The sequence below is a fragment of the Macaca thibetana genome, chromosome 5 (genome assembly GCF_024542745.1).
Source record: "Macaca thibetana thibetana isolate TM-01 chromosome 5, ASM2454274v1, whole genome shotgun sequence".
Taxonomy (NCBI): domain Eukaryota; kingdom Metazoa; phylum Chordata; class Mammalia; order Primates; family Cercopithecidae; genus Macaca; species Macaca thibetana.
The window spans coordinates 33,844,665-33,916,753 of NC_065582.1; the positions used below are offsets into that span (position 1 = coordinate 33,844,665).

The 72,089-nt window shown below is 37.7% G+C and overlaps 2 protein-coding genes across 2 annotated transcripts in view; one reads left to right on the forward strand and one right to left on the reverse strand.

Annotated features, from left to right (window-relative positions):
• The first annotated feature begins 22,565 nt into the window (after nt 1–22,565).
• On the forward strand, nt 22,566–52,393 carry CTSO (cathepsin O). Its single transcript, XM_050791286.1, has 8 exons — nt 22,566–22,770; nt 33,138–33,246; nt 33,955–34,094; nt 36,799–36,966; nt 38,843–38,964; nt 46,492–46,655; nt 47,769–47,861; nt 50,444–52,393. Exons 1-8 carry the CDS (start codon nt 22,636–22,638, stop codon nt 50,476–50,478), a joined length of 966 nt encoding a protein of 321 aa, XP_050647243.1. The 5' UTR covers nt 22,566–22,635; the 3' UTR covers nt 50,479–52,393.
• A 3,674-nt stretch (nt 52,394–56,067) lies between these two features.
• TDO2 (tryptophan 2,3-dioxygenase) overlaps nt 56,068–72,089 on the reverse strand; it is a 17,733-nt gene continuing 1,711 nt past the window's right edge. The window contains exons 4-12 of the mRNA XM_050791283.1: nt 69,345–69,415; nt 68,118–68,245; nt 66,963–67,149; nt 65,575–65,682; nt 62,762–62,873; nt 61,244–61,301; nt 59,971–60,050; nt 59,210–59,300; nt 56,068–56,632 (exon numbers count right to left, since the gene is read on the reverse strand). Of these exons, the coding sequence (XP_050647240.1) occupies nt 56,479–56,632; nt 59,210–59,300; nt 59,971–60,050; nt 61,244–61,301; nt 62,762–62,873; nt 65,575–65,682; nt 66,963–67,149; nt 68,118–68,245; nt 69,345–69,415 (989 nt within the window). The 3' untranslated portion in view covers nt 56,068–56,478. The remainder of the gene's footprint in view (nt 56,633–59,209; nt 59,301–59,970; nt 60,051–61,243; nt 61,302–62,761; nt 62,874–65,574; nt 65,683–66,962; nt 67,150–68,117; nt 68,246–69,344; nt 69,416–72,089) is intronic.

A 72,089-nucleotide genomic window follows, 5' to 3' on the forward strand; every position in this document is an offset into this window, starting at 1 on the left:
GCTTTAGAGGAACAGAAGCCACTGGACTGGAGGGAGAGGGGTCGGCAGATGGCAGGAGCTTAAATGAACACAGAAGAATGTGATAGGAAATAAGGCCTGAAAGGGAGGCCAGGGCCAGATCACTCTGATCAGTAAGTGTCAGCTCTGGTTCTATGTGAAGGGTTACCTTGGTTTGAAATAAATCAGAATCTCTGGGCATGAAGTTTAGGCGTCAGATTCTGGAGTTCATGAGTTGGATTCTGACCTTCAGCCAAAGAGAAAAATCACTGATCTGGTCCTTGGATGCTAAAGAAAGGAGTTTGAATTTCATTCCAAGCCATTGGGATGTTTGTGGTGTGCCACCCACTTCCTTCCTCAACCTCATTTCTGTGTGTCAAATTCTTAACTATCCTTCAAATATGGTACACTCTCTTCAATTAGAGGAGTCCTGGGACAGTCTCTCCCTCCCTGCACCCTCCCCCATTCTCTTACCTCTTGACAACACAATGCTGCACAGACTTTGCTGGAGTGTATACATGCTTATTCCTCACTAGAAGACAAAATGCTCAAAAGCAGGAGCCATTTATCCCCAAACAGTGTCTTGTCCATTAAGATACAATAAAGTATTTTAAAGAATACATTTAAGGACTTTGCTTAGAAACAATTGCTTAGACTGAAAGCTCATGTTACAACAAAGCCCCCATGCTTTAGTCAATCAAAGCACTCAATAAACACCCAACGGTTAGGCCCTGAAAAATAAAGAGACAAAGATGGCCTCATCAGTTACAGCTATTCGTTCAAATTGGGAACACCTAGAATGTCATAATACAATTAGGAACAAGACAAAACAGGAATAGAAGATTCATGTTTCAAATGTAATTTCTTCCACCAAGTTATGAAGCCATGAAATTATTTCCTCTAGCAATCGATGAAGTAACACATACATAATCAAAATTCTAACTTTTATATTATCATGGTATAAATAGTATCTAATAGTAATGGATTCAAGTTTAGAACAATTTCAAAAGTATCAATAAAAATTATGCAAAAATGATATTCATTTAAATGAATATAAAGCAGAACTCTTTGAAGCCTCAGGTGTACATGTACTTCATGGACAAAACTGAACCTAGTTTTATGTGCATAATTTATATGTATTCATCAAGTATCTGATTCTCCTTGCTGTGATTGACATCTGGTTTGTCATAAACTTACAAATGGACAAGCAGTGAATGGAAAATAAGGCAAAATTACTTTCTTGGACTCCTAAAGTGTTTTGTAATGTAATAAAAAAAGAAAAAATTAGATTGCCTAAGAAATAAAAGTAAATTTCATGAAGAACAGAGGCAGTCGCTTTACATAGGAACTTACCTTGAACAGCAGTCTACAAACAAACTAGAAGTTAAAAATGGCCTTGTGAGTTCAGGGCTGGTAAGCACTGAAATATCTGGCCAACTCTAGTTCACATTGTGATATATAGTTCTATTGGGTACGGACTGTCAAACTGAGTTAGTGACAATGAAAGAAAATGGGAGATGGACTTTCAGATGTTCTCATTCAGCTGAAAAGAAAAAATACAGTTCAAAGAGCTTTTTCTCGCTGAGCTTTTCAAATAACCGCTCAGTAGGAAGGACATATTGCTTGGAAGGGAGGGCTCATAGGAATACTCAGAAAACCTGATAGCTACCATCTTTTTTAAAAGGTTGCTCCTGTCCTTTCATCTCAAAATGAGTAAACAAGTGCTAAAGATAATACTATCACCCCTTTCATATTGTCACTTGACTGGTGATGTGAATTTAAATATGTGGTTTTAAGCAGTTTCATCCAACCAACTCTGCATTAACCAATTCATGATCTCCAGCCTCTTTCAATACACAGCAGCCCACGATGGCCACAGCCTGCAGCCTTCTGCAGACATTAGGTCAGGAATAGCACCACAAGTTTCCCTTAAAGTTGAAAGCAGAGGCATTCAAGTTAATCTAGGTGGGATATTTGTAACTTCTTTTCTTCTACACATAGAACCAAATCTAGACTTACTGTGGTAAAATGCAAATGTAAAATTTAGACTAAAATTTTCTGAAGTTCAACTTTCATACAAACTATATTTGTATATATTATTTATTAACAACTCTAAGTCACCTCCCATCTGTCAAATTCAGACATTCATACAGTATGTGGCATTCAGTATTTTGAGCAACCTCATTTTGCTTGGTCTTCTGACCAATGACTTCATTTTGGAACATCACCTTCTTTGTCAATAAATCAGCATCTGCGTCATTATTTGGATGATTTTCTTGTTCATTGGGTTTTATAAAGCATTTGTTCCTATACCATCATAAAGATAGAATGGAAAATAAAAATAGAACTACTGATGCTTATAAGAAGAAGGACAGCCACAAAAACAACAAGGACGGATAAGATTAAGCTTATCTCAGCCGGGTTCGGTGGCTCACGCCTGTAATCCTGGCACTTCGAGAGGCATAGGCAGGTGGATCATTTGCGGTCAGGAGTTTGAGATTAGCCTGGCCAACATAGTGAAACCTCATCTCTACTAAAAATACAAACAAAAATTAACCGTGTGGTAGTGGCTCATGCCTGTAATTCCAGCCACTCGGGAGGATGAGGCAGAAGAATCGTTTGAGCTTGGGAGGTAGAGGTTGCAGTGAGCCGAGATCGTACCACTTGCAAACCCATCTGGGAGAGTGAAACCCTGTCTCATAAATATATATATAAAATATATACATTGTATTATATATTATTTATCATATTCAGTATATTTTATATATTACTATTATATTTATGTATATATTAAGCTGGTCTCCTGCCTCAATAAATCCACTCATCAGGCCTCCAGTTAGGGTCTAATTGTGAAAACAGAATCAAAATGTAAGACTTGTATGGAATACTAGAAGTATGCCTTCTAAAGTTTTATCTTAAATCTTCTGGGTATAATTACAGACTTTATTTACGTTTCTTTCCCCCCCTTTTATTGGTCTGAAGTACAGATGTGAGTTAATTCAACCTCTCGATTTCTAATACATTGTTAATAAAGTCTATATTGACCCCCTCTTTTGTTTTATTCATTTTTTTCCTCTTCAACTCAGAGAGGTCTTTCTGGGTGCTGATGAGAGACTACTGCTAGGAGGTCAGCTATTTACTGCTTGGAGTGAATCCCAGGTCAAGTAAAAAAATAAGGTCCAAATGAATATAAATGTTATGACTAAGAGCATATGAGTTCTTAAGATAGAAAATTACTGAATATCTGTAGTGTAAAAGAAAATGTCCTTGGTTGGTTCCAAAGTGAAGGGTAATAAAATACGGAATGTAGAAGAGGCATTTGAGACTTAGGTCCAACATGAATGCACTGGTAAGACTTAATCAGATATTGAACACAGAGTCAAATATTCACTCTCAAAATTGGGCAATTATCAAACTTGGTGAAGCTAAGCGAGTAGATAAATATCAGAAAAATTGATCTGTGTTTTTAGGATGATGGAATTCTTCAGATGGGAATATCTGAATAAACCACTCGCTCAATGCTTGCTGTCAGAATTGTTCTATTAAAATCTCCAGCATAAAAACATTTTTAAAAGGCTGTCTTCTCTGCCCAACCTACATTCTGCCTCCTCCTTCTCCCACCATTCACTTTTCAAAATGGACATTGAAATATGACCTCCGAAATCTGAACCAGAAGCAAACAAAAAGGAAACCAGTCATTCGGAGTGAAAAGGTGTCAGAAGAGAAGGTTTGAGTCAAATCCAGGTGGCGATGTGCCATGAAATACTAACAGAACTCTTCATTTTCAGGAGACAGCAAGAACAGGCAGTGTTTATAACGACGCATTAACATCTGTCTGCGAATATCATCTCCATGGCACCAAAGTACACCACCCAAACAAAGAAAATTCACAGTAAAGGCAAAACTGTACCATTTTGTTTTTAAATAGGGAATTAGTATTTGAACTGACAAAGAACCATCATATACCATTGACATCAACTAAAGTATACTATACCATAACGTGTCTTTTCATACTAGACACGACACAATTAAAGCAGACACAACAGAAGTTTTACTATGAAAAATGTCTCACAGTCCACCACAGTGGGTGGCAGTAGAGTACAACTGGAATAAGTACTGCCTTTGACACTATATTTACCTATATTTAATACCAGATTTATCATTCATTAGCTTTGTGTCCCTGAACAAGTTTTAATTTCTCTCAGCTTCAGTTAAATTGAGGAGAGTAATACACTGTTCACTGTAGGAATTAAATGAGGTAGTAGACATAGACCCCTTACAAACTACTTACCTATTAATGTCTGTGCAATAACTGTTAGTGTTCTTTCTGCTTTCCTTACAAAATCATCTCCATTACTTTGATCTAACTTCATTATTCCACATTCATTGTGAAAGCAGTTTTTTGGGGCTATGAAAATGAAATGGCTTTATATTTTTTCAGTCACTACTCTCAGCCCATGTCTCTTGAATTCCCTTTCCCATCCTTGAATGTCATCTTGGGCAGATTTTAGAACTTTCTGAATATCTTTCTGTTTAGAATTAACAAATTAGAATTCAGTCCTGTGCATATTAAAATTCCAGTCTCATGTCTGATTCAAAGCTTTCCCTTCTGCCATCTCCGGCTATGCATGTGAAGTGAGCGAAGAAAAGGGACATGTTTTGCTCTTTCCCTATCTCCTCCATGCCGTTGACAACTTTGAGTCCTGGATGATTGTGACCAGGAGGCTGGATTGTGGGGAGCAGGGAGACATCATTGTTTGACAGGACTCAGCTGCGGGGCTCCCGGTCTGGGTCGTTGTGGCCCCTCCAGCTCTCACTGACTGGCTGTCCAGCCTTCTGCAAGGCAGACCCCCGTGCTGACCCTGTCCTTGAGCACGTGTGTGTGATCCGTGGAAGGCCTTCCATGGGCTCCTGGAGCACAGTTCTCCGAGATGAGAAACCTGAGTCTAGTCCAGTCTCCAGTCCCAGACCCTCATAGTCCACCCTGAGCCCACTACTAGGCTCCCCTCATGCAGTGGAAACTCCCTCTGGAGGGTTCCACTTGACTCATGAGAAACACACTTTCTTGCCATGCCAGAGTTGTGGGTGCCCCCTGCCTTATTCCTCTTCCCTCTCTCCATCCCGCCTTTTCCCCTGTTCAGGAAGGCATAAGGAGAAAAGCAGGAGTGTGGGCTAACCAGGCATCCGAATGCAAATCAGAATACAAGGCTTCACTTCTTTCCATTTTTTGCAGACAATCCCTCCATTTTTCGCTCCCTCCTCATGAATCTTCACTGCTGCCAGTAAACCTGAGCATTGGGAAGGGAGCGCCTCTTCCTTAGATGAGGATGAGGGACTCAATACTCTGCACTAACACTGTAATTCCTAGAAGACTGGCGACTTTTTCCTCCCCTCCTGGGGCACCTCCTCGTATAGTCTTGGAGGGGTTCCCCTTTTCATGGGGCTGACTCTGCAGGTGTCTGGTTGCAATGGTTCACGGTTGTCTTTACAATGTAGGGTAGGTGACCTTGCTAGTTTTCAGGCTTGAATTCAGGCTAACAACTTTAGAGTAAAGGGAGAAATTTTCATCAGTGCTGAGTTGCAAATGGGAAATAAAAGCCTGAGAAACAATCGAATTGAATAAATGGCAAGAAGCACAAACATTAGGCGTACACAGATTCTGCTTTTTCCTCTGTGATGTGGTCACAAACTTACTCCAGCTACAACTTTGTAACTATCCTAGTCTTCACAGCTCCCACACAAGGCAGTAGAAAGACTTCGGTCTATTATTTCTGCTCTCCGGCTCTCCATCATGTTCATTCTAGACAGTATTTGATGTGTGAGTGCAAGGACATGTATGGAATTGTGAGGAGGCACAGGGAATAGACCCTCGGGTCTGTCCTGTGTCCTTGAGGTCCATGCCAGTCCTGGCTCTACCTCTGATATTTCTTGGGGAGTACATACCCTGGTTTCTTCTCTGGATGTTCTGATTAGCATCTGTGGCTGAATCAGCAGTTGACTAACGTGCAGTGCTCCACTCATTTAGGGCCAGCCACCTCTCCCTGCAGATCCACACTTTGCTTGGCTTGTGCAAGGCTGGATACACATTCTCTGTCAGGTATCTCACCCCGATAGCCTGTGAGGCATGTAATTCTACCCTCTTAATGATGCAGGCTTCCCTGTCCTCTATGGAATTGTTTTAATAATAAAGTGTATTTTTTCTATCAATTCCCTACACTGATAATTTTCCTTTGGACATTTCCAATAACTATTGGGCTAAGAGAGTGATCTATTAAAGATTTAATTCCCTGAGATGGTTCAGGACAATCAGAAAGAAGCCATTATTGTGTACTTTGTCATTTTGAATAGGCATTTTATTACATTATTTGTTGCTTCAACATTTTAAAATTTTATTTTAATTTCAATGGTGTTTGCAGTACAGGTTACATGGATAAGTTCCGAGATTTTGGTGCACCTGTCACCTAAGCAATGTAAACTGTACCCAATGTGTAGTCTTTTATCCCTCACCCCCCTCCCAGCCTTCCTGCCGAGTCCCCAAAGTCCACTGTAACATTCTTCTGTTTTGCATCCACATAGCTTAGCTCCCACTTATAAGTGAGAACATACAATATTTGGTTTTCCAATCCCGAGTTACTTCTCTTAGAATAATGGCCTCCAGTCCATCCAAGTTGCTACAAAAGACATTATTTCATTCCTTTTTATGGCTGATTAGCATTCCACAGTGTATATATACAACATTTTCTTTATCCACTCATTGGTTGATGGACATTTAGGTTGGTTCCATATCTTTGCAATTGCAAATTGTGCTGCTATAACCATGTGTGTGCATGTGTGTTTTTCATATAATGACTTATTTTCCTTTGGGTAGGTACTTAGTAGTGAGATTGCTGGATCGAATGGTAGTTTACTTTTAGTTTTTTAAGAAATCTCCAGTGGATCACGAGGTCAAGAGATTGAGACCATCCTGGCCAACATGATGAAACTCCGTCTCTACTAAAAATACAAAAATTAGCTTGGCATGGTGCTGTGTGCCTGTAGTCCCAGCTACTTGGGAGGCTGAGGCAGGAGAATCACTTGAACCCAGGAGGTGGAGGTTGCAGTGAGCCGAGATCACGCCACTGCACTCCAGCCTGGTGACAGGGCGAGACACTGTCTCAAAGAAAAGAAAAAAAAAGAAAAGGAATCTCCACACTGTTTTTCTTAGTGGTTGTACTAGTTTACTTTCCCATCAGCACTGTAAAATATTCACTTCTCATCACATCCATACCACCATCAACTGTTCTTTGACTTTCTAACAATGGTCATTCTTGCAGGAGCAAGGTGGTGTCGCGTTGGTTTTAATTTGCATTTCCCCGATAATTAGTGAGGTTGAGCATTTTTTTATATGTTTGTTGGCTGTTTATGCATCTTCTTCTGAGAACTGTTTATTCATGTCCTTTGACCACTTTTTGATGGAATTATTTTTTTTTTCTTGCTGATTTGTTTGAGTTTCCTGTAGATTCTGGATATTAGTTCTGTGTCAGATGCATAGTTTACAAATATTTTCTCTCACTTTATTGGTTGGTTGTTTACTCTTCCGATTATTTATTTTGCTGTGCAGATGTTGCTTCAATTTAATATGAACAAAAATCTTACTAGAATATGACAGTATTGTCCTCATTAAAATAGAGAAATGGTTTTTTAAAGTTTTCAATTTTTTTAAAGCTGGCAATTGTGTTGGCATTGTCTTGAGAGGTGTCTCTAATAGATATATATTATGAAAATCTACTATACAGAGAATAAAAGTGACACTTAAAAATAATCCCAATCACTACAGAAACTAAAAATCCCACCATAATACACAAAAGTTTATTCCTTTTTAGATTTTACAAATACATCGTCTGTACTTTGATAGTTGAAAAAAAATTTACATTTAACATCTAGGAACTTATGCAGTTGAGTTGAAGTTTTTTTTTTTTAAGAAATTACATTAATATCATAAAAATCAGCTCATAATAAAACTAGTGCCATTATTCTCCTAGCCCCTTTAATTCATATTACAGTATAAACTATATAGTGTATAACTTTAAAAAACCTCAGAATCAATACTTCAGAGTTACAGGTGGGGTAGATTTTAAAAGTATTTGTGTCCCAAACTATCTTTCAAAATGTGACTATGTTTATTTAACTGGTTTATTTTTAGTGTTACTAAAATGTTCCAGGTTCAGGATAATTACGCTACTTTAAAAAAATGAAAGCATCAGTTACTGATGTGTGCAATGATCTTATAGGTCAAACAATCACATAAAAATGTTTCAGAAACTCCGGATTGTCTGAATTTTCAGAGGAGTAAAATAATTTGGCCTTTAGTTTAGATTTTTTTTAATGCATGTACTAACTACAGCTTTTCTTCAATGTGTGATACATACTTATTGCTTGTTTTAGAGACCAAAATTCACCTCTTCCAAAAGGGTGATTATTAGCCTAGCTGGAAAGAAAGACAGGATTCATTTAAACAGAGAGTCTTTGGCCAGGTCTGTAATAGCAAAGTGAAGTGTAGAAGAGAGGCAATCAGCAACACTGACTTAATACTCACTTTCCACAAACCTTTCTAGCGTGTCCCATGGATAACTTTAAAGAGAGCAACAGTCTCTGCCTTCACGGTATTGAAAATTAAATAGGAAACCTAAATAAAAGCATCAATACATATGAAGAAAATGCCAGCAATTTGGAAACATAGACAAAGGCAGCCAACATAGCCTTTATTTGTAGCACACATGAATTTTTTTTTTTTTTTTTTAGAGAGAGTCTTGCTATGTTGCCCAGGCTGGAATGTAGTGGCATGATCTCTACTCACTGCAACCTCTGCCTCCTGGGTTCTAGCGATTCTTCTGCCTCAGTCTCTTGAGTAGCTGGGATTACAGGCACCTGACACCATGCCCAGCTAATTTTTGTATTTTTAGCAGAGACAGGGTTATGCCATGTTGGTCAGGCTGGTCTCGAACTCCTGACCTCAGGTGATCAGCCCACTTCGACCTCTCAAGGTGCTGGGCTTCCAGGTGTGAGCCACTGCACTCAGCCAGCATGCATGCTTTCAAAGATAAGAATATTGCTCTAATTCTTTCTTTACCTGTTTGGAAGAGACAGAGTCTAATAAACAAGAATGTAGTACAGAAAAAAATCATAGGATTCATCTATTATAATACAAAGGAATAAGGAGAGGTTTTCCACATTAGAAGTATCAACAGTTTCATACATAACTTTGTACATGGGACATGTACTATTCTAAAGAGCTCACTGGGAAAATCCAATTCTGTAATCACAAATGTTCAGATACCAGTGTCCTGGTAAATTATACTTATCTATCCTTTCCTAAAATAGAATCTTGCCACAGAATTGCTTTATGGCATTAAAAAAAAAAATACAGTGGCTCAAAGACCAGAGTTGCCCCTATCCAACCTGGTTGTTTTTAGATATTGTCATCAGTAATTTCCTACAGTCATCCTATAGAGCTCTAGCAGGTTATTTAAATAAATGCATAGTCATTATATCATTTTTGTCAATAATATTCAATATTAATTCCTATAAACACTCTTTCTATTAATCATTTTATCTTTTCTTCAATAAATTCACTATGTTATTTATGGTACTTTATCAGTTGGTGAATTAATTAGGTTTCTTCTGAATTAATCAGGTTTCTTCTGTAACCCGATTTTTCCAGGGATTACATCAGGTAATGTCCAGGGGTTATAAAAATAATTCTTTCTCCACACTCCTATGTTAGTGGAGGATCTGCCACTGGGCTCATCTCAATTGGGCTTGCCAAGGCTTTCAGCCCTAGCATGGATCACAGGCCTCAAAAAGGGTTTACATTTCAGCACCCAGGCTGAGAAAACAATAATTCCCTGAGACGTGTTTCTCTTGTGGCAAAGGGCAGATATCCCAGGAGCATTGGGGGTAATTTTGTGTGTCTCTCAAGGCATCAGTTTGGTACAAGCACATAATCATTTCTGGTCACTATTTCGTTAGCCAAAAGAGTTATCACTTGACCAAGCCCAAAGTCAATGGGGTGAGGAAATAGACTCCACCCACAGGGAAGCTATGGAAGATAGGGGAGGGAAGGGAAAATTAGGGACTCATAATACAATCTACCCCAGGTATGTAAGTAAAGAGAGGGAGAATAAAACCTAGTAGCTCATAATAACTTATAAACACTCTGCTAGAAAATCATGAGGTCAGGATGTGGCAGTTTACACTGGTTAATAAGGATGACTCAGGCTCATCTGATGCAGGCCAGGGAAGCCCCTGACCAGTTACGTCTTTCAGGCACTGATAGGGACGCTTGCATGGCTCGGTTACATAGCACAGCCTCTTGGTCTTCATTTGGTTTAGTATTCTGGCAATGATTTACCAAACAGCAGCTTTTCTTCTGGGTTTAGCTCTGGGTTTAGTTCTCCCTCACATATTCACTCTTACCGAACCCTTTATTTTTACTCACTCAGCCTGGGTCAGGTGCTCCCAATAGCCAAGCCCTCACCATAAGCATCTGGCACCGAGAACCTGACAACCACGACTACAGAGTGTTTCCTGACTTTAAATGACCCAGCTTCTTATGGAGGATAGTATTTATTCTCAAAATAGGAAAGTCATAAGTCAGCAAAATGTTATGAATCTAGACTACTTAACCAATATACTAAAAAATACACGATCTGATTGTATATGCTACATTTTTATTTAAAACAAAGGTTGAGTATAAGCTGTTGGGCTTCCTAAATACCAGATAAGCCACGAAATGTAGTAGAAAAAGATAGTTTACGCTTTTATCATGGCCTCTGTCCTTAAGATTTACAGTTACTTTTCACATGACATACATCCCTATATTTGATACCTTGGTAACCTCACTCAAATGATGGCAAATATGAACTTTAAGGGTTTTTTATAGTCCTATTCAACTGATATTAAGTATTTGAGACATTACGAAATTATCTTTTTTTTTTTTTTCTGAAACAGAGTTGTGTTCTTGTCACACAGACTGGAGCACAATGGCACGATCTAGGCTCACTACAACTCCCGGGGTTCAAGTGATTCTCCAGCATCAGCCTCCAGAGTAGCTGGAATTATAGGCATTCACCACCAGGTTCAGCTAGTTTTCATATATTTAGTAGAGACAGGGTTTCGCCACGTTGGCCAGGCTGGTCTCGAACTTCTCGAAATTATCTTTTTAAATTAAGCACATACATATATCTTATTCATAAAGAATCCCAGTACCATATACATACAACTCTTCTAATTTGAAATTACAGAAATTCCATAAAATTTTGGCCAATAAATTTAAATAATGGCAGTATCTGATTTAAAGAACATTAGTTAAAGTTGTGCTTTTTAATTTAGTCTCGAATCATTTTCAGATTAGCATCTTAAAGAAGTCTTATTCTCATGGCTGCATTTTCCTATAAATTGTTCATTGAATCAAAGGCCAGTCATTTCAGAGAACACTTAGTGACCATCTACTATGTATTAGGAACCGAGTACTCAAAACGTAAAGGTCAGCAGTACCGACAGCTTCAGCCATCGTGGACAATGGAGTTTACAGATATTGTCTGCCAGTGATATCGACAGAAAGAGCAAACCAAATTAAAAAGAAAGGCTGGGTCCAGTGGCTCACACTTGTAATCCCAGCACTTTGGGAGGCTAAGATGGGTGGATTACTTGAGCCCAAGAGCTGGACACCAGCCTGGGCAACGTGGCAAAACCCAAGCTCTACAAGAAATACAAAAATTAGCTGAGGGTGGTGGCACATGCCTATAGTCCTAGCAACCCAGGAGGCTGAGGTGGGAGGATAACCTGCACCCAGGGAGGTGGAGGCTGCAGTGAGCCTTAATCACACCGCTGCTCTCCATCCTGGGTGACAGAGTTAGACCCTGTCTCAAAAAGGAAAAGAAAATATATTTCTGGATAAAGTTTTATGGAGAATATAAACCGGGAAACAGGATAGAAAATGACTCGCTGGATGTGCTCCACTTGAAATAGGGAGATCAAGGAGGACATCTGAGTGAAATCTAAAGGAAAAATAAGAGAAGCAGCCAGCAATGTGGGATAGTGCGAAAAGAGATTTCTAGGCTGTGCAGAAAAGAGGAAAGAGGCTGTCATGTGTGAATGAGCCTGTGGTGTTCGAGAGACATGGGGAAAAAAGGCTCTTGCCTGACACCCACTGAGCAAGGGTGAGCGTGGTACCTGGGGGTTCAGGGGAGCGGGAAGGGGCCGGGTCTCTGAGGGAGTTTTGACGTAGATGATGGTGACTTCCAGAGAAGCTGTGTGCCCATGAAGAAACAGCAAATACTGCATTTCTAAAAATCACTCCCCAACCGTTCAGTAACTATGCATACCAGAAGTAAACCACCCTTTGGTTCTTATTTTTATACTCCGTAAAAAATGGAAATCTTTAGTCATAGTACCAATATAGATTTTAATAGATTTATTTAATCAAAAATCTCAAGATCTAACATATTGACTGAAAACTAACATATATTAAGCCTCTTTATTTTATGTTAATCATACATGGAACTTGCTTTGTCCTTTGTCCTAAAACTATAATATGCATACCTTTGTGGCTGGACAAAGTGGTTTCCTAGCAACAAAATGATAAGCGCTTTCTTTGCAAGAAACTAATCACCTTAATATAGATGGAAGAAAAAACGCTGGCACTCCAGTAGAAACAAAAATTCTTTCACGAGATAACTGATGGAATTTATGTATTCACCCATTCAACACATATTTATTAAATGCCTACTAAACACCAAACACAATGATGACCATTGAGGCCATTGAGGACTAAAAGTTAGTGCCTAGCACGATGTAGGGGTTCCATGTTTACCAGATTATTTGTTGAATTAGTATATAATCCTAATTCATAAATTATTGTACAAATGGTTCTCTAGTTTCAAATGAAAATACATTGAAAACAGTATAACGGTCTGTATTAGGGTTCTCCAGAGAAACAGGACCCATAAGATATACACATGTATATATAGAGGGAGATTAAAAGGAATTTCCTCATGGAATGATGAAGATCTGGAGGGCAGGTCGGCAAGCTGGAGGCCCAGGTGAGCTGATGGTTTAGTTCCAATCTCAGACAGAAGGCCTGAGAACCAGGAGAGTCTATGGTAAAGCTCTAGTCCAAAGGCCATCTGACTAGAGACCCAGAAAGAACTGATCGGTTGGAGGGCGAAAGCAGGAAGAAAGCCTGTGTCCCAGTTAGAAGGCAGTCAGAGGGGAGGACTTCGCTCTCACTCAGGGAAGGTTAGCCTTTTGTCAGAGTCAATAGATGAAGCTGCCCATATCATCAGGGCTATCATCTTGAATTCAAATGTCCCATTCAAAACCACCCTCACAGAAACACCTAGAATAATGTGTAATCAACTCTCTAAGCATCCCATGACCCGGTCAAGTTGACACATAAACTACCCATCACAGTGTCCTATTTCTGAGGCTGATGAACTAATACAGATGAGTGATAATGATGACAGTAGAAAGGAAAGATCTGCAAAGAATGAAAAGATATTAAGGAGGTAGAGAGAAATGGAGAGGGTTGTATTATAGAGTAAGCATATTCTATTTATCCAGATAATCTGTTTATTTGAAGTTTGAGAAGGGATATGTATGAGAAAGACTGTAGTTGCAAAGTTAAATCATCCCTCCCTCCAAAGCACTCTCACTGTAGTGCTGATGGGGGAGAGTATGGATTTGTTTGCATGATTCTGGCTTTATATGTGAATGGATTTGTTTGACTATGGAATTGGGGTGGGAATGATGAGAAAAAGTAGGTTAAAGGAAGCTAGAAGATTTCTAGCCAAAACCAGTAAGAACCCTTCTCTTGTTTGCTGCGGCTTCTTGGAGACAGTGCTGCACTTTCAAGGCAGCTCACAAACACACGGTTGTGAGCAAAATATTAATAACAACCTTGAAAAATCATGCAGTTAACTCTTCTGCTTTCAAGAACATACTTAAGTCCTTTTAGAAATAAGATTCTTTTTTATTTTTCTCTTTCTTCAGAAAGGAACATTCCTCTTGCTAATTCATTATCAGAAATATTCGATTGCCTCTAAAGTATTGTCACACAAAACATTAGTGCTTAATAAAAAGTCTCTTAAAGTAACTAGGTGCTCCAATAATGCAATTATTATTGCTACTATTAATGCTGTTGAATGGTTCTTTGCTCTACCTTCAAAAGACATCAGTTGTGTGATTGGACTTGCTAATTGTCCTCCTCAGACCTCAGTTCTTTCAATTGTAAAATTAAAGTTTGGATAAGAAGATAATTATGGAGCCTTCTAGTTTTAATTTTGTACCCATGATTTTTACAGCTTTAATATTAGATTTTTTTTTTTCCTCCACTTAGGCGATGCTCTTCGTCTTAAAAGGTACCATGCTGCCCTCATGTGGTCAGACTTGAAATAACACACAAATGATGACTAAAACTGGTAAATGCATTTTTAAATTTTGTTTTAATGAATGATGAATGAAATCCTATATTTGAGCTTAAATTTCACAAACAGTCAATAGGCAAATCAATTTGAATCATCTATTTACAAAAGTGCCAAGCGTTAACTCACTCATAGTGATGTAAGATTTTGATGTAGAAATACTATTACAAATATGAATACCAATTGTAGTTAATTTTAATGCACACTAGCATGTGCTAGGAACCACAAGCATTTTATATATCTCATCTCGTTTGATTTTTCTAAGATACGTTTTTTTAATCTGTTATTTGTCAGATGAAGAAATTAAACTACTTTTGGGGAACGGGCCAAGACATCACAATAAATAAAATGGTAAGGCCATCATCAGACTCAAGTTGTGTGACTCCATAGCCCAAACTCTTTAATCACTAGCTTTCCACTCAATCATTTCATATTTATAAGAGCTCATTCTCTAACAGGAACACATTCCTGTTTCCAGGACATATTCACAAGGAAGTGCACATAGAAAGCTTGAAATGTGGTGAGGTAATATGTGAAAATTGCAATAACAGAACGTCTGATATAGAATTAGGAGCTCACACAATGTTCACTTATTTTTAATTATGTACAATACTCTTTCATTTAATGATTAATATTCACCATGTTGATCAGGCTGGTCTCAAACTCCTGACCTCGGGTAATCCACCCGCCGCAACCTCCCAAAGTGCTAGGATTACAGGCATGAGCCACTGCACCCAGCCCTATATTCACTCTTAATCATGGCATGAATAAAGAGATAAAGCATGTTGCCATAACAAATGAGTACCAGTTTTCTAAGCAGTTCTAACTTTATCACTTGTGAGTGTGAATAGATCTATTTGAAGTTTGTAATTCAGGAAAACGTTTACAGGTTTATAACTTTATGTATGACTTCCTGGGATAGATGAACAATGACTGTGTTTTAAATTCCATAAAGGAAAATAAATGGAGTAAGTCAAGTTTTAAAAGTGAGAGGGGCTTATCCACTCAACAAGGCACCCAAAAATATCAGAAGGCGGTGGACAGTAGGAGGCGGGATACTGTGCAAACCCCTGGTTCTCCAAGGGCCAGCTCTGTGATTTTAGGAGCATGTTCATCTTATTAGGAAACTTCTCATCTGCAAATTAAAGAGGCAGGCTATAGGATTTGGACATGCTCTGCTAGCCTCCACATTCCATTTATTTCGTAATCCTAAAAGTCTTAGGTTCTGAGCCACGTTCTTTCCTTGCGCCGCTTTGTTGAATTATACCAGTCACTCCCTGGCTGTGTGGATTAAGCTTCAGAAAGCCCCCATGGGAGGAGGACTTGCGCTTGGTTAGGCTTTGTTTAACTTGCTTTCCTATTTCTTAACCACCTCGGTAAGACTTGAAGTTAATGGTCTTATCTCTGCCCATTATAACCGAATGCCAGAGCACGTGCCATCAGAGCCTCTTCTTAAAGCACTGTGCAGATACAGGAAGCTAGCAATTCTACCCCAGTTACTATTCTCTCTCCCCAAATTCCACGGCAGAAATCATACATCCCTCTCTGCCACGCATATTACCTCTCTTTTCTATTCCAAACCCCCAAACCTTATTTCCCAAAACATCTCTAACCTTAGAAACATAACCTTAAACAAAAATTCTCTGAGTTTCCTGGATCAGCGAGAATATCTAAAAAGAAATTATGGCTAGGGATGAATTACTGTATTTATAAAACCTAAACAAGTCAAGTCATTAGAAAAGTACCATATTTCTCCAGTATTAATGATAGCTATCTCTAATTGATATAATTATTAATGCAATGTTAGCAAAGAAAATCTTTAAGAAGCAGAACAGACAGGGAAGGGCTATGATCCTCAAATATAAAATTATTTTTGTCCCAGGACCTATCAATGAAGAGAGTAAAGTCTAATAATGTTGATCCTAAATCTTACCACAAAAGGAAACTGTATCGCCAATTATAGTTGCCATTATGAATGAACGCCTATGATGCAAGCATTCTGTATTCATTGTCTCTGACCTTCAGAACACCAACAGAGCTAAAAATTATCATTTCCAATTTACAGGTAATGAAATAGAAGCTCAAGAAGGATAACTAACATTCTGAAGGTCACAAAAGCCAGTAAACAAACAAGCAGAAGAACCCATGTTAATTGGAATTCAATAATGTGTTGTATCTACTATATTATGTCATTTGACGTTACCTGGGGTCTTAGCCCGAAGATTACCTTAGAGACTATGAGGTGGCCCACTATGATATTTAAAATGATGATCAAATAAAAATCATTTAAACCAAATAGTTCTTCAAAGCAATGAAACATACTTTGTATTTTTTTTTTTTTTTTTTTTTTGACAAGGTCTCACTCTGTTGCCCAGGCTGGAGTGCAGGGGTGCAGTCTTGGCTTTCTGTAGCCTTGATCTCCTGGGCTCAAGAGTTCCTTCCACCTCAGCCACCCGAGTAGCTGGGACTAGAGGTTTGCACCACTACGCCCGAAATAAAATTTTTCTAGAGCTAACTGCTTCTGTGGCTCTTTCGCATATGCTGCCTGAGCTACAGGGTTTTCTGTAATTGTTAGTTGGAAGGCAGGATTTACAATTAAGATGGGTCACCTTCTTTTATGTGAATTCCATCTAAAGCCAGTTTTGTCTATGTGTATGCCTTCCCTGGGAGTCTTGCTTTCTCTTGCATCCCTCCTTTGGGATAATGTGATTTTTGCTCAGGCAACAGAAGTCAAAAGGTGTGTAATTCTTGCAGACTCCATCTAACTTGAGGGAAACGGAGGGCTGTTAAAGCAGAATGGAGCATTAGCATTAATGACATGCATTAGTGTTAATGACACCTTCAAGATATCGGAGTTGCTTTCTTAGATCATGAAAATGACAAATTTTGGCTCTTTAAAATTTTTACATGAGTAGGAAAGGGAGTTTTGGAGCCTACAAAATAGTAGTCATGTCAAAAGTGTTGTTTTTGCCTACTGATCCCAGATTTTTCAGAAGTACTTAAGACTGTGGAATAGTCTAAGTCTATGAGGGGAGAAGTGATGCGATTGTGCTCTGAGTAGTTAATAATGGTTCTAAGATAAACCCATTAGCGCTGTCTCCACAGTGTGTAATGGGACTGAGCTAAAGCATGTGTCGGCTCACATTTATTCAAATGTCAGCAGAATAGAAATGGATTGAGGTTTCCATAGAAACTGCTCTTGAGTTCAGGTGTTTCTTGGGGCTTTTTGTTCCATTAACTGTTTGGAGAAAGAGGTATATGTTATGGCTTTTCATTTATGCTATTTACTTTGTCGTTAGAAGTTGGCTGGTGGAGTTACCATGTCCTTTGTTTTATGGCATTTTTGCGAACCCCTCTTACAGCCTTTCCCCTCCAGCTGAGAAACGGGAAGGAGCAATTTCTACTACCCGACAAATCCTGCCCCTTAGCAGTGTCTGTTCAGACAGCATTTCTTCAATTTCAGCCAGAAAGGAAGTTTGAACATCTCTTACCTAGAAATTTATGTAATTCATTTTCTTATTCAAGATTTACATTATCCGTATGGAATGTCACCATTATAAGACGTTAAGAACAAAGCAATGACTATGAACTTAATTAACAACCACAATAAAAAAAGGATTTCTTGGCATTAGTAAAATATTCAGGTGTAAAATCTAAGATTAAAGATAATCAACCTTTTCAACTCACACACAATCCAAATAGCTTCCTGAAGAAATAATGTCCCTTCCCATGATATAGGAAAAAAATTAAAAAGGGGGAAAAGAAAACCCTGAACAATTCAACTCAGAGGGACTACAATGACTCATGTCTATTACTGAATGTCACGCTTGCCTGTAAATTAAACTAGAACATAAAAAGCGCACAGTGTACTACCAAAGGTATGTTAATAAAGAAAAGCCAATATAAAATAGAAATAGTAATGACAAATAGTAAGATAGGCCTTGGAGTTGCCTAGAGCAGGCTGGTGTAGCAGAAAACCCAAGCATGAGCTCTGAAGTCTGACAGCTCAATTTACATCTCACCATGGCCACTTACTACTTAGGATCTTGAATAAGACCCTAATCGCTACACATGTCAGTTCCCTCATGTGTAAAGTGAGAACAATAACGTCTACCTTGCTGGGTTGTTGTAAGGATTAGCGGTAATAGACATGGTTCCTTCTTATCAGTGTATTAAATATCTGAAATCCTGCAATCACGAGGTTGTGGGGATGCAAAATTCTTCAAATCGTGAAAAACTCACTAAATACCTAATCTCTTATACAACTGGTATTCATTCCAATATTTTCCCCAGATTAACCCTAGCATTTTTCTCAGTTTATGTTTCAAATTATTGAATAATCTCTAGCTGATTATATGAGGTTTCCAATATCTCACGCACTTAGTACTTAACTTTTCTCTGCCTCAGTTTTCTCGTCTATAAAACAGAAATGATGATAATACTACCTTCTGCAAGGAGGAATTAAGGTTAATATTTGCAAAATGCTTAGTACAGTGGTAAATCATAACAAACACATGAATGTGTTGTGTATCAAGTAAAAATAAAAACAAGGCTGGGTGCGGTGGCTCACATCTGTAATCCTAGCACTTTGGGAGGCTGAGATGGGCAGATCACCTGAGGTCAGTTGTTTGAGACCAGCCTTGCCAACATGGTGAAAACTCGTCTCTACTAAAAATACAAAAAATTAGCCAGGTGTGGTGGTACCTGCCTGTGATCCCAGCTACCCGGTAGGTTGAGGCTGCAATGAGCCGAGATGGCGCCACTGCACTCCAGCCTGAGCGAGAGATACTCTGTCTCATAAAAAAAGAAACAAAGAAAAAATTAACTCTATAGCAAAGTCACTGAAACATGAAGTAACATGATTAAAAGTAGAAGAAAACCCAGAAGGTGCATAACGGGATGAAAACAACAGTAAATATTGATATGTGTATCATAAAGGTTGAGAGGCATTTGTGAAAATGGTTAGTCCTGGAGTATTTTCACACATAAAGAAATGACTGCGTTTGTTACTGAGCTTGTAATGTCCAACATGAGGTTGTGGTAGTGGGCCTCCAAGATGGCACCTGACTACCCCACCCTATGTCAGCTCCACCTCTCATATCTTACCAAACTGGCTCTGTGTAACCAATGGCAGAAGAGATGATATGTTTCAAGATAAGGTTATAAAAAGACACTGCTACTCCCACCTCAGTCATTTCCTGGTCCACTGTCTCAATTTCTCCAGTCACTTGTTCTGCAGGAACAAAGAGCAGTCTGGAAAAGCCCAGCCTTCTGATAAGATCCTGAGAATTTTGTCCAAAGGCCTAAGAGGAACCGAGGACTCCCGCTAACAGTCACATGAGCTTGAAATTGAATCCTTTAACCCTGGGAAACCTTCAGAGAATTGCAGCCATATGCAACAGCTTGTCTGCGACCTCCTTTGAGCTAGAACCACCCAGATAAGCTGCTCCTGCCAGGTCCACAGAAACTGTATAAGAAAAATTCATATGTTTACGATGCTAAGTTTGAGGGTTATATTTTATGTGGTAACAGATATCTAATACAGAGTTGAAGGAAGTTCCATGTGCTATTCTGCAAATTTGATGAAAAAAGTACATCTCCACATATACATGTAATTTGTACTGTTTATTCTAAGAATTAGCACATACTTGCCACCTTCACTTTTCAAGACACTTTTCAAAAACTTTGTTTTACTATGTAATAGATGATTCTGATCTCCCTTTTAACTGACCCAAAATTCTTTACAATCTGCGTGCTTCTTATTTATCTCATATTCTACTCTCCTCCCATCCTCTTTTTTTTCCTTTACTCGATCCATGCTGACTTCTTTTACGTTTCTGGAACATGCCAAGCAAACTTCCATCCCAAGGCCTTAGTGTTGACAATTCTCTCTATCTTAGCTTCTCTTTCCCTGGATATCTGAATATCCATGTGGGTCACTTTCTTCTCCTTCAAAGCTTTGCTCAAAAGTCTCCTCATCAGTGAGGACAGTATTAAACAGCTTATTTAAAATAGCAATACCACCCCTCAAACTCATGACTCTCCTTATCTGGATTTATTGTCCTTTAACACATGTACAGTTTGAGCATCTCTAATCCAAACACCCAAAATGCTCCAAAATCTATAACTTATTGAGTATCGACATGACGCCACACCTAGAAAATTCCACACCTGACTTCTTGTGGTGGTTCATAGTCAAAACGCATTCAAAACTTTGTTTTATGCATAAAATTATCTAAAATAGTAAAATTACCTTCAGGATATGTGCATCAGTGTATATGAAACACAAATGAATTTCGTATTTAGACTTGGGTCTCATCGCCAAGAGATCTCATTATGTATATGCAAATATTCCAAAATCTGGAGGAAAAAAGTCTGAAATCTGAAACACTTCCAGTCCCAGGTATTGTGGATAAGGGATCCTCCACCTGTAGTAATTTTATTGTGGCTCTTCCCTCACTGAAATACCAGCTCCAGGAGGGTGGGGCTTTTCATCTCTTTAGTCACTTATGCACTTGTTGTGTCCAGATGACTTAGAACAATGCCTGACACTTAGGAAGTACTCAATAAATATTTGTTGATGTAAATCCATTGAAATACCAGCCCCATAAGGATGGGGATTTTCATCTCTTTAGTCACTTATGCACTTACTTGATAAATTCTCATTACCTAGAACAATGCCTGACACTTAGCAGGTACTCAACAAATACTTGATGAGAGCTCATGAAGTGAGTTTAGTTCAAGTGGTTTTTTACAATAGCAATTATCCTACAGGAAGGATGACTGCCTATATTTAAATTTCCTGACTCAGTAGGTTGTCAATAAACGGGGACTATGATCTGAAAGCAAACCTCAGTTGAAAAAGAAAAGCATGTGCTTGTATGAGTTACAAGAAAAGGCTAAGTGCAAAAGAACTGCTGAGGTTAACATGAACATTGTTCTGTAAACTTATGGTTTAAATAAAATCTTTATCACCACACTTTCCAAGAGCAATATATCTTATCATGGATGTACATAAAAAACTCTCGTGTCTTTCCTCTTAATACCCAGAACATTATTTTTATTTTATTTTTATTTTTATTACCGATTTTGCATCAGGGAATATTGTAACTCACTGCACCTAGGTAAAAACTAAAGACATAAATCTGATGTTAGTTCTAAAAATCCACAAGGGTAATGATATGAATTTCAGAGACATGGAAGCCTTGTTCAGAATAGATTATAACAGAAAGGCTCAGTAGAGTCAGGTTCATGAGTGTGTGACCTGTTCAGAAGTGGGTGCTTAGAAGGATCATGGCTTGGGTTAATGCTCTGCTGCTACCGTCTTGAAATCCTTAACAATTTAGAAACAAATGAACTTCATTTTCAGTTTACACGGGGCCCTGAAAATTATGTACCTGGCTCTATCTTCCTTTGTAAATGGAGAAACAGACTCCAAGAGTTTTGAAACTGCCATAATAATAGATCCAAAAATTGTGTAGGCTTTTCACAACTGTACAATTTTGTTACGTATTTATAAACATCTGCTGAATGGATGACTATGTATTGTACCTCCTCACTTCAGAACCAGGTCTTGAACTTAGGGATTGTGGCAAGAAGGAACAAGGCACGTCCCGGGGGCTCACAGGGCAGGCCAGGTGGCTCACACTTGTGATCCCAGCGCTTTGGGAGGCCAAGGCGGGCGGATCACTAGAGGCCAGGAGTTCGAGACCGGCCCGGGCAATACGGCAAGATCCTATCTCTACTAAAAATACAAAAACAGCCTGGCGTGGTGGCATGCGCCTGTAGTCCCAGCTACTCTGGAGGCTGAGGCAGGAGGATCACTTGAACCTGGGAGGTCGAGGCTGCAGTGAGCCCTGATCTCAACACGCACACACAAAGAATGACTCTCGGGCTTCTTTTTTTTTCTAATGGACGGAGGTAAAACCTTGAAAGCACATGGTCAAGTGCCTGATTCTTCCAAAAACAAAAACAAAAAACTAGCCTCAATGAGGAGGTCCATAGCCTCCAGCTAACCAGATTTTCAGTCACAGTGCACCGGGGACCTAAAAAAGGGTCAATCTCAGCACCATGCACTCCACCGGGTTCCTTCCGCCCCTCGAGCCCAGGATGGGAGGAGCCGAGGAACCGAAAGAGAAAACAGGCCGCGCAGGCCGCGGAGGAGCCGGGCGCCTTAATGGAGCTCCGGACGCTGCTGTGGCTGCTGTGGCTGCTGTGGCTTCTGTGCCGGGGCGGCGGCGATGCGGACTCCCACGCCCCCTTCACCCCGACCTGGCAGCGGAGCCGCGAGCATGAGGCCGCCGCCTTCCGGGTACCAAGCGCGCGCCTCCCCGGGTCTGTCCCTGCTCCCCCACTTCCTGTCCCGGGTCTGGGCTGCGGAAGAGGGCCCCCGAGAGGCGACCCTGCTAGTGGGCACCCGTGGCTCTGCGATGCGTCTGGGGCACTGAGCTGCGGGTGCAAAAGCCAGCTTCTCTCTCCCCTCCCCTTGTGCCATGGTGTCGGTCCCCCATGCCTTTGCTCACCAAACGATTTGATTTTCCAGAAAAGATTTGCCGCTATGAATTTTTGGGACGCATCCAAATGAATAAATAGATACGTCCAAAGTGTTCTTGGTGGGAAGAAGCACCCCCTTTTAGCAATCCCCTCGATCGTTGCCACTGGCTTCCAAAGCTCCTCTATTTCTCATTTATGAGAACCAGAAACAGGGAGCAGCCTGTTGGTGGAAGGAACCTGTCGTTTTTTTCTTCCCGAGGAGGGCGCTAGTGATCGGAAGTTAGAGACAAAGAGCCTGCCTTTAGCCTGGTTAAAGAATCCGGATGGTTAATGATTCTCCTTAAACTAACGCACCACCTTAAAAGTTCTTCCTGCCTTGTTGGAGACTGAGTTGGAGAAAAAAGAAACATTTAATTTCCTTTCTTATTATTATGAAAATCCTTTTATAATAAATGCTTAGATTTGAGTCTAGCATGAAATCTCTGGAAGGGACCGGTTAGCTGAGCACAAATAATGATTTTCCTGAAAGCAAGGAGACTGCAAGAGATGCCGCTTTCGTGCTTGCCTCACTATGTTCTAGATATCTGATACCATTTAACACGTTTTTAAATTCGTGAAAGATGCCATTATCATGATTTAATCTATTAGAAAAGAACATTCATTCTGAATCAAACGTAAGTCTGAGTTCAGTAATATTGCTCAAGAGAGTGTATCTTTTTTCCTGGTGTTTGTTGGAATTTCTCACAGGATTTCATAGCTAAGCTCATCCCCCTCTCCCCCACCCCCGGAAAGCCCCAATGTTTAGGAAGGCCAGCCTTCCCTGATTCTGTCCACTCTTACCTTTCGTCCAAACCGAGATGTGTACTGTTATCTCCACTTTATTATTCTTGAGTTCAGTTCTGGTTTTCAAAACCGGAAGTCCTCTTACTCTTTCAAGAACAAAATTCTGGCCTGTATTCTACCCTTATTCTGAACTTAGGTTCGTTTTCCTGGTAAATCAAACCCATTAGGGGAAAAGTCAGTCTCACCTTTATTGATAACATATTCATTTGCTACATAAATAAACACACTGTCAGGCTCCTAAAAATTAGTATTTCAGGACAAAGCTCAAAGGGCTAGACTTACAAATATATTTTAACGGTTATTTAGATTTTAGATAATTTGTAAATATATATGTATATAATTTATGTAGTGACTCATACTGGTCCTGTAAAGAGGCTATACCCAGATGAACGTCTAGAAAATGTAACTTTTCTGAGGAGAAATACAAAGATCCAGGTTGAAAGATGGAAAGTTGGAAGTGGAGGAGGATGGAATTATGAAGACACTTAGTACATTTTAAAAACCTTGGGTTAAGAAATACCGAAAAAGTTTTCAAAGCAATTGCTGCCTGTAGGAATTTTCTTCATGAGAGGGGTACACAGAAAGGAGAACAGTGAGGCTTCAAAGCACAGTTGCTGGAAACTGAACATCTCTTGGTGCTTAGTTGGACTTTATTCAAGAATGCTTTAAAACCGATTTTCTACCTTAGCGGTCCCCAATCTTTTTGGCACTAGGGACCGATTTCACAGAAGACAGTATTTCCATGGACGGTGGGGGTGGAGGAGGGAAGTAGGGGGATGGATGGTTTTGGGATGAAACTCTTTCATCTCAGATCATCAGACATTAGTTAGATTAGTTAGGGGATTGCTGTTTGGACTTGGGATAGAGAGCTGGACACAGGGAAAGGTGGAAAGGGCCCTGCCTCCTTGGTAACCATGAAACTTCTTGTTGAAATCAAGTGAATTCATTGGTGAATTGATGACACAGGGTTTTGCAGCTGAAGATCTGGTTCAAGAAAGTCCTTGATTAATTAGTAACGTCTTTCATGATCATGGGTTTAGAGAATGGTGAAGGTTTTTAATTTGTTTTAATCTTAGCCTTAGATAGTTTTGTAAGTTTCCTGGGAATGCACCTTACATGAAAGTTAAGTTAGTCCATGACTTTCCCACAGAATATTATATTCTGTTCAGTGAAACCTAGACTCCTCTATGGTTTATTATGGGATGCCTCACAAGATACCTGACTTTGGATGACACCCCTTGTCTCTGCGCTTTCACTACTTTAGAAACTTCTAGTGCTCAGGAAGCTCTTAACTATTGGATTCAGCCTACTACTTTCCTTTGTGCCAAAACCTAGGTTTGCCCTCATATTTACTGATACTCATTATTTTACCACAGATCATTTGGCATTCTTTGGGAGGCGAAGACCCAATATTGGATCCAATAAAAGTTTGATACTGTCACTTTAGAATAGTATCTATGCCAAAGCACATGTGATTTTACATAAAATTTCAGAAGCTTCACCTTAAGACTAGTTGCCATAATGACACAGGTTATATTATTATGAGATTATACATTTAGGAATGTTTATTTATGTATAAATAGATGGCCGTAGCATCTTTATAACAAGTGATCCTAACTAATGAGCCACTTATATATGCTTGCCATAATCAGTCCCTTGAAATCTGGAATTAGGTCCTCCAAATAGGCTTTATCCAAGAAAACTTTAAAACCTATTTTCTACCTCAGTGGTCCCCAAACTTTTTGGCACCAGGGATTGGTTTCATGGAAGACAGTTTTTCCACGGACTGGGTTGTGGGGGTGGGGTGAGAAGGATGCGGATGATTTCAGGATGAAGCTGTTCCACCCCAGATCATCAAGCATAGATTCACATAAGGATGGAGCAAACTAGATCCCTCACATGCGCCGTTCCCAGTAGGGTTTGTGCTCCTATGATAATCTAATGCTGCTGCTGATCTGACAGAAGGTGGAGCTCAGGTGGTAATGCTCGCTCGCAGGCCCCTCACCACCTGCTGTGCAGCCCGGTCCTTAACAGGCCACAGACCAGTACTGGTCCACGGCCAAGGGGTTTGAGACCCATGTTCTACCTTATATAAAGATAAAAACATGAATTTGATGTTAGATAATGTTGTTCTGCAGACTTTTTCTGACAATTTTCACTTAAAGTATACATTGGCTAAATGGAAACATAAACTTAAAATCATAGATTATAATTCATTCATTCATTCGTTCATTCATCTTCCCATACATTCATCCAATACTTTATTTAATTTCTATTGTGTCTAAAGAACTGGTCTGGGTTTTCTGAGGGGTACAGTGGAGTATAAGACATGTGCTATGCTCTAAGAAATGTACATAAAAAATGACATTATGTTTAAACATTGTATTATCCATTTTCCTGTAAATAGAAAGAAGAATATAAACACTTATACACTAGAGAAATAGATTCTCCCAAGTAGTTCACAAAAGAATGTATTTTTAATTCAATCTTTTTGTGTGCATGCTTACACAAATACTGACTACACAGTTCTTATCATACATAGTAAATATATATCTGCATTATGTTTATACAGAGTTCAGTACACTATATAGAAAATACTTTGTCTAAGAAACTTTTCAAAAGTGATTTATAAAAATGTATCCTTTAAAAAGCTTTTATTGTTCTAATCCAGGGCTTCTCAACAGTGGCACTATTGACATTTGAGAATGGATAGTGATTTGGTGTGGGGGGCCTTCCTCTTCATTGTAGGGTGAATAGCAGCATGCATGGGCTCTATGCACCAGATGCCAGTGGCATCCCACCAGTGTAACAATCCCCAGTATGACAAATGAGGGACAAAATTATCCTCAGTTAGAATCACTGATCTAAAGTTTACAACTCCTAAGTCTTCCAAGAAATTCTCAGCAATGCTTTAATATGGTATACAAATATTTTACCTTTTTGCTCATCCTCAGATTTACTGCAATTTCCAGAAACTAAAGCACTCCCAAGGAGAACATTTTAAATCTATGTGTACAATTTATGATTTATCCTATGAAACTTCAAAATCTGTAAATGAAAGTTGTTAAAAGTCTGAGTAATGGAATGCAAGACAAACAGTGAGTTTAAAGTGCCGAAGATAAAGTGATCTTCCGAAGTACCTTAGGCATCTCTGATAATTTCAATATAAAACTCATCCCATGGATACATGGGATTCACTGTAAGGGAATACACACATCATTGCATATGTTGATAAGGGCAAATAAATCATCATGATTAGTGGAAGGAAACCTAGATATCAATGGGGAAAAAATAATAGATGTTCACTGCCTTTTCAGCTGATAAAACAGACATGAAGTCCCTTAAAGTTTATGTCCCTTCGGTGGATTTCTTGCAGGCCAAATAACTATACCCCTCCACCAAATACTAGTTGTGTGACCTTAGGCAAATCATGTATCTGTTTCTCAGATTTTTTCATATGTGAAGAGCGGGTAATGTTAGCAATTACCTTTATACAGGACTAAGTTAATTCATATAAAACACTTGGAATGAATACTTGCATTCAATTTAACAATCCTTTCAACCTTTTGTATTTAGTGCATTCAGTGGCCAAGAGCTTTCTTTGTAGAGAAATGAAAACAGTTTGCTCGTAAAGGATTCGCTTAGTCCTTTAGAAACAGTTGAGTACATGCAAGAAGAAAATACATGATTCCATTTATTCTTACTTAGTGGCAGTCTGTGAGAAAGATTTCACAGACTTTTCCCCTCAGGGAAGTAGATTAAGGAAATGTCTGAGAACCCCTCAAGCCACCCTCCATGGGTTTCTGCTCTTAGATCATTTTGAACATGACCATTTTCCTCTTAACTTACCCTAACCCGAGCATTGTCTAAGACTGTGGTTACCCACAGCTGGAAAGGTAAGAGGGCCAATATGCCTGAGATTGCTGGAAGGACTTTCTGATCCTGTAAGAAAAATGTTGGTTTCCGAGGAATTTTAAAACTGCAGCCTCACCTCCTCATGAGACTGGTTCAAGTCTCTTGTCAATAGTTATTCTGTTTTATGATCAGACTGAACCCATCCTCTGTTGTTTGGCCTTGCTGGGATGCTTCATGACTGACTACTCTGCAGTTCTTATCAACCTCCTTTAGTGTAGTTATGAAGCATCCTAGCTAGGTTAACAGGCAGGAAATTAGAATATGGAAGACACTGCTTAGAAACATATTACATTTAAATCACAGTTCAAATATGTGATCACCTCCAGTGCACGTGCACACACACACACACAAAGGCAGCTTTAAGAGATTCTACCTCTTAGAAGGATGGCTGCTAGAAGTCATAATAAGGATAGCTTTAGGGACAGAGTCTTACAGGGACAGGGTCCTAGGTATAAAGTTGAGAGGTTCTACCTGTAATAAATAGAGATTTAGTAGCACAAGGTCTACCAATGCCCAAGGGACACGTTTTTCCTGGTTTTATAATCAGGATAATTTCCTCAAGCTCTTAGGTTCTGAGTTACCTTCTGTTCGGGAATCTGGTATCTCCCTTTGTAACTCATTCAATTAAACACATTTAACAACAACAATAACAACAAAAAGGTGAAGGTAGTTATTTTTCACCAAATCTGTTCAAAGACTGTTCTGACTTACCAGCTCTAATTTTTCTCATGTAAGATCTAATTTTTAAACATCTGCACTTTTCAAAAGCATCAATGAGATGTTTCCTATGTATTCATCAAAACTTTACGTTTTTCCTCTCATAAATGAAGTGAAGGTTCAGGTCTTTAATATTCTATATGACTTTAGAGACGGCTACTCTAAATGTGCTCACTATCATATCCTCTGTTGAGAACATCTGCTCACTGATCCTTTACCTACCGGAGGATGTTGGATGTAATGAGCAGCAAGGGCCTCATACAAACTCTCAGTATGTGATGCTTCTATGAAATCTTTAATAGCTAGAATCAAGAGAGACCGGAAAAGTCACTTAAGAGAATTGATAATTCAAGAAATAAAATATAGGGCTTTTTAAATTTTAAATGATGTGAAACCCAGGTTAGTCAGCTTGCTAAGTGTATAGCAAATAAAAGAATAAATAAATGAGAATAAATATTCTTGGATATACTGATAGTATCATTTTACCATGAAAGCAACAGATTGCTTTCAATAGATAATATTGATCCTCATTTCTAATGCCATGAGAAATACTTGCTCCAAGTGAATCTGAAAGTATGGTCTTTGAGCGCCATTTCTATAATCCAAATACTCTGTTTAAAAGAAAAGGAAGATAGAGGATGAGAGTATTTTAACTGAGCATTTATTTTGCCAGTCTGTAATATGTGTTTTGCAATTATTATTTTATTTAATCCTTACATTCTGCCAGATCAGTATTACTCCATTTGTTGATTGAAATAAAGCTCAGAGAGGTTGAGTATATAGCCAAAAGTTGCACAGCAATGGTAAGACATTTCAAATTGTTGCAAAATTAAAAAGAGGCCGGGCGTGGTGACTTATGCCTGTAATCCTAGCACTTTGGGAGGCTGAGGCAGGCAGATCACGAGGTCGGGAGATTGAGACCATCCTGCGTAACACGGTGAAACTCCATCTCTACCAAAAAAAAAAAAAAAAAAAAATTAGCCGGGCGTGGTGGCAGGCGCCTGTAGTCCCAGCTACTCAGGAGGCTGAGGCAGGAGAATGGCGTTAACCCGGGAGGCGGAGCTTGCAGTGAGCGGAGATCGCGCCACTGCACTCCAGCCTGCGCTACAGAGCCAGACTCCATCTCAAAATAATAACAACAACAATAATAATAATAATTATTATTATTATGCTGTGTTCAGAAGCCGCCAGGAAAGTACTTTTAATGTTATTAATGGTTTTGCAAAATCAAAACAAGTGGGTAGGGATTAGTGGTAGGGAGAAGAGGAAGCAGAGCATTTAGTGGTTTAGAGTATTTTGCTCTTGGCAAGAAGTCCACAATTCGTATAAAGATTGAGTAGCCCTGACATGGGCTATGGAGAGCTGTCAAAAGACAGGAGTCATTACACCGGAATGGCAAATGGAATTATTTTAGAAGTTGTCTCCTGGTTGAACAAGTGGAAGACAGCAACATTTTCAGAAGTCCTGCAGATACTGGTGCTGCTGACATAAATCAAAGAACAGTATATCAAGTGATAACAAATAGAAAATATATGTGGAGATATTTGGCTTTTCAAACACATGGCACAAGACCAAAACCAAGTAACTGTTACTGGAATCATCATTGAAAAATAGGGACATAAATATATAAAATAAATAAATAATGTATTAGTTTATTTCATTATTAAATTAGTGTTATTATAAGTACTTCACAACCAGAACACCTAAACTTTGGATGGTGAAATGACACTCATAAGGCAACACAAAAATTAAGAGAAGTACAGGGGAATTCTCTGACAACGATATATAAGTTTGTTTCATCTGGCATTTGCCAACTTGAGTGGCAATATATTGTTTTACTCGTAGATGTCACAAATGATCTAGTAAGATAAACTTGCATTAGCTCTCCAACTAAATAGAGTATATGGCTCAACTACTGCCTCACCTCGCAGACACATGTGTAGAACGAACACGTATAGCATTGCCTACAATCAAGAGTCTAAAATGCATTCCTAGAATTAGATTTTCTTCATTAAACAATTTGTGTAATTTTAAGGATCTCCAAAGGGTGTACCAGCCTGTACCTCATGTGCATGCATGTGTGTGTGTGTGGTGTATTCCTTTTTGGTTCTGCTAATATGATGTACCATACTGATGATTGATTTTGAAATTTTAAACCAACCTAGCATTTCTGAATAAACTTCACTTGGTCACAATGCATTGTCGTTTACATATATTGCTAGATTTGGTTTGCTATGAAGGATTTTGCATCTACAGCATATTTATGAGGGATACTGGTATGTAGTTCTATTTTATTTAGATATATTTTTCTGTTAGAATTAGGGTAACACTGTTCTTATTTAAGTTGCAGCTTGTTCCCTTCTTCTTGACTTTCTCAAAGGATAATATTGGTATTACTTCTTTCTTCATTGTATAAAGTTCACCAAAAAACCATCTGGGCCTGAAGTTTTCTTTGTGAGTGTTTTCACTTACAAATTTAATGCCTTTAGATGATAAAAGGCTGCTCAAATTTTCTGTTTCTCCTTTCATCTTTGGCAATCTGTGCCTTTCAAAAAGTTTGTCCATATTGTACAGTTTGCCAAGTTATTGTCATAAAGTTGTCAAAATATTATTCTTCTAATGCCTGAAGCATCTGTAATCATGGCTCTTCTTTCATTTCTAATATTGGTAAATTGGTTATTCATGTCTTCTCATTCTTTTTTTTTTTTTTTTTTTTTTGAGTTGGAGACTTGCTCTGTCATCCAGGTTGGAGTGCAGTGGTGTGATCTCAGCTCACTGCAACCTCCGCCTCCTGGCTTCAAATGATTTTCCTGCCTCAGCCCCCTGAGTAGCTGGGATTACAGGCATGAACCACCACGCCCAGCTAATTTTTGTATTTTTAGTAGAGACAGGCTTTCACCATGTTGGTGAGGCTGGTCTCAAACTCCTGACCTCAGGTAATCCACCCACCTCGGCCTCCCAGAGTGCTGGGATTACAGGCGTGAGCCACCGCGCCCAGCCTTTTTTTCTTTTTTCTTTTTTTTAAATCAATCACAGGAGCAATTCCTGTGAACAAATAGGGAGAGGTCTAGGTAGAGCTATCTGATTGCAATGTAATTCTAACCCTGAGTGAAGGAAAAAGGGAAAGAAGGTTGGGGAAGAGTTCCATGCTGTCTCATAGTCCAAGGAAAGTTTGGTTTGGCAAGGTCATCAGGGAGTCATTAATCAAAAACCAGCTTTCAGGGGAGTCCCATTAGTCCCCCAAATAGCAAGCCTTAGCATTCAGTCATGAGCTAGGTGCAGCCCATAAGAACTGTGGCTTCCCTTGGTGTGATCATGGAGATTCAACTAGCAGCAACTAAACTCCCTATAGAAAGAAGGCTGAGAGGCATTCTCATGGCTGCCACATTCTCTCCTGTGCATTCTTAACATCCTGCATTCTCAGTGCCTTCCTGACTACTCCAGCTCACAAAGATGGCCAGGCGGTACTTACTGATTGAATGAATCCTCTGCATTCCTTAGCAGTTAATAATTTCTGGCTTACATTTGTCATTTGCCATATACAGAATTACTTTGTATTCTAGTTCTATTTTTACGTTTATATATCCAGGTTATATTGAAAGCCTTGCTTTGTCAAGATTATTTTTAAGTACCTCAAAAACTTTATTAATTTGTTGATTAGCAATCTTCCTAGGTATGCACAGAAGGAAAAAAAAAATAAGATTATGACAAGTTCCAGAAATAATTTACTTAAAAATAAACAGCTTAAAGTTGTTAAGGGCATGATATGGAAAATGTCACTTATCTACTTATTCACCAACAAATACTTATCAAGGATTTATTGAGTGCCAGGCATGTGCTATGTGAGGGTATCACTGTAAGGAATAAGGCATATAAGGAGTCATCATTTTGCTTAGAGGTTTTTGAGACAGACATACAATAAACACAGAAGTACATAGACAAATACTTAGAAGCACTAGGGTTGAAAAGGTACCAAATTGATAGCCCCCTGAAATTTTATTTACTCTACGTAATTGGTTAGTATTACGAAACTGAAGCATGTTTATATAAAAGATAAGCTTAAGATAAATTATCACAAAATTCAAAGTTCAGAAATCAGTAAATAATGGTCACATTTCCCCTCCAGATAGAGAAACCAGGCTGTCTTCAAATATTTCCAGAATTGCATCTGTCACAGAGCCGTTGTGCCCTACATGAGATAGAGATATCTATAAAGCTTTAATAAAATCAGATTGATTTATTAATTTATTTGCTCAGTCTGTTTTTCATGCTTCATTACTTAGTTCTGGGAAACACAAAGGCGAAGAGGACATATTCCATATTCATAATTGTTTAACCACATGAGTGAATGTCTATAGGTGACAATTTGCTTCTAGTGTCCAGTGTTTATTTGCAGTCTATTTCTTTTTTCCCACTATGTCAATACTTTAATAGCTGTATATGGAATGCTTGCAACAAGCCTGGTGATGGGGAATTATAAATGAATAAAATACACTTTTCTCAGCCTCAAAAAATGCCTGAAATTAGATAATAATTCTAATAGAAAATGTTTATGAATTTCCTATGGATATCTTATACAACTTTACATTGTAGTCTGAAGGAAATCAACCTTTAACTTTATAATGGAAAAATATCTCCAAGTTAGTTATACACAATTTACGTTGGAAAACTGACATAGTAGATATGAAATAGTTTTTGTTTTTCTTCTAGGAAAGCCTTAATAGACATCGATACTTGAATTCTTTATCTCCCAGTGAAAACTCCACCGCCTTCTATGGAATAAATCAGTTTTCCTATTTGTTTCCTGAAGAGTTTAAAGGTATGGTGCGATGGTACTATTTGAGTGATTCCCTGATTTTAATTTGCTTGCTTAACTTTTGATAAATATTTAATTGTAAATCTAATAAATTGAGTAATAGTTAACATTTATTAACTATTTACCTACTAAGTGTCAGGCATGTACCATGTGCTCACATAAGAAAATAAATTCATGGCCACTGTCTTCTAATTACTGCTTAAGAAATGAATATTATAATTATGCACATTTCCATGTGGCTCTTAAGGGTAATTGTCTAATCACTTCTGCAGTTTTCTAGTGCTATTTCTGTTCAGGGCACACATGGTTCCATGGGTTATGATAGAAAAAAATGATGTCAATTATACTTATTTTTATTATTGACCTGGCTTTATCAAACAAGTCATTTTATGTGTCAACTCCAGCCTTATTGTAGGAATTCTCTTTTGTAGTTTTTAATGAATGCATTTTATATTATAGAAAAGCACAAAGGAAAAATCTAAAATAGCAGGTCTACTAGAAGGCTACTGTTTCTTCTTTAAAAGTTCCTCCCAAAGAATCCCAAGGATATAATAGAATATAATATTGGTTGTCTTTTAATATAATATTGGTTGTCTCTCTGTAATGTAATGTAATATTGGTTGTCTTTATATATAACAAATATATATTACATATAATATGATGCATTGTAATATAATATTGGTTGTCTTTTCATTTTATGTTTCTGCTCAGCCATTTATTTAAGAAGCAAACCTTCCAAGTTTCCCAGATACTCAGCAGAAGTACATAGGTCCATCCCCAATGTGTCTTGGCCATTAAGATTTGACTGGCGGGACAAGCATGTTGTGACACAAGTGAGAAACCAGCAGACGGTAAGTTTAAATCCCTCTTCTTTTCTAATCATCTAAGCATTGAAAGGCAGCTTTGATGTCAAATTTAATCAAACTTGTAATGGAACCCATCATTTCTCCAGGAAAATCACATCTAAGTCATCCAAAATGACAATGAAAGGAGAATCTCTAGAGGAATGAGAGGCAAATGTTAAAGCCCTGACTTTTATTCCTGAAGCTGTGTCCTCTTACTAATTGTTATTGCCACCAACACAGTAACTCAGGGATACTTCCCAGTAGCTGTATCACAGATACCAAGCTTTCTTTACAATAGCAGATGGAAGACTGGAGAAGGTAAACATGAGCATTAAAGGCTTAAATGGTTCAAGGAAAAAAAAGTGAAAAAGTAAAATGAAAATGGATAAATTTACCAACAGTGTGACTGAATCTCCTGGGTTCTCAAGCCTCATCTTGCAAGCTCTATCAGAAAACCTGCCCCCATCTTCACAGGATCATATGCCTTTGAATCCGTGGGTCTTTATAAAAGTATAGTCAGTAGTCAGTTCAGCCATAACGTGACACATATATTCCAGAAAATCACCACCTATGCGGAATTGAGCAGTAACATGACAGGGATTATGGGAGAAATGAGGTTAGGTCACGCTACCTAGGAACTTAATCAATGACCTATTTTTTAAAAGACAGAAAGCTAATAGACACGTAGCACAGTTTAAACATGCTTACTGATTAAGAAATACATAAATACTGTAATGAATATAGCAATTGACCTTGAAAAAAGACTCAAAGTTTGCTGAGGACATGGGAGTTGGAAGGGCTGCAGCTTGTGAGTTATTCTGAAGTGGTGGAAGGAGGTGCCTTTGAAATAGGAAGGAAAGTGGTAAGAGCAGTTGTGGGTGGGAATGACCTATAATGCGTAGTGAACCCACCTAGCCGGCAGATGTTTGAGGGGTGCGTGCATGCTTTGCTGACATCCCCTACCTGTCTGCACCCCTCACTGTTGGCATAGGGAATACCTGCCAACTAGGGAAAGTCAAACCCGTAACGAGAGGTGGATAGTCTCAATTTGTCTGCAGTGGAAACCTCAACAGATCATTCAGCCTTCCCTCGTATGGAAAGTGTTTCTGTCCCAGCAGTTTCTCAGTCAATGTCTAGTTAGAATGATTTTTGCTTCTCAGATTCTATCTTCATTTTTGTACATTAAGTTTTACCACCGAATCATTTGCTTTATTACTGGATTTGTAATAACATGTGAATTAGATATAAATAGAATCCTTTCAAAAATGGTCCACAGTGTATTAAAGAGGGAACTTTTAATTAGGGATCTTTAATTAAAGGAATATTCGAGAGACTCTTTTTTTTTTTTAAGCAGGAACTGCCCTTGTGGCTTGACTAAAACTGGCTATAGGGGTGGTGTCAGCAGCTTGTATTCACCTTTTTTCTTTTTCTTTTTTTTGTTTTTTTGAGATAGAGTCTCGCTCTGTCACCCAGGCTGGAGCGCAGTGGTGTGATCTCGGCTCACTGCAACCTCCACCTCCCAGGTTCAAGCGAATTGTCCTGCCTCAGCCTCCTGAGTAGCTGGGATTACAGGTGCGCCCCACCATGCCCAGCTAATTTTTGTATTTTTAGTAGAAACGGGGTTTCACCATGTTGGTCAGGCTCGTCTTGAACTCCTGACCTCCTGATCTGCCTGCCTTGGCCTCCCAAAGTGCTGGGATTACAGGCGTGAGCCACCCTGTGTTCACCTTTGTTGAAGTTTGGAGACCCTGCTGTATAGTGAGTGTTTTTACTATGCCATAAAGTTGCTCAAAATGTAACTCTGCAAAGATATCCAATTGTCATTCCTTTTTTTTTTTTTTTTTTTTTTTTTGATCTAACTCTGCCACACATGGCCCTCTGGTTATGTCAGGTTCATCCAATCTCAAATCTACTCTCCTCTGCCTTCTCTGTGGATCCTTCTTCCTTTTACGGGATCCTATGATCCCTGATTTCATTCCCTCTGTCTCCTCTCTTTCTTTCAGGACTAGTTCTTTTATTCTTTTGTTCTAGTTTGTTAAGTGAAAGCAAGTTAATAGATCCACTATCAGCATGATCGGCAGCCAATACTGGAGTAATGACTAATATGGGTTTATATCCTTAGGACATTTCATGTGCATCCACTATAAGCATACTTAATAGGGTATCTTTATAGCCTAAAAAGTAATTCATTAATATTTATTAATTCTCTTATCTCCATCAGCTATAATGAGCACAACATACATCTTTCCCCTCCTCACCCTTAGGATGGAAGTGGTATATGACCATGGAAGCAGAGTGTCCTGAAAAAAGCAAGGGGGATGGAAGGATGGAGTGGGAGTCAGCACACGCTCTCCAGCAGAAAAGCCACCTACAAAGAGAAGTCACATATTCAGTGAACTGAATAGTCTTTTAGAAGATCATCAGTTAGCCCAAGTATTTCCTCAGTCTCTAAAAATTCACCCTTACCTTGCATTGCCAAATTTAGAATAGTAATAATGCTGACAACATGAACTAATAATTAAATGATGCTCAGAAGAGACTTTTGGTTTTCTCTTTTTTTCAATTTAAAAATCTAGAGGATAGGCATATATATTGTGTAGGTTTCCAGAATCTGGAAACCTTACTTGATTCGGTAACTTGTTATATTTAGAGATGTTGGTAAGTTGATTTAAACCCTATAAATACTACCCCTTTTTCTATTTTTAAACAGTGTGGAGGATGCTGGGCCTTCAGCGTGGTGGGGGCAGTGGAATCTGCATATGCAATAAAAGGGAAGCCCCTGGAAGACCTAAGTGTCCAGCAGGTCATTGACTGTTCGTATACTAATTATGGCTGCAATGGAGGCTCTACTCTCAATGCTTTGAACTGGTTAAACAAGGTGACTAGTCTCTCAGCCTTTTAAACTCTTTATTTCCTTTTTTGCTTGTTTACTGTGTGTTCAAAATTCAGATAGTTTGTTCGCATATATTAAATAATGTTTCCATGCTCAGAAATGTAGATGATTGAAGTTTGAAGTAATTAATCAGAATATTTAAAAAGAATCATTTCTAGGCAAAGCAATTGTCAAGAAATCAAAAGGGGAAAATTCTGAACTCTGTCTTCAGAGAAATATTTATATTTATTTCTTGACATTTCTTAGTATATACATGCTTTTTTGCAGATCTGAATATCTCATAATTCCCCAGAAAGTTGAGAATATATGATTTTTTTATTTTCATGGAATTTCTGAATGTTAAGGTTAAAAGGGAATTAGAGACGAACTAATCTTTTACCTCTTTTTTTTTTTTTTTTTTTTTTTTTGAGACAGCATCTCACTCTGTCACCCAGGCTGGAGTACACTGGTGCAATCTTGGCTCATTGCAATCTCTGCTTCCCGGGTTCAAGCAATTCTGCTGCCTTAGCCTCCTGAGTAGCTAGGACTACGGGTGCCCATTACCACACTCAGCTAATTTTTTGGTGTTTTTTTTTTGTTTTGTTTTGTTTTGTTTTTTTAGTAGAGATGTGGTTTCATCATATTGGCCAGGCTGATCTCAAACTCCTGACATTGTGATCCACCTGCCTCAGCCTCCCAAAGTACTGGGATTACAGGTATGAGCCACCGTGCCCAGCCTGTATCTCTTTTTATAGATGAAGAAATGAAGCCTGAGAGGTGAGATCATGTTGCCAAGTCAGTAGCTGAGATGGAGTTGTACCTTTATTCCCCGGCCTCTCACAGTAGGGTTTGCTCAGTATACCCCAGTGTCCCTCAGTGTTCTTAGGACTTGCCCTGACAGTGTCCCAGATCTGATATCAACTGCATGAAATTTGCCAATAAGGGTGCTGTTGGGTTCTGTAAAACGTCATCAAGCCAGAGTTTCCCAAACCTGAATTCTCTTCCATTATCCATTGGTTGCATTTTTAATCACGTATTCCAGGAGCTGCTCTGTACACACTGTAGACAGCAATGAATTATGAGTCTCCTCCCTTTCATTAGCCTAGCATTCGAAAAGGGAGGATTTTGTGCAGATAACTATGAAGTATTTGACACATGCTATATGAATGGCATAAAAGTGAAGTGACAGAAAGAATGCTTGGCTTACCCATTGCCTGTGTATAAACCACCGAATGGAGTCTGAAGGACTTGGCAGAACCAGAAGCACTGGGAGGAAAGTGAGCTGTCCTATAGCACCGTCAGGAGAAAGATGACAAGATTGTTATTAGATCCATGGAGGATCTACAAAAGGATGCTGTAAGATACAGAGAAGTAAGGGAAAAGGAAAGATATTGACTCCAAATGTCTAGGCTATCCAGAACAAGGTGCTTATTCTGGATAGATTTAATTTATAATGTTAAAAGCCCAAAGTATAGGCTGGGCAAAATGCCTCACGCCTATAATCCCAGTATTTCGGGAGGCCAAGGCAGGTGGATTTGTTGAGTCCAGGAGTTTAAGACCAGCCTGGGCAACAGAGTGAGACCCCGTCTTTACAAAAAATACAAAAAATTAGCCTGGTGTGGTGGCTCATACCTGTAGTCACAGCTACTGGGGAGACGGAGCCCAGGAGGTGGAGGTTGCAGTGAGACAAGATCGAGCCACTGCACTCCAGCCTGAAAAACAGAACAAGACTCTGTCTCAAGAAAGAAAAGCGAAAGAATGCAAAGTATATGCACATGATGGAGGTGTGTGAAACTGAATCTGTTTTGACACAGTGAAGTAAGTTCTATTTGATTTACAAAACAATTGACAGTAAACATTTTCAGTGATTGTTTTCTTTTAGATGCAAGTAAAACTGGTGAAAGATTCAGAATATCCTTTTAAAGCACAAAATGGTCTGTGCCATTACTTTTCTGGTTCACATTCTGGATTTTCAATCAAAGGTTATTCTGCATATGACTTCAGGTAAATGTCATATTGTATTATGTTTTTCTTTATATATTTTAAATTTATGATCTGTTGACTAGTTAATAATTTGATTGAAGGCATCAGTGCATACTCTTAATCATTGTAAAACCTACTTTTTACTAGAAAGAGTAGCAATTACAATGAAATGTTGTAAATGTTGTTTCTTAATTATAATCTACTTAATTTTCCAAGTGTCATTGCAATAGAAATAAAAAATTTAAATTCTGTTTAAGGAATAATTTATATGTATATTTATTTGTTATGTTTTATATTTTATTATACTTATAAATTATTGGTGCATAATTTATATTTATATTTATCACCTTCATCTTATCAAATTTAGGTGTTATAATACCATTAGCATATTTCAGTCTTAATGGTGAGTCCATCCAGAATTGCTTTGTGCGGCTAATATCATACAGGCTACGTATCAGGAAGCATATTTTAAATACCATTTATGTTCTTTGCATTTTTCAAGACATCAGCCATTTGAAAAATATAACACAAAAATTCAGATTAGAAACAAGAGGGAAGCGTATATTACTGAAGATAAATTATGTAGCATACACTATAAGCATGATGGGAATGTAGGGATAGATAAAGACAGGCTGAGGGAAAGGACTTGTGTTGAGATTGAAGGGCAAGATAACTTTGGATAGTTTGGGGGGAAACAATCATTAAAAATGCTTTAAAAGCACATGAAAAACACAGAGCTGGCTGGAGACTCATCATGACCATTTGATAGAGTTCATGGGTGAAAAGTACAAAGGGAGACCCAACCAACTCCCGGCTTCATTAAGAAAATATATGATGGGAACTTTGCAGTCTTTTGAAACAGAGAAAACAGAGGAACTAAATTAAATTTGGATAAGGAACAGAATGCCCTATGACTTAGTGGTCATATATAAAATATAAAAGAATCCCTTGATCCAGATGGTATCTACCCAGGGGATCTGAAAGAAATCAAGGGTGAAATTGCATCCTTGAACAAAATGTACCCGTTTAAATGAGCATAAGTGTGCCAGAGAACTGGCAGGTTGTCAACACAACTCTGGTCTGCAACAAGGGTCCTCAGGGTGACCCTAGGAACCATGTACCAGGCAGCCTTAATTCCACAGCTGGCAGGCTACGTAGGACTTATAATGAAATGTTCAGGGTCACTGAGTACCTTGGTCAACATCTCCTTTGGGGGTAAAGGTAATGTGCTTTCTAAAATGAGAAAGTATGCCCTATAAACTGTGACTTCCTTGAGAGTATAAGGGAAGGATGTGTACAAGAAAAAACTAGATTTACAAAATATCATTAAAAGGGATTAAGGGAATCCCTTGTCATGGTAGGAAATTGAAGAATAATAGGCATTAGTCTGAATTAAGGGAAAGAGAGAATGCAGGAGTTATTGGCATTGGGCCTTTGATTAGGAAGGAAGAGGTCCCAGTCAAAATCTCTTGTTTATATTGAAGATTAAACTCTAACAATACAATGCTAAGCTGATAGCATTTGACTGCAGGAAGATCTTTCTTTGATTTATGTATTCATTCAGATATTTACTGACTTTTTTTTAAGTTCAGGGAATTTGGCAAAGAACAAAACAGACAAAAACCTTGTCCTCATTAGTAATTGAGACAGACAATCAACGAAAAATAAAAATGCATATGGCATGTTAACTGTAATAATTTCCAAAGAGAACAAAAGGAAACAGTGGGAGGAAGAGGAAAGATCTGGTGGTAGGGGGAGTGTACAATTTGAGAAAGGGTTGCCTAGCAGGGTCTCACTCACTGAAAAGGTTATGTTCAAGTGAAGACGTGGAGAAGTGTGTGGACTTAACCACACAGATATCTGGGGGAAAATTGTTCCAAGCAGAGAGGCTGTAAATGCAAAGATCATGAAGCAGAAACATGTCTCGCATGTTAGAACAATGATGAAGCCACTGTGGCTGCAGTGTGGAGAAAAAAGACAAGACTAGTAGGAGATGAGGTTATACTGTCCCTGTATTAGTCTGTTTTCATACTGCTGATAAAGACATACCCAAGACTGGGAAGAAAAAGAGGTTTAATTGGACTTACAGTTCCACATGGCTGAGGAGCCCTCAGAATCATGGCGGGAGGCAAAAGGCACTTCTTACGTGGTAGCAGCAAGAGGAAATGAGGAAGAAGCAAAAGCAGAATCCCCTGATAAACCCATAAGATCTTGTGAGACTTATTCACTGTCACGAGAATAGCATGGGAAAGACCAGCCCCCATGAATTCAATTACCTCCCTCTGGGTCCCTCCACAACATATGGGAATTCTGGGAGATACAATTCAAGTTGAGACTTGGGTGGGGGCACAGTCAAACCATATCATTCCATCCCTGGCCCCTCCAAATCTCATGTCCTCACACTTCAAAACCAATCATGCCTTCCCAACAGTCCCCCAAAGTCTTAACTCATTTCAGCATTAACCCAAAAGTCCACAGTCCAAAGTGTCATCTGAGAAAAGAGAAGTCCCTTCTGCCTATGAGCCTGTAAAATCAAAAGCAAGCTAATTACTTCCTAGATACAATAGGGATACAGGTACTGGGTAAATACAGCCATTCCAAGTGGGAGAAATTGGCCAAAACAATGGGGTTACAGGGCCCATGCAATGCCAAAATCCAGCAGGCAGTCAAATTTTGAAGTTCCAAAATGATCTCCTTTGATTCCAGATCTCACATCCAGGTCATGCTGATGCAAGATGTGGGTTCCCATGGTCTTGGGCAGCTCTGCCTCTGTGCGTTGCAGGGTACAGCCTCCCTCCTGGCTGCTTTCATGGTCTGGCATTGAGTGGCTGCGGCTTTTCCAGGTGCATGGTGCAAGCTGTCAGTGGATCTACCATTCTGGGGACTGGAGGACAGTGGCCCTCTTCTCACAACTCCCGTGGGACTCTTTCGGGGTCAGACACGGCACGTTTTTCTTCTGCACTGCCCAAGCAGAGGTTTTCATGAAGGCCCTGCTCCTGCAGCAAACTTTTGCCTGTGCATCCAGGCATTTCCGTACATCTTCTGAAATCTAGGTGGAGGTTCCCAAATCTCAGTTCTTGGCTTCTGTGCACCCACAGACTCAACCCCAAATGGAAGCTGCCAAGGCCACATCCTGAGCTCTATGTTTGGCCCCTTTGAGCCATGGCTGGAGCATCTGGGACACAGGGCACTAAGTCCCTAGGCTGCACACAGCTTGAGGACCCTGGGCCTAGCCCACGAAACCACATTTTCCTTCTGGGCCTCCAGGCCTGTGATGGGAGGGGCTGCCATGAAGGTGTCTGACATAACCTGAAGACATTTTCCCCATGATCTTGGGGATCAACATTAGGCTCCTTGCTACTTATGCAAATTTCTGCAGCTGGCTTGAATTTCTCCTCAAAAAATGGGTTTTTCTTTTCTACTGCATCATCAGGTTGCAAATTTTCTGAACTTTTATGCTCTTTTTATGTTTCCCTTTTAAAATGGAATGCTTTTAACAGCACCCAAGTCACCTTTTGAATGCTTTGCTGCTTAGAAATTTCTTCCACCAGATACCCTAAATCATCTCTCCCAAGTTCAAAGTTCCGCAAATCTCTATGGCAGTGGCAAAATGCTGCCAGTCTATTTCCTAAAGCATAACAAGAGTCACCTTTGCTCCATTTCCCACAAGTTTCTTATCTCCATCTGAAACCACCTCAGCTTGGACCTAATTATTGTCCATATCACTATTGGCATTTTGGGCAAAGCCATTCAACAAGTCTCTAGGAAGTTCCAAACTTTCCCACATTTTCCTTCTTCTTCTGAGCCCTTGAAATTGTTCCAGCCCTCTGCCTATTACCCAGTTCGAAAGTCCCTTCCACATTTTCGGGTATCTTTCCAGCAATGCCCCACTCTACTAAGACCAAGTTACTGTATTAGTCCATTTTCATGCTGCTGATAAAGACATACCCAAGACTGGGAAGAAAAAGAGATTTAATTGGACTTACAGTTCCACATGACTGGGGAGACCATAGAATCATGGTGGGAGGTGAAAGGCACTTCTTACACTTCTTACATGGCAGTGGCAAGAGAAATTGAGGAAGAAGCAAAGGCAGACACTCCTGATGAAACCATCAGATCTCATGAGACTTATTCACTATCACGAGAATAGCACTGGAAAGACTGGCCCCCATGATTGAATTACCTCACCCTGGCTTCCTCCCACAGCACGTAGGAATTCTGGGAGATACAGTTCAATTTGAGACTTGGGTGGAGACACAGCCAAACCATATCAGTCCCCAGGCAGTAGCAGCCTTAGAACAGGGTATTAGAAGAATGGCCTTGGAGATGAGAGATGAGGGGTATGTATAGATTCATACCCCAAACAGAGGGTAAAGCCCTACACAGTTTTTTATTGGAGAGGAGATAAGAGAGAAGGGAGTCTAGGAGGATTCCCGGCCTTTTGATCTGAATGACTGAAAAATAGAATTACCATTAATGAAACTTGAAAGTCTAAGACAGGAACAGATTTAGAAGGAAACAGCAAGAGTTCAGTTGGAACACCTAGGAAGTGATCCCAGGAAAGATTGGTAGTGGGGTGGGAAAATGAGAGAACCAGGGCAGCAGGGTTTCCTGATTAAGCCAGTTAGTGCTGTGGCTAACCTCGTGCTTAGTCCTGCTGGGGAACTCTGGCGGCCAGGGTAAAATGTACACTTCAGTGCCATCCCACCCAAATTGATGATTGTTGTCTTCCCTGGTTCATTAGTTGAGGGTGCAGCTGGGGATAGAGATGGGGACTGGGCTTGCTTTCTGGGCTCTAGGAGGAAAACAGCTCAGGGAAAGGGCTGCAGGATCTCATTGTTGCAAGTTGGGTGAGTGTGCATTGCATTGGTGACACCCTGAGGATGTGGGAAGGTCTTCCAAAGCATTTGCCCTAACTGGGCACAAGACCTGGTCCTTTGTACTTCAGTATATTGTTTCCATATAAGATGGATGCCTGAGACTCAGGGAGGGCCATACAGCTCATAAACTGTGGAGTCTGATTAGAACTAGTCGTATCTGTTCAACTCTAAAGCTTGTGTTTTTACTCCCAACACTATTGGTAAGGTCATGAGGTCTTAGGTTTTCAGCCAAACACTCTTTAAAACATTGTGCAGAACCCGAACACATCTAAGAAGGGAAAAAAATCCTCTAAAACATAAAAATATAATCTAATTTTAAAGCAAAATGATCCCCAGGGTTCTTCATGAATTTTTATCAGACCCCAGAAATTTCAGAACTCAAACTAGAATATTAGAATGACTATGTAAATAAACAAAAACTGTAGGAACCTACTACATATAACAATAGTCAGAAAAATTCAGACACAGTGTAACGCACTGAATTCTAGGGAAGATGAGATGGAAATCTACATCATGAAGTGTCGGTAAGAGGTCAGACTTGCCTTCATTGCCGCATCTTGATGACAATAAAATTTAGGAAAATTCTTTGAAGACTGTAGGTTTTGGAAATTATTAATCTGTGAAATGAATAGTAAACTCATGGAATCAATGTTTGATAATATAGCCATTATCAACAATGTACATGTTGATAGTAGTTCTATATTGGGTTAATAATGAAAATTAAAATGCTGTCTGGAGCATATTTGAACTCTCTAAAACCTGACATCTTTCTGAAAGACAAATGATAGCAATGCCACTCAATTCTGGGGCCAAATGGAACATTTGCCTCTGCTTATGACTGAGGCTTGCCATTCTATTTCTTACTTCTAATCTTTGATATCTTTTCTTCAGCTCTAACCCAAATCAGGGATTATTACTAAATTGTTTCTTTGATTCTGCAATGTCAGTTACCCTTTGCATTCTAAAAATATTCCTTCTTCTTGATCTTTCTGCTTTTCTCCTGATGTCCCTGAAACTGGATCTTTGATGAGATGAACTTCCAGTAATCCTTTGTTATCTCAAATTGGTGGAGACAGCTGTGTTCTGGTTGATAGAGAGATTTTATATATATATATATATATATATATATATATATATATATATATATCATGTTTAAATCAGGAAATACTCAAAGAATTTTGATACAATAAGATGTACTTTATACACTAAATCCTATGGGGAACAAAATTAGTTATTAGATAAGTTAGAAATGAGGGAAATAAATAATCCTTATTGTAAACTTCGAGTATAACTTATATGCTGGGCATGCTACATAATTCATGTCTTGCAAAATTATATTCCATAATTTTATCCTTATATTGATTCTGCACGGTAGGTTAAAGGGCTGCAGTGTATAGTTGGAATCTGAACCCAGGTGTGGGATAATTAAAAACCTGTAACCTATCATGACCCTTTTAAAAACTTTACAATTTTGCCTGTCTGAGGATCATCTTAGTTAATATAAACTGTGTTACAGTAGCAAAAATTAGAAATGTCAGCTTATGTTAAAAAGCAGATATTCGTGCTAATAGATAACATGAATAAATGCATAAAATGAGTATATAGTTTCTATTTCAATAAATTCCATTATTATGCAGTCAACTTTTTGCTCCTCTGTGGACAAAATATTCCCTCTCTAGAAACTGGTCTCCAGCTGGTCATCATGAAAGATTATTTACTCTTTCAAGCCACTAATCCACCCCTGGCTTGCTGTAGCAGTAAACTACAAAATGCTATCTTACTGGCTTGAACTACTAGGAACTTGTTTCAGTTTCAGTATCCTTCACCCAGAAAGCTGTCCTTTGAAAAATGTCAATAATGATTTGATCACTCACTTGTAAGATCGATGAAGGACAAATGTTGTATAATATGAGACTTTATGTCCATGTGTGAAGGCAATAATTGTGTATTTTGCAGTCTTCACAGTCTAACACCTAGTTCATCTGGCATCCTAACATTTCTTGTCTTTTTAAAATATTTGTTTAACATTTCTACTATTGTATAATTATATTAGCCACTTTTGGGTAGCCCTTCCCTATAATTTCTATATTTGAAAGTGACTAACGTAAGTTAGTCTCTTGATTCTCACGGTATGGCAGAGATGGCAAGTTATCTCCAAATATCCAGTCTTTCCACTTTCCTTAATAAAAGAAGCCCTATATCTTCACTGACTTTCCAGCCAGCTACAGAACTCATTCCCCATCTTCCTTTAAGCTAGACTTAGTCATATGACTGAGTTCTGGCCAATGAAATCCGTGAAGATATATGTGGAAGTGTTGCGTGTTATTTCTGGGAAGTCTTTTCAACAGAGATGTACCACTTCTCCTTTCTACTGTCTTAAATATGGGTTAAATGGCTGGAGTCCCAGCAGCCATCTTGGACCATGAATGGACCCTGAAAATGGAGACCTTTGAATAGCAACACAATGATAGAGAAAGAGCTTGGGTTCTTGATATCCTGTAACCCTATCCCAACCATAGACTACCAATCTCTCTGACTTAGCTTCCATTGTTTAGGTCCTTTGTAACTGCAACCAAACCTACTCAGAATTATACACAGATTGTATAGATCATTGTTATTTTTACCTTAAAAACTAAATTTTCTAACCAAATATTTCCTCTTTTGGTAGTAACCAAGAAGATGAAATGGCAAAAGCACTTCTTACCTTTGGCCCTTTGGTAGTCATAGTAGATGCAGTGAGCTGGCAAGATTATCTGGGAGGCATTATACAGCATCACTGCTCTAGTGGAGAAGCAAATCATGCAGTTCTCATAACTGGGTTTGATAAAACAGGTAAGTGCTGATAAGACTCAGTTGATTGCTTTCCAGCTTGGATGCTGACCGCAACATGATCACCATCCTGTAGAACGTTGAAATTTGGTTCTGCTATGGCTAAGTCCTCATAAGACCTTCACAACTTCTCAACAATCTTATAGGTGTAAATGTGCTGAGCCCAGCTTGGTCGTGGAGACCCTAACCCAGTGGCACTAGAGGAATTAAAGACACACACACAAAATACAGAGTGTGGAGTGGGAAATCAGGGGTCTCAGAGCCTTCAGAGCTGAGAGCCCTGAACAGAGCTTTACCCACATATTTATTGACTGCAAGCCAATGATAAGCATTGTTTCTGTAGATTATAGGTTAACTAAAAGTATTCCTTATGGGAAATAAAGGCATGGGCTGAAATAAAGGGATGGGTCTGGCTAGTTATCTGCAGCAGGAGCATGTCCTCAAGGAACAGATTGCTCATGCTATTATTGTGGTTTAAGAATGCCTTTAAGCAGTTTCCTGCCCTGGGTTCGGCCAGGTTTTCCTTGCCCTCATTCCGGTAAACCCACAACCTTCCAGCGTGGGTGTCATGGCCATCACAAACATGTCACAGTGCTGCAGAGATTTTGTTTATGGCCAGTTTAGGGGCCAGTTTATGGCCAGATTTGGGGGACCTGTTCCCAATATAAATGTCTTGTCAGATTCCACCTGTCAATTTTTGGGTGGATATCTTGTTAAAATGATGATAATTTTTATCAATACAAAACTATCTGGAATATTTAGAATAATTGTTGGGAAAAGGTAAGTGCATATTATTTTATCATATGTATGTATCAGTTCTTTGTTTCTTTTTCTCATTCATTGGAAATTGGTGTTTGTTTTCATTTTATGCAGTCCCTGTATAAAGGGAAGTGAATTCAAGCATATATTTCTACTGATTGGAGTGTGTCCCGAAGTACTGCTCAGGTTTACTTAGTTAAAATAAAGTAGTTTAAGTTACATTACATTACATTACATTTTTAATCTTCTTCTCAGAGCTACTATCCTTATCAAGAATCCAACTTAAAATAAAGAAACTTAAACATTCATAACAAAGTTGAGTTTTCAGGATTTGTTACCATTTATGTTTCATTGTAGGAAGCACTCCATATTGGATTGTGCGGAATTCTTGGGGAAGTTCATGGGGAGTAGATGGTTACGCCCATGTCAAAATGGGAAGTAATGTTTGTGGTAAGTCATAAATTTGTGTTTAGAACCTCGAGATAAATATTAAGGAGATTATTTGAATATTTTAGAGTTACAATATATACTCAAATCACTTTAGCAGTAATAGATTTTGTCCTTTAACCAAATGATGAACAAAAAAAGTGTTTTACAAGAGGAACTGTTAAACATATTAGTATTTGAAAAAGGAAGAGGGACCTTAGTAAAAAATATATGTTACATGTATATCTTAAAACATAAGATAAAGTAATAATTTACCAAGGTTAATTACTTTAAAAACGAGATAAACACAAAGCTTAGGAGAGTGGACTCCTGCAGAAATGTCTTCTTGTTCCAAATTTACATTTCATAACTATAAAGTTTTCTTAATTTGTGTATTGTAATATCTGCTCAATGACTATCAAAAGTTTTTCTATGTTTTCAAATATATTGAAACTGAGCGTTAGTATTGTTTGTGACTTAATATGCCCCTTGCCATCTACAGAATTCTAGCAAAACACCCACTAGAATTGAGAGGCTTAGGCAAATACCAAACATGCTTTTTTATTGAATGACAACTTTTTTTTTTTTTTTTTGAGATGGAGTCTCACTCTGTCTCCCAGGCTGGAATGCAGTGGTGCGATCTCGGCTCACTGCCACCTCCACCTCCCGGGTTCACACCATTCTCCTGCCTCAGCCTCCTGATTACCTGGGACTACAGAGGCCCACCACCATGCCCGGCTAATTTTTTGTTTTTGTATTTTCAGTAGAGACAGGGTTTCACCATGTTAGCCAGGATGGTCTCGATCTCCTGACCTCGTGATCCACCCTCCTCGGCCTCCCAAAGTGCTGGGATTACAGGCGTGAGCCACCATGCCCGGCCTGAATGACAACTTTTTAAATGGACCACCAACCAAACTAAAATAGCTGGTTAAGAATTTTAACTATGTTATAAAACTATATTCAAACCTATGTTCTAAAACTTTTGGTTTAGAAATCAGCGTATTTTCTGAATCAAGCTAGACCCAAACTGAGTTACATATTAGAGCAATCATGTCGTTTCTCATTATAATTTGTTCCAACATATATACAATTTTTTAAAAATGCAGAATTTTTCAGATTATGAGACTGATTAGTTACAGAAAAATTTGAAAGTTTATGTTTAATGATTATTATCCAATCATTCCATAAGGCAGAATCCATGAGAGTTCATGAGTGATCTATTTTGTCACCCTGATGCGACAGTTTTAATAAGTTATTCATTGAAAAAAGTTAACATCACAGAAATATATTGGCCAGAGCACTAGCAACCCCATCAGGCCTCCACTTTTCAGCATTACTGGGAGCTTGTACATCTTTGGAACTTGCAGATAAATTACTGATGTTGGCCGGGCGCAGTGACTCACGCCTGTAATCCCAGCACTTTGGGAGGCCGAGGCGGGCGGATCACAAGGTCAGGAGTTCAAGACCAGCCTGACCAACATGATGAAATCCCGTCTCTACTAAAAATACAAAAATTAGCCAGGCATGGTGGTGCACACCTGTAATCCCAGCCACTTGGGAGGCTGAGGCAGGAGAATCGCTTGAACCTGGGAGACGGAGGTTGCAGTGAGCCAAGATCAGGTCTCTGCACTCCAGCCTGGGCAACAGAACAAGACCCTGTCTCAAAAAAAAAAAAAAAAAATTACTGATGCTAATCATTGAACTCTTGCTGCTAAACACATATTATGTCTGACTGCAGCAGTGGTGGATCTTGGATTTGGGCTGAGGGGTGACTGCTTTCAAACCTCTGACAGGAGTGTTAAAATAACATAATTCAAATATTGGTTATAATTGCCTCAGTTATAACTACATCCCTCACCACAGCCTTTCTCCATCCCTCAGCTACTAAGGGTGAGTGGAGATCATTTCTGCTCTCCACCTGCTTTCATAATATGAATCTTTAAGGGCATGCCTGGTTAGTGATCATACAAGGATTGAAATTCTTCCTGAAAGTGAATATGCCCTGAAAGTTACAATGATGTCATATTACTCTTATGAACAATGGTATAAGGCAGATAGTATTTCATAGCTGCAAGAGATTTCGAAGATATGGTAAGTTACAATAAAAACCAGTCTTCGGATAGGCTAGTTATTGCTTTTGCCATGATGTTGCAGTCTGTGTTCTTGTGTGTAAAGAAAGCATAGCACACTTGTGATTTATTAAAGTTTTACCCACATTCAAATTTTAGAATTTGAGTTATGAAATTGCATTTAAAATAATTTCTTAAGTTATTTTGCCTCTAAGAAATAATGTATTAGTTCAATACAGATTCCAGATGCATACATTTATTCAGTTAACAAGTAGTTTTTGTTGTCGATTTTTAAAATCTTTAAAATTATTTTAGTTTCTTAAAACGAAAATATTAGGCATACTTCTAATATGCCTAATCTCTTCTAATATCTGCCTTTGATGATACCATGTTTACATGGACAAGCTGTGATAAGTATTACATTATTTTCTTAGTAGGTACTAACTCTTTCTGAACCCAAATGAAAAATTGCTTTATTTTACAATTTCAAAAGCATCTAAAGAGGAAATAGACTAATGATTCCTTTTTTCCCCTTAGGTATTGCAGATTCTGTTTCTTCTATATTTGTGTGACATGTTGGAGAGATGAAGAGACAGCTACAAAATGAAGGTTTTCATAATGCAGTGTAACATAGTACTTCAAAGTGTTATTCAACTTCAAGTTTCAGCAACTACCTACAAAAGATTCTAAGACCCAGTAGTATTTAAACTAAGTTTCAGAATGTTACCTTCTTGTAGAGAGATGGACAACCAAAGTCAGTGGGACACACTCCAGCGCAGAAGGCTGCAAGGAAGCCTATGGAAGAGTTTCCTGCCCTGAGAGGAAATTCAGATTAGGAAATATTTTAGGTCACTGCAACTGGGGGAGGCTGCTGTTTACTTTTGTTTGCTTGTTATTTATTTGATTGTTTATTATGAGATATTTCAGGTGGGATCAAAGAGGTCATAAGAATTTATTTTCTTTTGTGGGGTATAATTACTAGCTTTAGGTTACCCCTATACACAAGAACGGCCAACCTAAAATTTTGTGTTCCTTGTACAGTTCATCATATTAGCAGCCCTCTGAGATGGTATATTGGAAGGATTTGCAACACCAATTGCTTTACCTAAACAAATGATGCTTACTCTTTGAACAGCAGAGTGACCACGTAGAAGGAAGGAAAAGGGTAAAATCCCTTCAGTTAAACTGAAATTAAATGAACAATAAGGCAACTACATAAGTAACTTCTAGTAGCATTGTCTAAGAGACAACTTACTGTTTGATAATTTTCATTGTGAATAGGAATCCAATAGATCATATTTCTTACTTTGTTCTTTTTATACTGGAGAATAATATTTTGTTCTCTAGTATATCAAAATATCAAAATATTATCTCATATTTTCTCCCTCTCTTTCTCTTACTCTTTCTCAAGTTTTCCTGGTGGCTTTGCTTCCCTGACTAAAGAATTAAGTCTCATTTTTACTTTCCATTTCTATTTTCTGGCCACTTAGTTGACTCCCTTTGTCTCTATACTTTCACCAACATTAGGATCTCACCTCTTCCTTCCTCCCCTAATTCATAGGCACCACTCCTATCAAAGTCCCATCTCTTACCCCTGGGTATCAGTCAATCTGTGAGTTTTCCAGACTCTGTTTCCCAGTTTTCCCCTTAGCTTTCCCGGTCTCCCATCTGAACTGCTTCTTTGTGCACCTGTTTTCCTTTCCCTTGGCTCCCTGTCTTGATTCCTGTGATCACTCTTGCATCACTAATTGCACAAGTGATTTCAGGTGCAATTCTGATTAGCCTGCATCTGTGCAGTGATCAATAATCCAGTGTGCCTAGAAGGGACACTGTGTGCTGTTCATGACCTGCAACCAGGAAACAAGCCATTTCTTGTTAGCAGTGTGAGAACCTTATAGCAAAAGAGTTGACCTTCCGGTTGAATATAAGTACAACCATATTAAATGAGTCAATACACGAAAATTATTTCTGATACTATGTACGTACATATTTCTTCTCTAAACTTTGTCATTCTTTTCTAATGTATATGATCTAACAAAAATGAAACATGAAATGCAGCAGCAACCACTAAAAAAATTCAAGGACGTCTAATTTTTTCTGTCACTTTTGCCCTTTGTTTATCCTTCCCTGTGATTAGATAAACAAAATAAAAAAACAAAATGCTGTATTTCTCTTCTTACACCAATCAGAACCAATCCCAAAAGAATGTTTGTTGACTCAGGTTTAGAGGTGTTCCAGAAAGACAGATATTGACATTTTAATTGATAAATATTTTTATTATTCAGGCATGCCAGAAAAGAACTATGTCCTGCTTGACTAGTTTGTATTTGCTACTGACTTTCTATGTGATATAAATGCATTTCTAATACTCTTTCTCAAGTTCTAAAGGATTTTTAAATTTCAAAATGATTAATATGTTTCTGCTGTTGTGGATTTTGATGATATTTACAATAAAACAACCTACATTTGACTTTGGTTTAAAAAGAACCTCTTCTTAAGTGTATGGCTTACATTTCATCAACACAGTATTAATGTGTTTTATATTTACCGTGTTTTCTCAGCTCTAAATTAATATATCCAGCTTTTGGTTTTCTCCATAGGCACTTTAACCTCAGTGTTTCCAAAACTCCATTCATCATCCTCCCTAACTCCTCCCACCGCTCCCAACAAAAATCTCCTTTACCTCCTAGAGCATCTATTTTGGTTAACAGAATCAACATTATGGAATCACCCAATCAATAAAATTAAGACAAATCCTAAACGTTTAAGCAGGTCATCTACACCTTGGTAACCCATCAATGAATTACCCACCTCCTGTGGCTACTGTCATTTCTTAGTTGCAATGTTCTTTAGTGTCATTTATCTCCATTATTCAGTAGCCTACCTATTATACTCTATGTCCCTTAATCCAGACTCAGAGTCCGCTGATTCAGATCAATGTTCTCATAGTCCATCTACTTTGTTCCCCTTGCATTTACATTTCTCAAAGATATCAATTTTTCTGTTCACAACCATTCAAGGGTTCCCAGTGCCTATGATACCATGCGAGCTCTTTTAAGTGAGCTTTCATGAAGAAACTCCTCTCTACCTTTTCAACCATGATTGCTGCTGTGCTGCATAGTTCAATCGCTCTTATGCTGTGCTCCAGCCATAACAAACTGCTTAAGTCAAAGCAACAAAATCCTCATCTAATAATTAGAAGTCATAATGAAAGTCATCAAGATGTTTCTGGATGTAGTTTCACAAAGATCTCAAAGTGGATACTAAATTAGCCAACCTTACAGTGATTTTCTAACCCATTTAAAAGTTATCAAGTGGGTCATCAGCACTAGAAGCAAGTGTGACTGGGCAAGGGTGGGAACTTGCAGTCTAAATTATTTTGATATTTATGTTAAGAATAACTGATATATCCTTTGATAAAACTCTTGCAACTTCTAGCTTAGTCACACCAAGAAATATAGATGTAAAGAATGAAATATAACCGTATAGTCTATGATATGATTTGGTTGTGTCTTAACCCAAATCTCACCTTGAATTGTAATAATCCCACATGTCAAGGGCAGAGCCAGGTGGAGATAATTGAATCATGAGGGGGGTTTCCCCCTACTGTTCTCATGGTAGTGAATAAGTCTCATGAGATCTGATGGTTTTATAAATGGGAGTTTCCCTGCACAAGTTCTCTTGCCTGCCACCATGTAAAACATGCCTTTGCTTCTCCTCTGCTTTCCACCATGATTGTGAAGCCTCCCCAACCATGTGGAATTGTGAGTTCATTAAACCTCTTTCCTTTATGACTTACCCAGTCTCAGGTATGTCTTTATTAGCAGCATAACAACAGACTAATACAACAGGCTAAGAAGGGAGTTACAGATTGGCCAGGGTGATTGACCAGGACTATCAAGATGAAATCAGTCTACTACTCCACAATGGAGGTAAGGGAGAGTAGGCGTGGAACACAGGAGATCCCTTGGAGTATCTCTTAGTATTGCCATGTCCTGTGATTAATGTCAGTGGGAAACTACAACAGCCCAATCCTGGCAGGACTGCAAATGGTCCAGACACTTCAGGAATGAAGGTTTGGGTCACTCCACCAGGTAAGAAACCACAACCTGCTGAAGTTCTTGCTGAAGGCAAAGAGAATAAGGAATGGGGGTAGTGGAATAAGGTAGTCATCAATAGCAGCTTCAGCCATGTGACAAGTTGCAGAAATGAGGACTGTAATTGTCATGAGTATTTCCTCCTTATTTTGTTGAGAACATGTTTGCACATATATACACTTGTACTAAGAAAATATATTCATTTTATTTCCTTTCTTTTTGCTTTATCATGTGATGTCAGATTTGTTTACTTCATATCAACATTTAAGTGTTGTTAACTTTATGTAATAGCATTTGGGTTGGGGATTGGTGCACTTCCAGTTGTACAAAGGATAGCTGTACTGTATTAGGTGTAATTATGACCTTATTATTGTCTTTATTTGAAGATTATGTATGATTTCAGGAGATGTGGATGGGTTCAAGCTGACAAAGTTGTGATGGTTAATATTGAGTGTCAACTTGGTTGGATTAAAGGATGCGAAGTATTGTTACTGGATGTGTTTGTGAGGGTGTTGCCAAAGGAGATTAACATTTGAGTCAGTGGACTGGGAGAGGCAGACCCACCCTCAGCCTGGGTGGGCACCGTCTTATCAGCTGCCAGTGTGAAAGCAGGCATGGAAAGAACAGACCTGCTGAGTCTTCTGGCCTCCATCTTTCTCCCATGCTGGAGGCTTCCTGCCCTGGAACATCAGATCCAAGTTCTTCAGCTTTTGGACACTTGGACTTACACCAGTGATTTGCCAGGGGTTCTGGGGCCTTCAGCCGCAGACTGAAGGCTACATTATTGGCTTCCCTATTTTTGAGGTATTGGGACTTGGACTGGCTTCCTGCTTGCAGACCTATTGTGGGACTTCATCTTGTAATTGTGTAAGTCAATACTCCTTAATAAACTCCCCTTCATATATACATCTATCCTATTAGTTTTGTCCCTTTGGAGAATCCCGGCTAATACAGTCTATTAAAATAATGATAAACGTTGACAAATAACATTTGCACCAATATTCTAAGGCACTTTGGTGAAAGAACATCTATTAACATATTTTTTTCCTAAGAAATAGCAAAGCTTATAAAATAAGTACTTTTACCCCCAGATGGATAGGAAACTAGGCTTCAACTGATGATTGTACCAGATAGTTAATAAATGGCAGAGCCAGAATTTGCCCTCGAGTTTGTTGATTTCAAAGCTAGTGCCTTTTAGCCACCATGCCATTTGACTCTGTATTATATCAGCCTAGCCACCATCAGATACTGTGTATACACACATACATGAGCACACAACAGTCGTGGAGGCAAAAGCAATTATATACAATTCTGACACAAACTAGATGATAGGATCCTTATAAGAAAAAAATGCAATTGAAACCAAAGAATAGTTCAATTCCATCAAGAACTTACTGCTTGCTAGTGATAATGACTCTAGGTCAACGCTGACATATATTTTAGATTTTTAAAATAATATTATGTATTTCCTCCCATAACAAAAATTTAAGTTTTCCCAATAACCTGGCCAAGCTAGAAAAAGAAGACTAAAACTCATGTCTGATCGAAACTCTTAGCCTAATTAATGTCTTATTAGAAATGAACTGGGTCACTGCTCAGTCTGTGTCCTTTCTTCTGGAAAGCACATCTTCTTTGAGGGGACTTCTTGCTCCTGCCTCAGTTCTGCATGCATTAGAGTTCACTGCACCTCCCAGATCACAGGCATGGGAGCTGGGGGAAAGAGAAGGTTTGCCCTGTGTGAGTCCAGTGGTGCTGGAAACTGGGACCCAGCCTGAGACAGAAGCTGTTCTACTACAGGAAAGAATAAAGCCAACACCTACAGAGAAGAGATGAGACAAAAAAGATCTCAGAGTGTTCCGGGAATATAGCACTCCAGGAACTGGACCCAGTCCTTGTGGCATCAGAGTTTCCAGGCTCCTCTTTCAAGGCTTTTTGGGCAGTGTTCATTTGAATTCTGCAAGCTGGTAATCCTCTAGTATATCCCCTCTAGACAAACTGCAGATAGGTTTCTGTCTTTGGTCATTAAGATTCCTAACAAATACAATCAATATTTCAAAAACAATACAAGGAGAAAGATTAATACTTTATTATTATTAAAATTTTATTTGAAAGTCTTTGTACAGAATAACATATTGTACTGCATAAAATACTTGAAATAGCTGAAGTTTACAAGTTTATAAAGATGAAACAATGAGATAATGATTACATTAAGTGGTTACATTAATTCTCAGGGGAAATTGAATTTTTAATAGGAAAACACCCTATGTACAATGTTACTATTTAAATGAATTCTTTCTCATCTTATTGCTTAGTCTTGCCACAAACAAGCGGTAATAAAATTATTTCTAGAATTAAATCAGAGCATCGTGGTGCTGAACAACATATGTATACATATATTAAAACTATTTATGAAAATTCATAGAAAAAAAAAATAGACTGTGAAACCAGTATTCTTCATAGATTTTGCAGATGATTTTAATCTGATTCATCACTGCTGAAGTAGGAGCTATCACAGTATTCAGCTGTATACAGAAATTTGTGAATGGTTGGGTTCATCTTCGGTATCCAGTGTCGGGGAATCAGGTATGTTGAAAGATTAAATAAATCTACGAATACCTTATACCTATCACTGGAAAAACACATACATGAAGATGTGTTACATTGGTTGACATGAAATATTTAAAATTTTCAATTAGAAAATTTATTTCTCTGATATTTTCCATAATTAATTAGTATTCAATATTATAATACACACTGCATGTTGTATATATCATATATTAAATTAGGTATTATGTAGTATTAGTATTGATTGCCTACTTTTTATTCCATTTTCAAAGTTTATGCCCACAAAACAGTATTATGTGTTTTAGAACAGGGTGTTTCATATTAAAACTGAGAGTCTTATTGCTGGCACCTTCATAAAGATAAGGATGTGTTCTCACTTCCTACTTCTGAAGGATGGTATGCAAGGTAATACATGTAACCCATACAGAGTCTTAGATGCTCATTTGGAAATATTTCCAACTGAAAAGCTGCCAAATAACTGCCCTAAGGGTTTAATGGACTCATAATAAATGTCTACGAAGTAGTTTTAACACTAAAATTGCATTTGTGTTGTTAGTCAACAATTTTAACTGTTACGGTTTTATGGAGGAAGAACATTTGCCTTTGAAGTCAAATAAATCTGGGTTCAAATTCTGGATCTGTCACCTACAATTCAAGGACCTTTGACAAGTTGTTTAAACTTCAATGCCCCAGTTTCTAACTCTGTAAAATGAAAACTTCAGTCCTTCCTTTTGGTCAGGGCTTTTTTTTTTTTTTTTAATACTTTAAGTTCTAGGGTACATGTGCACAACGTGCAAGTTTGTTACATATATATACATGTGCCATGTTGGTGTGCTGCACCCATTAACTCATCATTTACATTAGATATATCTCCTAATGCTATTCCTCTCCCCTCCCCCCTCCCCACAATAGGACCCGGTGTGTGATGTTCCCCTTCCTGTGTCCAAGTGATCTCATTGTTCAATTCCCACCTATGAGTGAGAACATACGGTGTTTGGTTTTCTGTTCTTACAATAGTTTGCTGAGAATGATGGTTTCCAGATGCATCCATGTCCCTACAAAGGACATGAACTCATCCTTTTTTATGGTGGCATAGTATTCCATGGTGTATATGTACCACATTTTCTTAATCCGGTCTGTCACTGATGGACATTTGGGTTGATTCCAAGTCTTTGGTATTGTGAATAGTGCCGCAATAAACGTACGTGTGCGTGTATCTTTATAGCAGCATGACTTATAATCCTTTGGGTATATCTCCAGTAATGGGATGGCTGACAGTAACTGAAACAGCATGGTACTGGTACCAAAACAAGATATAGACCAACGGAACAGAACAGAGCCCTCAGAAATAATACCACATATCTACAGCCATCTGATCTTTGACAAACCTGACAAAAACAAGAAATGGGGAAAGGATTCCTTATTTAATAAATGGTGCTGGGAAAATAAGTAGAAAGGATTCCCTATTTAATAAATGGTGCTGGGAAAATAAGTAGAAAGCTGAAACTGGATCCTTTCCTTTCTCCTTATACAAAAATTAATTCAAGATGGATTAGAGACGTAAATATTAGACCTAAAACCATAAAAACCCTAGAAGGAAACCTAGGTAATACCATTCAGGACATAGGCATGGGCAAGGACTTCATGTCTAAAACACCAAAAGCAACGGCAACAAAAGCCAAAATTGACAAATGGGATCTAATTAAACTAAAGAGCTTCTGCACAGCAAAATGGCAGGTCTTTTTAAAACTGAGGTAACACACTAGAAATGCTGTTTGTGTTAATTATTCCCACCACCCACTAATATGTGTGTTCATTTGGTATAGGCAGTTATTGATTGTTTTGTGCTTACAGAATTTATTTCCAGGGAAAGTGAAAATGTCTAAAAATCATGAAAATTTAAACCTGTTTATTTTAGAAACCAACCAATCTGGTAATAACAGTAGGGATGAAATCAATGTACTGTAAAGATTTGAGGGGGGGCTAAATGCAAATGTCTAATTTATTCTTGAATTGATTCTTCTTTTTCAAGGGACCATAGAAGTTTTTCAGTTTCCAGATGTATCCATTTGTCCATTTATCTATGATATTGTGAATATCAAAATAAGAATGTACGTCCCTTAGAAACCTCTCTAGCATATTTTAAATCCTTAATAAATGTTGATCTCTTTCCTTGTAAACACTTTAACAAGGGCACTCTCTGGAGAGATGGAAATAGTTTTATAATATAGAGTCACATCAGAAAACACAATGCTACTTTCACTGTGTCGTTTATCTAGCCAGGAAGACATTTGTAGAATTAATGATAAATGTTATCGTCTAGTCAAAACTTGAGCCACAATGAGTTGAAGACTTTTCTGCCTGGATGTAAGTACTGTTAAACCCTTTGTTTCCTCACATATCATGCAGGCATTGATACCATACCCCTTTACATACAGGATCAAAGCAGTGAAGGTTCATAATTAAAGATTTTATAAAATTACTTCCAAAAGACCGAACTGGAATATTCTAACTACAAATGTGTTGTTAGTAGTTCAGACAGGAGCAAATAAAATGACTTTTTAAAGTTAATCAGCGTATAGATGGAGAAACAAATTGTTGGTGACTGCCACCAGGAAGAAAGGAGAATTTCCCCACCTACCTCACGGTTGAGCGCAGGTAATGATAGCCTGAGGAACCACCGGTGCCAGCTTTGCTGCCCAGCATTCTGTGCACCATGCACACATGGTTATCTAGGCAAACACACACATTTACTGCATGGATATTTTTCCACCATTAGTTCCACAATGTTCTAACAATAAGGGCTTGGTAATGATTATTGCTTCTGAGAAAATGCTGACAACTAACACTTGGCCATATGGAAGGCTCGTACATGAGAGCCGGATGAGACTGTGAGGTTGCTTAGCGCTCCACTTGCTTCAGGCTACATGCATTTCACTCCCTCCTTCATTGCATTTAGCCCATGGACACAATAGAAGAGACCAGGGCCATAACATGACTCATGAGCCCATGCCACCTTTGCCTTCATGGCAAATTCCTTCATTTAAAAAAATTAAAAACCATTTAAATTAAAAATTTAAAACTGCATTGGTATAATGGCAAATATATTACTCTTACATAATAAAACTTTTTTTGACCTAAAGTTTATTTTTTCCTTCAGATTTTAAAATAAAATATGTTCATGAGCTCCCAAAAGTATTGTGGTCCTTAGGTACTGTGCCTAGCATGCATATGGATCTCTGGGAGAGAGTGATGGCCAAGCTGGTATGTATGAAAGAACGCACCCACACACAAAGGAGGGGGGAAGAAAGAAAGTGGGCACGAGGGCACACAGAAGACCAAGACAAAGAGCACAGGAACAGCATGTGGGGAAGCAGCATGGGATGAGCGGGAAGGACTTACATCTCCATTTGGTCATCAGTGAATCTATGTCCATAAGAGAAGTCAGCAACTGAAAAGGCACCTGGAACCTAGGCTCTTCCCTAAAGGAAAAAGAAGAATATATTCAAGTAAATCGAGTGCGTTAGAAGGAGCATGAGTTTGACAATCAGTTGGCCCTGGAAACAAATGTCAGCTTTGCCTGTGAGGAGCTGTGGCAGCTTTGGCTTATTCTCTCAGTCTCAGTTTCTTCGTCTCAAAGATGAAATAATACTACTCAACTTGCGGTGTTTGAAGTCTAGAAAATTCCATGTAATATACATGAAGTAATCACCCAGAGTCACATCTAACATTGGTTCTTATTAAAAGGAGACAGATGCACTATCACAGATTTCCCAGCCAAAAGTAGTCAAACACTTTTAGGCAAAGATATTAAAACACAAAAGGAAAAACCACTTTTTAATTCTTTTCATCTATTTGTTTTTTTGTTTGTTTGTTTTTTTTGTGTTGTTTTTGTTTTGTTTTGTTTTTACATCTATTTCTTCAACTTTCTCAGTGTATTTTCTACTTAGGACGCATATGCCTGACTAGCATACATTTACTTGAGTTTAGGAAAAGAGTCAGAAGATTTTGTTTATGTTGCCATTTTGAAGAAAGACTTGAAAAGATTTTTAAAATTAAATACATAGAAGCATGACAGCCTGTCCATATAGATATTTTTTACTAATGTGATATTTATTGTTCTGAAATATTTAATTCACGAACCCTGAGGATGGGACCTTTATACAATAGAGTAGGAATGAGTCAACATTTAAAGAATACTTCAAACATTTTAGACCATGAAGATAATTTTAATTGAAATTGCTGAATAAGTGGTATAGTTTGCAAGTTATTTTCACTTCATGCATTTTTTATTTTCTTAAACAGTAATAATCTTACAACATTGTTTAATGATAGAACACATTTCATGAGTGAGTCTCTGAGAGAGTAAACTTTGGCTATTTAGGACACTTAGTGTTACATAGTGCTTTGTAGAATTCAGTTAAAAAGGATATTTGATTAATTTGTGCAGTGTTTAACACCATTTAACCCTGTTCAGGGAAAAAGTTATGCTTTTACTATTTAAAAGAAAAAAAAAGGGGACCATAAAACTTCATTACTAATTATTTTCTAAGTTTTCTCCAAAAACTAAATTACTGCATTGAACTATGATTATAAATTTTAGGCTTTATACTGGATATGTTATCCATATCCACCCCTCAATTTTAACGTCAGTCTCTCTTCTGATTTGTTTTACCTGTAAAAATATATCATCAATGCTCCCTGAAGTGCTCTGTATGACAGCCGTCTTTCACCTGCAAAATACGTTGCAAATTTAAATTTATTAGGTAATTTAAGGTAATTTTATATTAATTCGGCATCATCATCTTAAAAAATTTAATGGATTACATGTGTTTAGAAATCAATATAAGTTTCAGTTTACATTTTTTATCCTTTAGGTTGAATTTATAAACATATCACTTAAAATACAATTTTAACATTGGATTTTTTAAAACAAACTAAAAATGTACATATTTTAAATTTTCAAAACCTTCAAATAGCATGTTAAGAAAACCTGATTTTTCTAGAAAATACTTGACTTTCATAACAAAATTCATTTTCCAAGTAAAATAATATGTCTTTCATTTCAAAAAAGTAGAGATGCGTTATAAGCATCATTTCAAAGTAGTTTTCACTAATTCACTTGAAATTAGCTAACTTGTTTTTAATGAGCACAATTATGTAAAATCGTATATGTGTGCTCTAATGAAAGACTTTCTCCTTGCTTCAGGAAAACAAGATTTTGTTATTCTTTACTGAGGTTTTTTTGTTGTTGTTGTTGTTTTAAGAAAACAGAAGCTAACAACCTTTAAGCTTATTAAACTTAATACCAATTTCATATATTGCTTTGTTTTGTACTTGTGTTATAAAAATTAATTTTTACTTTTATTCTGCCTATTTCCATAAAGGTTTAAGATGCTTTACAATGAAAGTTCTAAGTCAAAATGAACACAAAAGTTTAGAAATGAAAGTACTGATTTTATGGCTCAATAAGTTTCAGGAACTAATAGCTCAGTACCAATTGTGCCAAAAGTCTAAATGTATGCGTTTCCTGGTCTCCTGGTCAGTCAAGAAGATTTGTATGAAAGAGCTCAGCCACACACAAAGGAGGGAGGAAGAGAGAAAGAGGGCAGGAACATACCATGTAATTGGAATGTAAGAACATTCCAAGCCCAGAGAACACATAAAAAGACTCCTTGGTGATAAATCCAAATAACTAAACTTAGCTAATAAAAGAAAATTAGTATGGCTGGACAACGCAAATATGAGATCATAAAAGGCCTTATAGACCATGTTAAAGATTTTGTCTTAATCCTAAAACAATGGGGTAACATCAATACTTGCTCTCACAGTAGCTATTCCTTCCTTTTCTTACCTCTACCATAGTGTTTACTATTACAACGATTTGTCTTCATTTCTGTTCCTATTAGGCTGTGAACTATTTGAGAAACTATATGCAGTTGATCTTGATATCCCTTGTATCTGGCATAGACTACACAAATTTTTTTTCTAATGTTTTTGAAATAATCTGGGCATAGAAACCCGTTAAAATAGATTTATCACTGAAAACATTTACTCCATTTTTGTTTCTATCAGTAGAATATCAATTTTCATTCTATTTCTCCCAACCAAAGCTTGATAGGCTTATAAAATGATGTTTTGATCTCATATTCACACATTTCAGGGAAAAGATTCATAAAATAAAAATACCTACCTTTACTAAGGAGATGTTCATGACGTTTCTCATCAAATAAGGACAGTAGCACCTCTTTTTGCTTCTGAAATTCAGCCACCTGTTCCTCTTTTTCTTCAGACTCTTCCTTAGCCTTTAGGAAAAATATGGCATTAATAACCCTGAGAGAGAATAAATAGATTGATATTTTAGAAAATTTTGCTTACAAGGAAGAGACTTGTGGTTGCAGAAATGGTGTACTTTTAATATTTACTGTATCATCTAATATTACTATTTGGAAATTATGTCTTATGAAAAGGAATCTTCCACACACTCAGTGGCTCTATCCTTTCATTTAAGTTTAAATGATTTCTCAATATTAAATATTATCTTCATAAATGTAATGAACAATGAACCCAGATGGACAAAAGCAGAGATAACTACCAGCAGTTAATAATGACCTAATTTTAAACAAGAATTATTTAACACAGGAAGTAAGGTAACTTCACTTAGAAAAAGTTAAGAATTCCTAGTGAGAAGAACTATTAACTCTATTGAAATTCTATATTCAGTACTGACTTCTGTAAATACAATTTCTTAGATATTTCTCACTCATGTTTTCTTCATTTTCTCTCTATCTATTGATTGGTTTAAGAAAATTCTTATTTTTTCTGCCTACAACACATATTCTGTTTATAAGCCAATTAATTGAGCTAGGGCAAATTATTTAACCCAATTATTTCCAATTCATCAGAACAACCACCCTATGTAGTACTAACCTATATGCATATTATTTCCAATTAATTATTTATTCAGTACATGTCATGCTAAGATGATAGAGATAAAATTGTGAGCAAAACTTGAGAGTTGTGATATTGTACAGGAATTATCTGGTAGGAATAAGACATTGAACAAATAATCACCCAGTCATTAAATTACAACCATAGACCATGCTGTACAGAAGCAGTATTGGCATCATAACTTAAAGTAATAAGGAGTTTAGGAAAGACCTTCCTAAAGAAGTTTTCCTTGAACCAAAATCTTAAGAATCGGAAGGAGTTAGTTGGGGAAGAACATTCCAAATCCAGAGAAGAACACATAAAAGGACTCCTTGGTGATAAATGCAAAGAACTAAACTTAGCTAATAAAGAAACTCAGTATGGCTCGACCACACGAATGTGAGATCATAAAGGCCTTATAGAACAGGTTAAAGTTTTTATCTTAATTCTAAAACAATGAGGCAACATCAAAAGACTTTACACAAGAGGGAGATGTGATCAGATCTGCCTTCTGAAAAGATTATTCAGACTGCAATGTGGAGACTAAAGTAGAATAGAAGCATACTGGGAAGGTGGAGGAGAACAGTTCAGAGATTATTATAGTCCGGGTGAAAAACAATGGCAGGTTACACTTGAGAGGTAGTGGTAGATTAAAGGATGATACTTGAGAACTAAATAGGTAACATCGGTAGGACTTGATGATAGCTTGAAGAAGTGGTGAAACAAGAGGGCGGAGCCAAGGATCACTGATAGAAGTCTGACGACAGCCCAGATGAATTATAGGAGAAAAAGTTCTTTAATGCAGAGAAGACAATGTTGGTACAAGAGTGGATGGAAGGAGTAATGTTCAAGCTTGGTTTTATTGGTGTGTTTTTGAGAGGACCAGGAGGAAATATCAAGTAAGGTATTATACACATGTTCTGAAATCTAAGGGGATATATAAACCAGAGATAAATGTTTGAGAATTATGTTGGCTAAGTAGATATTGAAGCAGTGGGTATAAATGACACCATCTAATGAAAGAGTGTAGAGATAGAACAGAAAGGATCTAAGCCAATGGACTACAAAACTCTATCATTTATTGGTCTAAGAGAGAAATAAGAGCAAGTAAAAGAAATAGAGAAATAAGGGCCAGAGAATTAGAAGCAAACATAATGGTATGTACTAAATCCAAGAGAAAAGAATGTTCCAGAAAGAATAAGTCGTAGTCATTAGTATTGAATGTTTCTGCGAGGTCAACTAAGTTAAGACTAAAAATGTACATGAAGACCACATGAGAATGACGGTACAGGAAGACAGCTTGAAGTAAGCTGAGGATTAGATGAGAGATAAATAATTATTCTGACTTCTGTTCTCAATGCTTTACAAGTATTTATTTAATTTCCTGTCATAATAATCTTATGAGTTAGATATTCTTATTTTTCTATTTTGCCAGTGCTGAAAGAGAGGCAAGAGAGGTTCAGTCACTTGTTCTCTGTCACACAGTTGTTTAAGAAGTGGAAGCGGGACTGGAACCCAAGTAGCGTGACTTCAAAGTATATGCTTTCAGCACTACCTGATGCAATCTCTCAAGATGTAGAATTTAAACAACTCTTCCAGGAAATTTAGTCATGCAAAGAGGATGAGAGACCTGAAAGATCAGGGCAATGAGAAATCAACAGTATCTTTTAAGTAGGAGAAAACTGACATTGTCTGAGAGCTGCCAGAAAGCACCCAGTAAATATACAAGAGCAAAAGCAAAGCTACAGGGCTAAATAGATTTGGTTCGTTGGTTCACTGTGGGCCTAGTTCTCTCTAGAATTGGTCCTAATATAGAATTTTCAATAGAAATGAAAAAATAATATTAATCTCAGCTACTTATCATAGATAAAATTCTCCCTTGCAATGAAGGTCTTATTTTAGTATAATATTTATCGCACGTAAAGAAAATGAAATCAATCATGTAATATAGTCCAAGAAAATACATTTGTGAAAGAAAAAAATATGAGAAAAATGAAAGGTTAAGAGAAAAGTAAAAATAATTAAATTTTGAATATTTCTATATTAAATTTATATTAACTCATGTCATCTAAATACCTGAATACTTATGAATTCCTCTTCCAGGCCTCTGGTGATATTTTTTTCGAGCTTTCCCCAGAAGTTAAATCCATGTGGCTCTAAACCTGGGGTTCTTTCCAGCCATGCCTTGAATAAACATTATTTTTTAAGTGAGTACATGGTAAAATTTAAATTATGTAAAATGCATTGTAACTGACATGTATAAACTTGAAACAGGAAATCTTCATGGTTTCCAGAAATGTATGCTACAAGTTTTATTCGTAAATGTTTTTTATTCCTCTTCAATTTCTTCACTTATGAAATAATTAATATATTCAATTTCCTTAATTTTATGGCAACCATTAATAATGTTTACTCTTTATTTCTTAATATGTGATTACAGAAATTCCAATTGTCTTCTAGAAATCTATACACATATCTAAACATATTTTCTATCTAAACATATTTAAAGAGTATATTCTTAATAATTATTTTACTGATATCTTCTGGTTTATTCTCAAGTTACTTTATGTCTTAGGAGCTGAAGAAATGATGATGTGTATAAGATACAATCTCCTCTAAATTCATGGGAACTGTATACTTAGTAACTTTGAAATTAATCATCCATGCAATTACTTTGAGATTTTAAAATATTTTTAAATCTAGAAATAAAACTAAATTCATGTACCTCTGTGAGTTCTCATTTAACCCATACTTATTATAATTCTGAAATTAGCTTTGGAATTCTTTTTCTCCCTATTCTTATATGCCATTATTTAACATTATATATAATGCATTAACCTAAATCCACATTTACATTACCCAGAGGATTAATGAGCAGAGTATAATTCAACACAAGAAAAGTTGATTTGCAGAAGAAAAAGCTTTGCAATGGAAACCAAGACAATGCAATCTTTGTTTAGTAATCTATTTTTGAAGAAAAAATTAATAATTCCTAAAGGCTACTTGTAGACCTTTAGGGAATTTGGATACAAAGGGAACATTTTCTGAGGTGTATATTCTTAGTAATTTAGTTCAGCTAAGAAAAATACTAAATAACCGAAAATTTTCAATTACAGAATATTTTAAACAATAAAGCTCACTAAATAATCACATTCAGTCTAAAAATCAGCCAATTAAGCATTACTTAGTAGGGATATTTAAGGAATTGTTTTATTGAGATGACAAGGTTATTAAATATTAACATACAATTAATTACATAAGTATATCTGACGTTTTCAGCAGGGTTCTTGACATTTTCAATATTTCAGTAACATGAATTTACAAATTCATGTATTTTTATGAATTCTTTCTATCCTTATTTCCACTGAATGTAACTCAATTTTGATGAGTTTTAAAAATTCTGTTTAGCAAAAGCTAAATTAAGATGTATTGAGTTAAACTTTAGAAATTGTATGAATCCATACCTCCACTAATTCCAGAAGTGTCTTTTCCTGCTCAGACTTAAGTAGCAGTTCATTCTCCTCTCCTTTGAAGTTATCACGATAATGTCTTCTGTTATAAGGGACTCTCATGTTCTGAAGAACACCTATCTTGTTTTCTAATAGTCGGAATTGCAAACTCTGGAAGCCTGATGCTGGAGATAAGTACTCTCTTTGAGATTAAATGGAGGAAGGAAAGGCAAGGGAAGGGAAAGAGATGATAGGAGAATAGCAGAGAAGAGGGGAGGGGAGGGGAGGGAAGAGGGGAGGGGAGGAGAGGAGAGGGGAGGGGAGGGGAGGGGAGAGGAGAGGGAAGGGGAGGGGAGGAGAGGAAAGGAAGGGTTCACATTATCAATCACCATAATGGTTTCTTCTATTGTAAGAGGTTGTCGGTTTTGCTCTCTTGGATATCAAGAGCAGATACACACAACTGTCTAGAGTTAGACCTGTGATTTGACTCATTGAAATCAGAAAAATGAGCTACTTAAACATTATTGGACATCAAAAATGTTATTACTCCCACTCCCCATATTACATCCTTGTGAATGTCTTTCATTTCGCTGCTGCTAAGACTTTAACGTTTTAAATTCACCACAAATTCTACTTTTCCTTTGTCAGACATGTTCAGTACATTGCTTGTTACATCCTGCACCCAATGGAAGATTTTTAAACTTTTTTCTTCTTATATTTTGGTAAGAAAAAATGTTATCTATATGGTATTGCCTTGAAATGTACCGGTAAAATTTATGGTGTAATCCATAACTTCTACTTTGATTGACATGCTTCTGTATATATCGCTCCTGTTTTGAGTTTTTATATTTTTTAAATTTAATTACATGTATTTTATTAGCTATTTTAGTCAATGTGCTAAGTTGTCTAAAGTTCTTTTTGGAGAAAAACAGGACACACAGTGATGAATTTAAATTAATTGATCATATTATGCTTACATGTAAAACTTAATAATAAAATATTTTTAATAACTTCTCAGATGCTTTGTGATTGAAGACCCCTAAGTCCACATAGTGACAAAGTGTTAAGAAGACAGGCTCCTCATAGCACACAACACACACATGCTCCTTTTACCCACCAAAATGAGAAAGTAAACTCCATCACATTTTTTAAAATGTCAAAGATGTGCACCTGAAGTCATTGAAGTCCAATGCTGTCATCGTCTCGAGAATGGAAAACTGCTGCACCAGCAGTTTCAGGATCACTGACACTCGGTGCATCCGAGAAACAACCTTAAGCATGTTCCTTTCATCTCTGACCTGATGGTTAAGAAATGAAACACTGAGTTAGCAATGCTGACCTCTAGAAAATACAAAATAGACAATGGCACTGCATTCCCATTAATTTTATCTCTAATTTTGTTTTAAAGGGAAACTTTGAAACTAAAATTTGCCAAGAGTATGTGTTGAACTAATAACAGTTCTGAATGGTGTGCAAGGAATTTCTGCAAAATAAGAAGTTTTTTCTTTCTTTGACAATAGAAAACTATATAGAAGCAAAGTAGAAGTAAATTCTAGAATGCAATCCCCCATTGATTTCAAAACAAGCTTCTCTTTTAGTTTTGTGTCAAAGGAGAGAGGTCAAGATAACACAGGAACTTCAGGTGAGGATTAAACAACATGTGGATCAATCTACTCTTTACTGAGGGCCAAAGTTGCCACTGACATAAATGGGAAGTGGATCCACACAGGCAGGAAGAGTCCCATCTGTATGTGTGTGCTCTTTCTCCTAGCCCTTCCTGGAGCAGGGGCTCAGAGGTAGAGGACCCAAGGAAGGATCCTCAGAGCCATGGCAAGAGAAAGCAGGGTGGGAGATGGAGAAGTGCAGCTCAAACTCCTGCCATCACCAGAAGCTTTCCCTCCTCTCCTCTCACTCTTTGTCCTCCTGTCCTTTTCTTCCCCATTCCCTCATTCCTCTTTCCTCCTTTTCTTCCTCTTTTTCTTCCTCCCACCACTCTTTCTCTACTGCTTCCTTCTCTTCCTTTATCACTTTCCTTATTATTGCTCCCATCTTCCCGCAGCTAATGTTCAGTAGAAATACAACTCTGATACCTGTTAATTAAAGGATCCCCATTAGTTTGGTAATCCACCATCATTTATAACATCTTTGTGTGTGGAAATGAGTTCTAAACAAGGGACTTGAAACTAAAATTTGAAAGGAACCTTAAAGTCACATGTAACTTCGCAGTAGCAATGGGAAAATATGACTGAACTCCTCATTCATTCAGAAAATGTCTTGTTTGTTTTATCTTTAAACATTAAGACCACCACTTGGTGTTAATGTTTTTCTCTCATTAATAATACTTTCCATATCTTCCAAAAATATATATGAAACCAATATTGTGACATAAGAACTTACATGGCCATTCTGAAAGATCCCTCGAACAGAATCCAATTCCCAGAGGATTTGCTTAAACCAGAGTTCGTAAGCTGTAATAAGGAAATCATTGTCAATTGTAAAGTTATGGGAGCCTTTTTGGCCATTATTATATGAAAGATATGTTTAACATATTGAAAGAGAAATTAAAATATTACCTTAAATCAATAAATGTAAATATAGTCCCATTGTACGCCAGAAATAAATGTTAATGTTAAAGTTGTAATAGCCTCCTTTTATTAAATGTTTTAATATGCTAGGCATGTTACCTAATGCTTCATATTCATTATTATTACACTAATTCCTCTCAACAAATGCGTTTTTAGGTCTTTGAGGATATAGCATCTAACGTAATTCTAGCTTCCTCTATGGAAGCTGGAAGTATGTGAGGAAGCAGAAGTAATAATCAACTTCAACCAAACTGAGAAATTAATATTTCCTAACCTAAATGAAAGACTAAGATTTTAAGAACTTGAAAATACTAAATTGCTTAAAATGCAGATTTTGTCTGTTTGTTTTATTTGTGAAAATCCTAGCAACTCATAGACTTAGTACATATGGGAAAGCAGCCAGACGTTTGCGGTGAAAGGAAAATGACAAAGCTTCATATTACTGTGACAGCTAATTCCCAGGGGCAACTTTGTTGCAGTTGAGTCCACGTTATCCAGTAGATCATCTTTCAGAATTTCCATGAGTCCAAGGTTTATTTGTGTAAACCTGAATTCTGCCAAAGCTTTTCTGTTGAAGGATTAAGTTTGTTCTCCCCCTTTTACTAGGTGTCGTCAAACAATTAACATTGGCATTAAAGAAAAGTGATATAGTAGGCCGGGCGCAGTGACTTAACCCTGTAATCCCGGCACTTTGGGAGTCCAAGGTGAGCGGATCACGACGTCAGGAGATGGAGACCATCCTGGCTAACACGGTGAAACCGCGTCTCCACTAAAAATAGAAAAAATTAGCAGGGAGTGGTGGCGGGCCCCTGTAGTCCCAGCTACTCGGGAGGCTGAGGCAGGAGAATGGCGTGAACCCGGGAGGCAGAGCGTGCAGTGAGCCGAGATCGCGCCACTGCACTCCAGCCTGGGCAACAGAGCAGATTCCGTCTCAAAAAAAAAAAAAAAAAAAAAAAAAAAAAAAAAAAGTAAAAGTGATATAGTAATGACATTTTGGAAGAAGCATAGTTGGAATCAATCTATCTGAAGTTACTGGCTCTGTCAATTGGGGCAAAACTATTTTCTTTAACTTCAGTTGACTCATTTGTAAAATAATCAGTTACCCACCTACAATTGGAAACCTATGATTCAAAACCCTAAGACTTACAGCAGTATGATAGATAGACATGGATAGACATTTCGACTCCTTTGTGTTACTAGATGATTCATAGCAAATATAAATGGTTCTCCCCATTGGCTTATCCTTCCCATAATATTCTTTGCCACTGGAAACTAAGGACTCACTCATATTCATCCATTTTTCTTCAGTACCTAGCACAGTGTCAGGCACAAAGTAAATATTTGGTGATTGTTTTATGAATAAATTAAATAGACAACGTAATAATTAGATGAGCATAGGAAGTCAATAATCTTAGAGATCTGCAGTGCCTCCTATTTGGTTCTATCGTATGGATAAAGGCAATGTTTCCATACTAATTAAGAGAATTCGATTATAAGTCTAAGTTATGTTTAAGGATACTTTGGAGGAACTAAATTTTATATTTGAGCAAAGAACAATCAAATATTTATTGATCAGTTTATGTGTATCTTTTTTAACCCTATGTAACCACTGCCTAAATGTTATAACTACAGAATAGAAGAAAAGTGTTTTTATAAAATAATGATAGCTACCATTTGTTGCATGTTTATTATGTGCTATACCTCGGGCTAAGTGCTTAATGAACATTATCTCATTCATCTTCATAGGAACTCGGTAAGTGAGAGTATCAGCAATTCCCTCCATTTTACATATGGTAAAATGGAGGTCCTGAGATCTAAGCAACTGACCAGAGTCACACAATTTATAACAATAGAATTGAGGTTCTAAACAATTTTTAATTCCTAATTTATGCTCCTATACCATTATTCTTCTCCGATTGATATTGTCTTGGTATAAGCCACCAATAAAAGTATAAACATAAAAACAGGAGAACTGACACATTAAGCCAATTTTTTAACTTTTAATTTATTTTCTAGAAAGACTTTGTTAATTTAGTCAATCACTTTGGAAAGCACCCATCTGCAGAAAGGACACAAAGAATTGGTAAGGCAAGGAAACATGTCTAGATGTGGGGCACTGGCAGGCAACAGTGATTGGGCTCCAGTCATTCAGAGGTCAGTATAGTGGCACTGAAAAGCTTAGAGTAAATGTTACTAATATTTTGGGGTCACAGACGTCTTTAAGATAATATTCATGAAAATTTGCACATAATTTCGGAGCTCAGGAGCCTTCTAAACTTCTGAAGTCATGAAAACATAGGCTAAAAATAATGCACGGCCCAGAAATTATTATAGAAATCTGGAAAAGATAAACATACATTTTTGGACAAAATTTACATTTTTGTTTATTACCAGATTTGTATAAGATTATGTCAATCCAGCATAAATTTCAATGACCTTGAAAATAGTTTCTTAGTGTTCCCAAGTGAGAAACAGTAACATCTTCACTTGCGAATTCTTTGTGAAATTCCGAGAGGTAGAAAGTCCCCTTGGAGTTCAGAACAAAGCTAAAGTCCTA

What these genes read in the sequence shown, in the direction of transcription:
- CTSO (XM_050791286.1), top strand. Translation starts at nt 22,636, where the DNA reads ATGGAGCTCCGGACGCTGCTGTGGCTGCTGTGGCTGCTGTGGCTTCTG. An exon ending in ATGAGGCCGCCGCCTTCCGG is followed by an intron (nt 22,771 to 33,137) that starts GTACCAAGCGCG and finishes TTTTTCTTCTAG; the next exon opens with GAAAGCCTTAATAGACATCG. An exon ending in TATTCTGCATATGACTTCAG is followed by an intron (nt 38,965 to 46,491) that starts GTAAATGTCATA and finishes CTCTTTTGGTAG; the next exon opens with TAACCAAGAAGATGAAATGG.